The sequence below is a fragment of the Mus musculus genome, chromosome 16, assembly GCF_000001635.26.
Source record: "Mus musculus strain C57BL/6J chromosome 16, GRCm38.p6 C57BL/6J".
Taxonomy (NCBI): domain Eukaryota; kingdom Metazoa; phylum Chordata; class Mammalia; order Rodentia; family Muridae; genus Mus; species Mus musculus.
The window spans coordinates 21,184,881-21,245,828 of NC_000082.6; the positions used below are offsets into that span (position 1 = coordinate 21,184,881).

The following is a 60,948-nucleotide window of genomic DNA, read 5'->3' on the forward strand; positions in this document are numbered from 1 at the left end:
CAGTAGGCCAACCCACTACAGTACAGGTCTTTAATTCCAAATTCTGGAGACAGAGCCATGCAAATCTCTCAGTTCAAGGTCACTCTATGAATCAAGTTCCAGGACAGCCAAGCAGAGTCAGTGAAGGAGGTAGAAAGCAGAAAGCTGGTGATAATGTAATAGAACAAGGGTTCCAGCTCCAGCAAGTAGCAGAACTCAGCAGCTTTGGCCATGTGGCTCTGGCTTTAGAATCAAGAATAGAAGGGACTACTGGGACAATTGATGCTGGGTAGCTGGAACTAAGAAATTAGCAGTGATTAAGAAGAGACCAGCATCACTGAGGTGAAATCTTCTGGGAAGTGTTTACTGAAAGTACAAAGAAGTTGTGTTCCAGAGATAATCAAGGTTGTATCTTGTGCTGCAGCTGGACTTGGTAATGTATAATAACCACGAAGGTGGTACTGGTTTTGAAGGCATGTAGGAGTCATGAAGAGCAGCTGAGGCTTGACACTGTGAGAGGCCAAGGAAGGGCATGGGTGAAGGTACAGCCTCAGTTGCAGTTGATGGCCCAGGACTGAAGACGTCGTGCAATGAAGTTGAGGTCTACACCATGAAGAGAGACTGTGAGAGGTTATTGTTGACACTTAGTTATAGCAGAAGACCCCAGAATATTGGAGATGCCAGTACCATGTGATGATCATCAAGAACACAGCAGCAGTGAGTGGAGTTAACCAGAGCCTAGAGTGCTACAGAGGGCAGAGCTGGAGAAGTGACTCATGCCCTTTGGAGGAACCTGGAAGATCACTATAGATCCCAGACATTGGAACAATAAGCTATAAAGTTGAAGTTGCCTTGGAAACCCCAAGATATTTGAGATGCCAGAACCATAAGAGAGCGGCTGCAGAGGAGAGCAGCTAAGAAGGATTGGAACCAGCCCAAGAGAACCAAGTTTATAGCTGCTGAATGCCAGATCAGCCAACAGCACAGACCAACACTGAACCCTAGATATAGCAACATTCCTCTAGGAGACCAGCCAGCAACCTAGTGGCAGGGTGACCACAATGGACCACTTTGTTTTGTTCTTACTGGAGTAGGTACTCATTCTGGTTATGAATGGTTACCTTTCCTGCGTGTAATGCTTCTGCCAAAACCACCACACAGAGGAAGCCAGATCTCTGAGTTCAAGACCAGCCTAATCTACACATCGAGATCTAGGACAGCCAGGGTTACACAGAAAAATCCTGCCTCAAATGATAACAACAAAAGTTGGAGGGGGCTGGAGAGATGGCTCAGTGGTTAAGAGCACTGACTGCTCCTCCAGAGGTCCTGAGTTCAATTCCCAGCAACCACATAGTGGCTCACAACCATCTGTAATGGGATCTGATTCCCTCTTCTGGTGTGTCTGAAGAGAAATACAATGTACTTACATAAAATAAATAAATAGATTTAAAAAAATGTTAGAGACAGTGAGAGTAATGGGTTTCTCTATGGCTTTTTAAAATATCTATAACTATACTTGGTTCTTTTTTTAAAGATGTATTTACTCATTTTGTCTATTTGAATGTTCTATCTACATCTACATGCCAGAAGAGGGCATCAGAATTCATTATAGAGGGTTGTAAGTCACCACATGATTTCTGGGAATTGAACCTGGGTCCTCTGGAAAAGCAGTTAGTACTCTTTTCCACCAAGCCATCTATCCAGCCCCTGTACTCAGTTCTTCCTCCAGATATATAAGTTTATCAGGTTTCCCAATGAGGAAACTATGGCAGAGACAAATTGAATTGCTTCTGATACAATGCCTGAGCCTGGGCTTGAATTCTCAGAGCTGGGAGTTTACAGAAACTGGTCAACACTGCTGCCATTTAAAGGGTATATAATATCTAAGTGTTTGGATCAGCCATACTGTATTTATTCATTTTCATACTGTCAGAGATTGAGAGTGTATAACATGGGCTCTGCAAATGTTACTATGTATGTTTCCTTCTAACTGAAGTCTTTCCTGCTAGGAGAAGGGGACTTCTAAGACTCAAAGCTAACCAAATTTTCAGGTCTCAGGAAGCTCAGAAGTTACAAGATTCACAAAACTATGAAGGCAATCAGATGCTGGGAGAAGAGCCTCTCTGATGGTGATGGTACTACCAGCAGTTCAGGAGGTAGCGCCTGGGATGCCCTGAGGCATCACCCAGGCTCCTCGTGCATTGCCCACACTCCTCCCAAGTCTCATCACACAGCTCCGTGGTTTGCCCATCTAGACTTCGGTGCATGAATTTCTTTCCTCTGTGGTTAGTGCCCTATTTGAAATATCTACTCACACATTCCCAGGAAAAAGTCAGACAATTAAATACCCACTTTGGAGATCTTAAATTCTCCTGCATAGTATGTGTTGGCTCTTTGGGATTAATTTTTCTTTTCTTTTCTTTTTTTAATTTTCTTGTTAGCTGAATGAGCTGAAAAGCATGTTTTTTTTTCCTCCGAATTACATGCCGCATACAAATGACCTCATTATTGACAAGGCATTCACTGTTGAAGGTTAAATGTTTGGCACAGCTCTCTCAGTCTAAAAATTATTCTCTATAAAATAATAATCTGCTTTTGTTTATTTTTGAGCCCCAAAGATACTTGAGTAGACAGACACAGTTTCCTCGTCTTATATAACAGTGAAAATGCTTTTTTTTTTTTAAATTGGCAAAGCATATCACAGCTTATCTAGTCCAATTCTTCAACTGATAGAAAAAGAGGGTTCTAAAAACAGCTGGGCAAAAATAGAAATATTATAAATGGCATCACATTTTTTACTTAGAGGGCAAGCTTGCTCTCAGAGTCTGTGTAAATGCTTCTGGGAGTGGAACTGCAGCTTGTGAACAATTAGCCGCCATGAAAGCCTTACCCACAGGAAGCGACTAAACAGCTCACTGACAAAATCACTCAGCTTTTGACTGATCTGTTAGGAAATCACAGCTTGACTGGACGCTTAGTTATATCAAGCCCTGCGCTCAGCAAGACACACTATTCCTCGGGTTTCATCCTTGCCACAAACCTAAAGGCAGCTACTGTGAGTGTCCCAGTTATAAAAATGAAGCTACGAGTTTGCGAAGGTTAACAAAGGATGCAGTCATCATTAGCTGTCTCTCTGTCTCTCTGTCTGTCTGTCTGTCTGTGTGTTTGTTTGTTTTTGAAATAGGGTCTCATGCAGTTCAGCCTGGAATTAAAGTCCTGATCTACCTCCATGGTACTAGGATTGCAAAGTTGTGCCACCGCACCTCATTCAGCATCGAGGACAATGTTATAAACTGCAAAATCACACACAACAAAATTTCTCATGTAATGTGATTAATATCACTATGGCTTAGATTCTTTGTTTGATTAGGAGTGAAGTGATGAATTTCACTTGTGTAGTGACTCAAAAATCCTGAAATTCTTAATTACAGGAATAAGAGAGAGAATTACTTAGTGTGAATATTAGGTTATGAGCAGATATTAGCAGCCGTGGAGGTCGCTGAGGACTCCATCATCAGAATTAGGCCCCACCCCTCATTTACCTGGTACCCCTAGAAAGGGAAGTTTCACCATTGCCCCACCCTAAGATTAAGACACAGGGGCTGGAGGGATGGCTCAGAGGTTAAGAGCACTGACTATTCCTCCAGAAGTCCTGAGTTCAGCTCCCAGAAATCACATGTGGCTCACAACTATGTATAGTGGGATCTGATGCCCCCTTCTGGCCTGCCGGTGTGTGTACAAATAGAGCACTCATACATAAAGTGCATAAAAAATAAGTCTTTTTAAAAAAAGATTTAAGATACAATATGACAATAGAGGACTTTGTTGAGTTGCTGAAGAACTACTTCAGGCTGGGGTGATGGGTTTGTGTCTGTGTTTCTTGGGAAACTGTGACCCGTCACCAGAAACCACCCAGACAACCCACAGAGTTCAGTGTGTGGCAGACATCTGTAATCCCAGCACTCCTTCCCTGAGACGGGAGGTGGAGACAGGAGAAGAATCATCCAGAAGCCGAGAACCAGATAGCTTGAAGTCAACTACTCAGCAGCAGAAGCAAAAGAGACCCTGCCTCAACAGGGTGGAAGGTGAGAATATTCCTTACTTCCTCAAACATTCTGTGCTACACACACACACACACACACACACACACACACAGTACATTAACATTAAGCTTGAAAAAAAAAAGTTTAAGGAAAACTTCCTCTTGGTCAAAAGAATTTGAGTTCTACCTTTGCCTCCAGGCAGAAACTTGACATCCTAAACTTACCACAACAATACACCCTACCATCTCCTTCCTTAACAATTAGTCCAACTGAACCTGCCAAGCACTTGACTGAGAGAGCATCCCTCAGAAAAGCTGATTTACCATACACATGCTAGGGATATGAGAGGAGTAATTATCCCTTTGTTGACACAATGCACTTCCAGGAGACCTCCCTCTGGGCAGCTGCTTACAGATCTTCACCTGGCCTCAACTCCTCTGCTCCTAAAAGAAACTCCGAGTCAGCTTCCCTCACTTCCTCTCACTAAGAAGAAAGCAATCCCAGAAAGCTAAGGCTCTTTCCCATAGATCCACTGGAGCCAAGACTGTGTCCAATTAAGCCACTCATCGGGCAGGCCCCTGTGTGACCAGAGTCAAAAAAAAACAACGAACTCTATATTCTCTGAGGCCAGCTCCCAGTGAGATGAGAATAATGACTTCTCAAGACCCCGTGAAAGTTTGTGAAGCAGTCTCACTAGGGGGTGCTGTGAAGACCTTCAGATCCTTCTGTAACATAATTTTTTTTTTTTTTTAGATTTATTTATTATATGTAAGTACACTGTAGCTGTCTTCAGACACTCCAGAAGAGGGAGTCAGATCTCCTTAAGGATGGTTGTGAGCCACCATGTGGTTGCTGGGATTTGAACTCCGGACCTTCGGAAGAGCAGTCGGGTGCTCTTATCCACTGAGCCATCTCACCAGCCCACATAATTTTTTCTTAAAGAAAAAGAGAGAGAGAGAGAGAGAGAGAGAGAGAGAGAGAGAGAGAGAATCTTAGTCACCTGCTGTTTGTGCATCTGAAAGCTGACTTGTCATCTTGAAACCTTGTAGGCTAAACTCATAGAGGGTTTGGCAGGGAAGGAGCTTGTTTGAAGTGATAGAGTTGGGAGGCTGATTTTCCTGGGAAACTTGGTCACTTCAGAAGGAAAGGGTGTGACATAATGCCTTTTTAAGGAAAAGAAAACAAAATTACAAGACTCTGCTGACTTGTACAAAGTCTTCTTTACTCTGCCATTCTAGGTACAACTGTGGGGTCTTCAGGCCAGTATTTCTGATAGACACTCACTCAGTACCTCCTGGTAGTGACTGAAGACCCCATTTCACCTGCACCCCTAGCCAGTTAACCATTCAAGAGAAAGAAGTACCCAGATGTACTTAGATGAAGTTTGGTAAGATGTATCCCAACCGCTGAGCCCATGAGTAGCCTCTGTCAGTACATTGTAGCCATGGTTCTATCATGCAGGTGCCTGAGTATCCAAAACACTGGCTGATGTCCCCACCCTGGTCATTTTATCTGCTCTTTCTGCACAACACAGATGCTTAACTGTCTCCTCTGATACTTTGTGTATAGTAGGGAGTTTGCCTTGGTCTCTCCAGGCTGCTCCTGAGCTAGGCTGATACAGTTTTCACTTGGCAAGCACACACAGGGCTGCAAAGCTCAAGTCCTTCTCCCTCTGTCATCTGGCTGGATAGGGGCTCATCAGCCAACAGCATAAAATGAGGGTAGGGTACTAGAAGGATGGCAGATACACCTATATTTGGTAAACTGTGTCATTCTAAGCTTACCTCGAACCATCAATGGATGTGATGAACTTACCAATTAGTAGATCTCATCAGTCACAGCTTCCAATGGATAATTTTGGCTAGATGGTCATTTGGTTCAAGGTCAAAATTTTCACTTTGTTTTACTTTATTGGATTCATATATTATTTAGTAAGGGCAGGGGGCATACATGTTCCATGACATGTGTGGAGGTCAGAGGGCAAACTGCTGGGGCAGTTTTCTTCTATCATGTGGCTCCTGGGTACTGAACTCAAGCCATCCATGTTGATATCAGCAGCTGCTAAGCAACCTTGTTGGCAGCTTGCTTTATTTTTGACACACAGGTCTCCTCCATAGATGGCTTGCTTGCTGGGTAGGGGTGGGTCTCAGTGTGAGGCTCCCCTAGAGCTTACCCTCTGCAGACATCTTTGCCCACCATTGAGCACCTCAGTGCTCTAGTGTCTGTTGGGTCTAGGTTCAGCTAACAGAGCTGTTTGGAGACCCTAAGAGAGGGCAGTCCAGACAGCAAAGCTCTTGTGAATGCAGATGGAGAAAGAGAGAAAAAAAAAAAGAAAAAAGAAAATGGAGCTGCTCTCTGCTGGATCCTCATGCCATTTAACCTTTTTATTTTTACATTTTATCACCTTTATTTGAGGGTTGTTTTGTTTTGAGCCAGGATCGGCTGGATGGCCTGGAACTCACCTTAGACTTGTTGTGACCCTCCTGTCTCTGCCTTTCAGGTGTTGAGATTGCAGGTCTGGGTTATCACACCTGGCTTATTTTGGGCCTTTTTTTCCCCCATATCTGCTCAATGGCAAGTTTCTTCAGGGCAGAATCGGAATTCCAGCTCCTCTGCCTACTACTATTTGAGCCTAGACAACGCACTTTCCACCTGTGAGGCTTATTGTCCTCCCTTAAGAAGCTGGGACAATAATTAGCCCACAGTGCAGTGGTGAGCAGTCACAGGGCCGTCTCCAGAGCCATGCTCATTCTTCTCGCCTCTGACCCTCTAACAAAAGCTCCCGGACTCCAGTCTCAGCACCGAGTAAATCTGCTAATGTGCCAGTGGGTATAGACGAATGCATGTAGCCCTCGGGGGAGCATGTGGTTAACACGTGTGCATTTTAATGGGGGTTCTTTTACAGCGGTTCTAATGCTCCGTGGATTGTCTGGGGCCGTGAGGGTTGTTCTCTCAAGTTGTAAACTCGCTGCTACTGGTTCCGCCTTCTTCTGAGTCTGCTCTACAAGGAGTTGGGGGTGTGGTGCATGCGCAGGGTATGCACGCACTGTTTATTTGGAAAAGCTTGATTACGTTTGGAATCACCTAGGAGACACATTTTGAGATTTGTGAGGGTGTTTCTAGAGAGGTTTAAGTGAGGAGGAAACACACTGGTTGTGGGTAGCACCATCAAATGGACAATGGTCCCAGACCAAATAAAAAGGGGAAAGAGGGGCTGGAGAGAGATGGCTCAGTGGTTAAGAGCACTGACTGCTCTTCCAGAGGCCCTGAGTTCAATTCCCAGCAACCACATGGTGGCTCACAACCATCTGTAATGGGATCTGATACCCTCTTCTGGTGTGTCTGAAGACAGCTGTAGTGTACTCATATACATAAAATAAATAATTGGGTTTTTTTTAAAAGGGGCAGGGGAAGCTGAGCATCTTTCTCTGCTTCCTGACTGCAGATGTGATGTGAACAGGTGTCTCACACTTCCTCAGCTGTGTCTTTGCTGCCATCACGGACTGCACTACTCAAACAGAGCCAAAATAAGAGTTTCCTCTGTGGGTCACATCTACGAAAGAAAATAATACAGTATATATTGTTCACTCGATGTGTGCATGTAGTTTATATGGTGCACACATGTGCATAAGTGTGGTATGTGCACAAATGTACAGGAACAGGAAAGAGCAAGCCTCCTGGGCTGCCTCTCTGAATTCTCAACCCCCCTTTCAACTTCCCGTGGACAGTACCCATGCCCTGACCTTTGTGTGTTAACAGTAGCTTACAGCTTTATGCTCACTGAAGGTGGAGCTCGCTCTGCAAGGACTGAGAGAAGAAGAAAAAAAGCAGTGAGGCTAAGAGCAGCAGGAACAGTTTCCTTGCAGCAGTGTTCTAGTGCCCTCTAGTGAATTTTCTCTGAATTTCTCATGGCTTCTAGTGGCTTTGAATCCAAACAGTTCTACCCACCAGCGGTTAGTCCTTCCTCTCCTGGCAACTAGTGGGACTCAATAGACCCGAGCCTGCAAGAAGCTATGTGGAGGGCTGATGTGGGGGAAGCAGACTTGTCATTCTCTTGGCAGAAGAAATGCTTCAACCTCATCTCTGTAGAAAGAAAAGGAAGAAATAAATATTTACATGGTCAGATATTTTTAGAAGCGGTTTGTTGAAAAAAAATGCAGTAAAATATGAAAGAAAAGGGTGGGAGCTGGGGGATGGCTCACACTGCTCATGCAGGAGATCAAAGTACAGTTCTGACCACTCTTGTTGGGCAGCTACAACTGACTCTTTAGGGCTCTATAGGCACCTGAACGCATCATGTGTACCCCCATGAAAACCTCAGCAGGGACGGGAGTGTAGAGCCCAGCCTAGCACCCCACACCCAGGAAAGTTGCCATGCCCATGGAGCCAGAGGCCAGAGTTCCTGTGAGTGAAGACAGTCTTCAGTGATTTGCATGAGATTTCTAAATGGAATATGACTAAGGTTATGGACACCTAGCTTAATTTGGAAGTGTGTTATTCTTGAGACCCCTGGATCACAATTCCCTCACTTTTATCCCTCAACAGCTGAGTGACCATGAATGTCATCTACCTGTTGGTCCTGTGAGTGGGCAGAGGCAGGAGATACATGAGGTGAAGGGGAGGAGGAGGGGGGGGCATCCTCAGCTCTGCTCCTACCAGGTAATACCAAGAAAAAACAGGGCTGTCTTTGTGAATGTGTAAATGTGCACCAGCTCACCCCAGACATGCCATGCAGACCTGGAACCAACCTCCTAAGTCCTGCTGCTGCTGTCAGGGTTTATTATGGAAAGAGGCAAGATCACACTTTCTTCTAGGGAGCAAAGTAAGGGTCATGGCCACTGTTGAGGTGGGTACTATGGGAACCCCCATTACAGAGAAGGAAACTCTTTTTTTTTTTTTTAATTTATTTATTATATATAAGTTCACTGTAGCTGTCTTCAGACACTCCAGAAGAGGGAGTCAGATCTCGTTACGGATGGTTGTGAGCCACCATGTGGTTGCTGGGATTTGAACTCTGGACCTTCGGAAGAACAGTCGGGTGCTCTTACCCACTGAGCCATCTCACCAGCCCGAGAAGGAAACTCTTAAGTGAGCATGCCTAAAGCCCCTGGAAGCCAAGTACAGGACTGGAGTTAGAAAGCAGAACTGTCTCCTGGAATACTCAAGACAAACCACCACCAGCTAAGACAGAAAATACTCCTGACAAGTCACTGTGTTCTTTCTATTGGTCCCCGCACCTTTCCTGTCTCCCCACAGCCACGGCTATGAATCCAGTTTGTTACTGCAGACACGTTTACTGTTACTGCTGCAACCCAGCGTGCTTCTGGACCTTCCACAGATACTATTGCCCAACGGAAATCCTCCGGCAAAGTCCTCTTTTCTCTGAAGTGTTCTCGGCGTAAGTTGACCCACTTGAGGGTTGTCAGTGTTTGCTGTTATCTTCACTTTGTGATGCTTTGGGTACCTGCTCAACTTCTGAGCTAAGCCTCCAGCTCGTTGATGGTTTTTCTGAAGCCGTGACCTGTTTAAGGACCTTCAAGTGGCTGGCAGGACTTCGTTTGCCGATAACGCCGCTACATAGGCAAGCACCCTGGGCCATGCAAGAGCTTCACACAGGTACACATCCAGGAGTTCTCTCTGGGTTTGCAATTTACTCTCATGTCAGCAGCATGTCAATTCTGCTGGTCCACACTCTCTCAATACTGACAGATCACGTAGACAAGCCAAACCCTTTACACTGCTTAATAGCTCCTTGTGGTTACAAAACAAAATAAAACAAAACAAAAACAAACAAACAAACAAAAACGCTGGAGAACGGTGGCACAGGGAATCACGTGTGGGCTCTGTTTTGGGTAATCCCAGGCTCAGCAAGGTCCAGATGGAGGTGACTGTGCTGCTGTTGATAGTGCACCATATCCTGTGTAAAACATGACATAGGGGACAAAAGGGAGCAGGGCACCTTTGGAAAGACTCATTGGCCAACTCAACCAACAACCTGCTCCAAGGCATCATCCGTTTGTCTTTAACCTTTATCTGACTGGTGGTGAGTAAGGAGTCTGGACTGGGTTTGCCTACGGTGGTTGCAGTTCAAGCCGGTTAGTCCGGTATAATTATCACTAGCATCTCCTTTGACTCTTTGAGTGTTCAGGCTTGAAAGATGATTTATATAAGTTGTCCGCTAGAGATGGGGCAGTTCAGCTCAATGCCTCATCCAGCGATGCTTTGCTGGGGTTCATGTCGATCTGATGGTCTCACGGAGCCCACGGATGCAAAGCACAAAAGATATAAGCTGGAGTCTTCGGAACTTCCCACCGCTGGAAAGGCCAGGCGCCATTACTGTGGATTCCAGCCATGCTTTCTTTCTAGTCTCTTCTCCTGCACCCAGGATTCCACCCTACTCTGGGTCTCCTCAAAGCAAAATGCATCCTAGTCCCCAAACAGAGCTCCTTGCCAATTCTGTCCTGAGAGCAATTCCTGTGTGAACTGTGCAAGGGACGGTCAAGCTCTGTGACACCTGGAATAACAAAAGGATCCTTTGTGAGAAGTGGGCTCCAGCCGACCGCATGCAGATGGCTGGGCATCCTCTGACACATTCCTTTCTACACACCCACCCCTACCCTGTGCATGCCCCATCCATTCAGTTCAAGACAATCTGGAATCCTCAGAAACAATCAGGCTATTTGATCAACCTGAAGAGGAAGGTCAGGGTGGCCTTCCAGCATCAAAACTTCCAGAAGGAATGACATGACACAATGGGAGATGTGTGGGAGTCTGTTCCGTGTGTCAGCATTCCATGGTCCCCTTCTAGTGTTGTGTGTTCATGGAACAAAGGCTCGTCCTTAGAAATAAATCCACAAAAGATTTCCAGTTAGGCAGCCTCAGAAAGCTACGCTCTTACTTTGACGAGCAGGTCCGTTGAGAATTTTTCTTGCTAGTGAAGTTTCAAGACTCTTCTGTGGGTCATCAACTCTCAAAAAGAGAAACCCCTTGAACCTTTACTGATCTAACCTCTCCTGATGTTGTACTGTTTGCTTTTAAGGCTCTTGAAGAGAGAGGGATGGGTGCACACACATGAGCAGTGTATGTATCCATATGCACATATATGTATGCTCCGTGTCACCATAATTACTCTCTCAGGAACAGTGGCAACACTTTACTATTTTTGATATTTCCTTTCATGTTCTAGTTGTTCAATACTTTATTTTTACATAAATAGGCGAATCCATCTTCCAGTTGTGGGGGTTGCGCCCCAGAATAGACTGGCCAGGGAACTCAAAAGATACTGTTGTCTCCTTTTGCTATCTCCATTTCAAACAAGTTTCTTTTGTGTTTGGAGGAGGTGGGCAATGCCTAAATAAAACACTTCAGTTTGGGGGAGGGGGCAACTCAAAGGTCTTTCCCCTGCGTCCCTCCATCACTCTTAAGGCTGTGCAGTAGGGTAAGGCTGGGACACAAATGGCTAAGAATGGGCTAACTTTGGTTGGGCCTGAGCTGCCTATGTTTGGGGATCAGGCTGTGATTATGTAGTTGATAAAGGAGAGACTGCTTTGAACAGAGGGAAACAGTAGCCATGATACTCAGAGCTAATGGTCCATAGGTGCTATTATTAGCTCCATTTTCTGGGACAGAAAACTAAGGCTTAAGGAGATAGCATGACTTATTTAAGGTTGCATTAATAATGAGTAAAGGCATATAAGCCCACTTAATTTGGCTGCAGAGCCCACATTATTCTTGTGGAGTTTGAAGTTCCCGAATGTTGAAACAGGATCTTGCTGTGTAGCCATGGCTGGCCTAGTTCTCACTGTCCAGTCCTGGATAGTCTCAGACTCAAGGCAATCTTGTTGTCTCAGCCTCTCAAACACTGGGATTACAGACCTGAGTCACCACTCCCGGCTAAGTCATCTGTAGCAGGTAGTTTCTATTACCCTGCTTTACGCTCTGGGCAGACCAGATGAAGAACACACATATACACACTATTTTATTTTTAATATGCATTTAGCTCAATGGCCAGGCTCTTCTAAGTCTTCCTTGGCTAGTGTGCCTTTCTTTTCACTACAGCTCAACACCTCCAAATCTACCTTCAGCTTAGTTGCCCCATTATCTACTCCTGCTCAGCACCCTAAATCTGCCCTCAGTTTAGTTGTGTTTCTAATCGCCCATCTGGTACTCCAGGCTGAGTCAGGTAGGTTGCCAATGGCCACTCCACCAAAGATCTCATATGGCTGGTGGCTCTCTCTCTCTCCCTCCAAAGCATGGTGAATCCTTTCCTCCTTCTGCATCGACTAACCTGCCTGCAGGAATCCAGAAGTCCCGTCTCTTCTGCCCAGCCATTGGCAACTAGTATCTTTTTTGACCAATCAAGAGCCAATTAGGGAACAGGATCTTCAGCGTTCACATACAGATCCCCAGTCAGAGCATCAGCATCACCTCCTACAGTCAGCACTCCTGGCTGGGCCCACATCTCTATGAACTACCTACCCAAGAAGGAATAGATAGGTGACTTGTAGGGACAATTCATTTGATCACTGTGGTAGTTTGAATAAGAAATTCCCCCCACAATCTTAGCCCTTTGAACACTTGATCTGCAGTTTTTCTGCTTGGGATAGTTTAGGAAATATGGCCTTTCAGAATGAAGTATGCCATTGAGATATACTCAGAGGAAAGAGTCCTACCTACTGCCAGTTCTCTCTCTCTCTCTCTCTCTCTCTGCTTCCAAATGTGAGCTCTTGATTTCCTGTTCCTTTCTGCTGCCATGTCCGCCTGCCCACCATAAGGGTCCTTATCTTTCTGGAACCATAAGGCCAGATAAACTCTTTCTTCTGTAAGTTGACTTTATCGCGGTATTTTATCACAGCAATGGAGAAATGACTAATGTAGTCACAAAAGCTAACTTGACAACAGCTAAGCACTTAGGATTAGTTAAAACAAAATCACAATCCACATACAAGAGAGAAGGACTAAGCTGCATCCAAGATAGTAGGTATGGTAGCAAGACACAAGTAACCAGATGTCAGCAGATGCCAGCGAGAAAGAAAATGATGTCATGGAGCTAAACTCTCTCATGCTTGAGAACTAATAGGAGGGTGAGGGACTCCACAGCCATCTCCCTGGGACACTGTGTTAGAGTAGTCCTTCACCACACCACAGAATACTGGAGAAGAGAATGTGAGATGGGGGTGTGGCAGAGATGGCTGTAATTTGCACATGCTTGGTCAGAGATACCTGAAGGATGCTCAAGTGGAGATGATGCTCAGGAACCAAGGCTATTCATAGTCTGGGGCGTGGCAAAGAGCCTTGTGTGTGGCTGTTTCCCTGAGGGTGCTGTGTGATGTGAAACACAAAGGACTGAGGACCACAGCCGGGGCCTCGGGAGATCAGAACACTTGTGGAACAGTATTTCATTCATGTGTGCGCGTCAGTGTGACTGGCTCCTCTTCCTGTCCTGCCCACTCTTTCCACCTGCCTTGCCCACGTCAGTCACGTTCTTGACAGTTGAGCATCCACAGTCACCTCTCCTGGCCTCCCTTTGTAAAGTCCTCTTGTTTTCCAGCACAGCACTATGGTTGTATTCTAACAAGATGGTGGTGTCAGCAGCTACATGAAAACAGGGACCATGACAATGCCTTGTGCTTGAATGGCTGCTGCAGAGTGGGGTCAACAGGGCAGAAGTAGCAGGTACTACAAACACTGATTCCCACCTAAGGTCATTGTGGAGGGCCTGAGCTTCCAGAGACACAGCACAGGCTTGTGTCTGTGCCACAGGGTGGCACATGCTTGGGGCATCACCTACCCACCACCACTAGGAGGCCTCCTTTGGCAAGAAGCTAGGCAAGAAGATCTTGAAAGTCTCATTAGCCCTGACCCCTGATGGTCCTGAGGAGACGTTTTTTTTAAAGGCTCCTACAATAGCACTGAGGGGAAGGAGGAAGAGGAAATACAAACTAAAAGCTCTTCTACAGGCATTATTTTACAAAGCAGTGGCCCACCAGCAGTTATAGCTCTGCCTGAGGCTTTAGAGCCTGTCTGTCATGCTGTCATGGTTTCCTGTATGTCTCCTCTGAGCTGCACGTTCCTAAAGCAAAGAACGCACTACTGACTGCTGTGTCTATCTGAATCATACCTCCTACCTTACAACATGTGTTTTATGATTGGTACTTATCTGTTGACTTTTAGTGTGTGTGTGTGTGTGTGTGTGTGTGTGTGTGTGTTTTCATGTGTGTATGCCTGGGGAGGCCAGAAGTTAATGCTGCCTCCACTTTAATTTTTGAGATAGATTCTCTCACTGACCTAGAGCTCCACAATTGGCTCGACTCGCTGACCAGCAACCCCTAGGGATCCGGTCTCCACCTCTCAGTGATGGGATCCTGGGTACTTGCCTTGGCACACAGACTTTTACACGGATGCTGGGGATATGAACTCAGGTCTTTATACTTGTGTGGCAAGCACTTTACTGGGGCCAGCACCAGCCCTAACCCCATGGTTCCCCTTTCCCTGCCCCCCCCCCCACCATTATTAGAATGGGCAGCTTTAAAACCGCACCTGTGCACAGACCCTGCCACAGAGAAGATTCCCTGGGGTGAGCGCTCTTTTTCTGAGAGCCTGCCAGGGGATTGCAGCGTGCTTTTAGGTTTGAGGGCTGTACTGCTTACTCTCTTTCTTGATCACCACCCCCTCTGATTTCCCAGCCTCAGTCAAGTTTCTCTCTACAGCCTCCTTCCCCAGGAGGCTTCCCTGGACTTCACCAGAGCTATCTTTGACAACTGGGTCAGGCGCCCTGTCTAAACCTCTTTCCTCTGGTGTTCCATGCCTATCTCGTAACGCTCACATTCTCCCTCCGCTCCCGTCCCACTCCCCTGACACAAACTCCTTTGTCTACTGGTTCATAGTTGCAGTTCTGTACCTGGCTCATGATAACTGTTCAATAAGCTGGTTGAACGTTAAATATCATGCTAAAATCTGTCTTTCTAAAAAAGTCCCTCTAGGCCCTGGCTCTCCCTACTTCCTAATTAAACATAAAAGCCCAAGAGTCTTTCCCAGTTCTTAACTTTCTCAAATGGCTGTGGGTATTGGTCCTTAATTAGCACCTTTGAGACCCCCTGGGTTCTCCCTGTCCTTCTGAGCAAGGATCTGCCTTTCTGTTCCTTCAAACATCAATATTTCTTCAAATAGCTCCTAGGGGGGAAAAATGAACTCCTCTACACAAAGAGACCACTTGCAAACTGTGCAGGCAGACTCAAAGGTCCCAAAAGCGGTCCCCTCTCGGGAAGATGTTTAAAGATCCTCTATCCAAGAGCACAGAGGGTTTTGTCAATACGCAAGCACACCATTTCCTCCTTTACCTTTCCTCAAGGGAAGCCTAACTGGAGCTCTAGCTTCAGAAGGAACACTGCAGAATAACATCAAGAGAACAGTGAGGGTCGGGCAGGTTGGGTGGGAAGGGGAGAAAGGCAAGAAGCTGCCAAGAGGCCTTAGCAGGCATTGGAATAACAGCTCAAGACGATTTCCAAAGGCTACTGTGGATGGAGGGGCTGCACCTTTCTCACCCTATGAAAGGATGATTAGGAAGTGAGAGAAAAAAAACTAGGAATAGCCACGGCCAGCTGCTCTGAGCCTTCAAGGAAGCTAGAATGTTTGCCTACTAGCGCTTAGAGTATACTAGAGCAACAGCCCTCTCTTCTTAGTCCCATATGAAGGAGGAGTTGATTGACAGGTCTGCAGCTCAGGTAAGTGCTGTTGGCTTTGTGGCTCCATTGACTTTCTTTCCTTATCTAAAAATAAGGGGATTTTTGAACTACATATCAAAGTCCCTTCGGCCTTTCCTTTAGGAGAGTTGTTGATAAAACAGAAAAGCAGAAAAGTCCGGAAGTGGATGTGACTCAAGAGGATGATTAGACTACAGCCTGCCTCCCATCTTGGATATAATGCTTGTTTAGACACAGTAATGTCTAGACTGGGATCCAGGTAAATAGGAGAGGTGAAAACGTTATCCCTACATCTTGTATTAGACATTGGATGGAGACTACTGAGCTTTCAAAAGACTCACGCAAAGCTGTGCAAGAAGCAAGAAGGAATAGTAGATGGTTATAACTTTATGTGCCAGTTTTCTGCAGACTGGCAATAGCTGTATGGAATATCACATGGATAAAATAGTCTGGGATTGATTAATAATGTCTGCCTCCAGTTTGGGCCAGAGAAATGGCTAAAACTACCTGGTGCTTGCATATATACTGATCATTTAGCAAGTTGTTAATGAGCAGGTACTTCATGAAGAACACTGGTCTTCATTGGAAGATCAGTGACAAATACAAGTTCTTATGCTCTGTTCTATCAGGGGAGACAATATATGTGTAAACTGATGATTAATAATGTAGTTTTAACCAGTACAGATCACGTCATAGACTAGACAGTCATGGTGTGGAAAAGGAGGAGAAAACCCAAGGGGCCAGACAGGTGACATTTAAGGTGATATCCAAATGCTAAGATGGAAGTGCTCTGGAGAAGAGCTGAAGGAAGGGGCACCAGGCAGAGAGAACAGTAATGTCAGAATCCTGAGGCAGGACTACTAACTACCAGGGAGACCAGAGTTGGCTGTTCAAAGACTAGGGAATGGGGTCAGTAGAGGAGGTGGGATTGGGTGTCTGACAGACCTCCCACATTCAGCCAGTATATACAAAACAAACCCCTACTCCCTGCCCCCAAAAAACCAGTCCCCACCCACCCCATCTCCAATCCTCTTCCTGCATCAACCTCACCTCCAAGTTCTTCCCTTTTCTCCTAACTAAATAAGGCTCTGTCTACCCTATTGTTGGACCAATCTGGTACAACTGCAGGCTCGTCTACAGCAGCTCTCACACCAGTTTCCCCACTGGGCTCCTCGTCTCTGAAGCATTTCTTGAACAAATCCCACCACTTCTTCCTGCCCCAAGTTCTCTTTCTTTGTTTCACCCTAACTCAAGTCAGGGCCAGAAGCTTTCTTATCTCTTTAAAGGAAACCTGGAGTCATTAACTGTTGCACACATTCCTCTAATTGTCTGCAGACACTGCAGAAAGAATTGGAAGCCGGGCATTCATTATCAGAGGGGGCCCCCGCTTTTTTGGTTCCTTAGTGAAAGTATCACAGTAGCCCAAGAGGGAGAGAAGACCTTCACCCACTTATCCTCACATGGATTCTTGGGCTCAGAAAGTTCAGCATCTTATTATAGACCCCACAGCTGCTGAATGCACAGGCCTGCCAAGTTGCTTCTGAGCATCAAGCTTTCTCCTAAAATCAAACCCGGCAAACAATGATGTGGTCAGAGAAATGGTTTTAGCATAGCAGAGCTCTTCCTCTTCCCTTCAAAGTCCTAGGCCAGAGCCCAGTTGCTGGGTTGCTCAGCATCTCAACTTGGAAACATGAGAAAGAGGGACCTTCTGCATATTGATTTCCAGTCCCAGTATGTCCATCTGCCCCCATCTCCAACCCTTTGTTGCCAGCTCATCAGCCTTTGCCACTGGCTGCTGCTGCCATCAGAACTTTGATGCTTTCCAGTCTGTCAACATCTAAGGTCAGGAAGCATTCCCGTGGGAACCATGGTGCCAACATCCGGTGAGGACAGGCCCCCATTACCTGCTTTTGCTATCATACCCAAGAACAAAGGAGCTTGGTGCCTGCCGCCTGGTGGGCTGTTTGTCTAGGGTGAGGCCAAGCCTGGCACAGATGTTGAGTAAACAGGAGTGCCAGCCTCACAGATCTGCCTTACAATAAGCAAGGCTTTAATTGGGATGTGTTACCCCCAGGCCACCTGCTAAAAATCACAATGGTCAACATCAACCAGATCTCCAGGGCTATAGGGCAAGCAGTCCCTGCTCTCCATCTTGGGATCTCCAGTCCCACAACTGAGAACTGGATATGACGGTTTCTAAGATACCTCCGGTGGACTAGAGCTTTCTGTAAGCTTTTAGAACTCAATAGGTCAGAGCCTCTGAATAAGGCAACCCCCACCCCAGCTTCATGCATCCACACCCACCTCAGCCTTGCCCAGAGAGACAAAGCTCTTTCAAAGCAATACCCTTAGGCTCTGGACCCATGACCTTACCCCACCCTGCTTTGGTTTGTCTGAACTGGAGTCTTAAGGGTGCTTCCTGATCAGAGGGACAAGTCAGTCTGTCTATCGTGTTTCTGAGCCCATCTCTAACTCAACTCTCCTTCTTTGGCCCAGAAACCATGGGGGGAGGTACGGAAGGCTCTGAGGGACCATGGAGTGATGGTCACCCCTTAGGCCCATGAGAGGATGCATGGTGGTCACGACTTTAGAATTCAGTACACATCAGAACCACCTACTTGTTAGAATACAGAATCCTGAGCTCCACATTGCAGATACTCTGAATCCTAGCATGTGAGGTGGGAAGGGACAGCTTGAGGTTCTGAACACATGCTAAGGTGCTCCTTAGTTCTTTAATAAAGCAGAGTGTCTGTAACTACACTGTCCTGGGTTCAGCTCCTGTAACTTGGGGCAAGCTGCCAAGCCTTTGTACACGCCAGTTTGTCTATGTATTTTCTTTTACTTTCTTTCTTCAGTTTTGTCTGTAAAATGAGGCTATAATAACACCTACCCTGAATAAGTGTGAGGTATTGTTTCAGGGTGTTTATTACACCTTGTAAATGTTCTAAAAGTGAACCGGCAGAAGTCCATCACAGTAACCTAGAGGCTCTCTTTGATGTTTCCGACCCCGGCACCTCTCTCATTCACCTAGGCACAAATACACTTCAAACTTAACTTGTTGGCTCTTCCTTCTAGTCATGGTCTAAGCCACCACCCTCCCTTCCACTACATGGCCCCTTCACTAGCCCCCAGGATTCCACCACTGTCTCTGCCTGTCATCCTCCCAGGACAGACATGCCAATCTGATAATGTAATGTCCCCCTGTTTCAAGAGAAAGGCTACATTGTGAGTCCAAAATCGTATCCTCCGGGCCCCTCCTCATCTACTTCTCCTCAGCCGGTTCACCCTCTCTCCGCTCTAACTCTGCACTCAAGCGATTCTGAACTTTATTCTGAACATTTTTTTTCTTCGATTCTAGGTCTTAACACAAAAGTGTATGTTCTCTGCCCGGAGCACTGCCTCCCATCCTCAATACACTATTACTCATCCATCTTGTATACTGTCACTTAGATCCCGTTTCCTTAGACCTAACATTGTGCTTCGAAAAGGTAGGTTCTTTCCCGGCAGGAATGCTTGTTAGCCCCGCTGTGAGTTTTAAACCCACCTCCACCAGTTAACACATGGCTCCGGGATAATAAACGCTTCTCTGCTCTAGCCACTTTGAAACATTGTGGGTGCCCAAAAAATATTTTCTAATAAATTATCACAATCGAATAGACGAATAAATAAACCCTTGAGCGTCCCTTGAAGCGGGCTCTGCCGGGGTGGGTAATTCCCACGCCCCACATTCCTTTCCCTACTCGCTAAGGCCTGTCCTGGGTCTGGATGTGCTTGGAAGAAAAAAAGCCTCTTGACAGAATCCCATGGGTCTGCTAACCACAGGGGGGCGCCCCCAGCTCGTTCTATCTGGTTATCACCGTCTAGGACTGGAGCTGGTTACTAATCGCCAATAGGAGAGAGGGGCGGGGTTACCCGATTGACTGACAGTGTGGCTCCGCCCAGTCTAATTCATCTTTTCAATGGCTCCTCCTGCTGCAAGCCCCAGGACGCCGAGGGTGGGCTCGGTGGAAGAGCGGCCAACTGAACTCCAGCAGAGTGCTCTCGCAGCAGAACCAGCTGGCTGGGCGGTCTGTGAGTGGGCGGCCGGCCTCTGGGGGCGTGGCCTGAGTGTTGACGGGCAGGCAGGTAGCCCTGCCCCTCTCGCCCAGAGCGGCCGCTCCACCGCGAGGACCAGCAGAAGTGAGTACGTGAGCGGCGCAGCCAGATACCGGCTCCTACCCCGGACGGCGAGCGCACAAGGATCCCGGGATCTGAGCTCGGCCTCAGTGGACTGTGCCCCGAGAACCTGCGACCACCTGCGCCCTCCGCTTCCCGAGTCATTGGGCATCAAGCCACCCAGCGCCCCGGATCCTCCTGGACCGGTCCGTCCAGATTCCCGCGGGAACGACCTGCCGGCATCTACCCGGAGTCCCGGGTTGGGCGACACCTCGGTTACAGAGCAGCCCGTCTGCTTTGCTCCCCCTCCCTGACGGGATCTCTTGGACTGTGCGCGAGCCTTCTTCCTCGGGCGTCCCCAGCCCCGCCGGCGCGGCCCGGCTCGGCCCCCCAACCGAGCGCCCCGGGCTATGGCCGGAGCCCGCCCGCCGCCGGGGCTTCTGCCGCTGCTCGCTCCGCTGCTGCTGCCGCTGCTGCTTCCCGCCGGCTGCTGGGCGCTGGAAGGTGAGCGGCGTCGGGGTCCCGCGCGCTACCGGGGAGCCCCGCAGTGTGGGGCCGTGGGCTGAGCACACGTCCAAGGAGACTCTAGGCTCGAGCCGGCTCCGCAGCCCTCTTTGGGGAAACTGCTAGCATCAGGACTCAGCACCGACTCCCGAAAGCAGCAGTTCGGCCGTGGGTTGTTTTTTGTTTTTCGGGTTTTTTTTTTTTTCTTCTTTCCATTTGGAAGGGATAGCCTACAGTCAAAGCAGAGGAACGAGACCCTCGGGGGTTCGCACCTCTGGAAGGCGAGGAAATGTGGGCGACTCAGCATCAAGGCGGGGGGGCTGCGGGACTGGGCGCTTGGGCGGGTGAAGCGAAGCTCCTCGGGTTGGGGGCTGCACTGGTTGGGAACCCGTTGTAGTTAACAGTAAGCGTGATTGTGTGCACCCCGCTTTGTCAGGGGATGGCTGCGGGGGTGGAGAGGCAGGGGGGCCTGTCATTGTTTATGGTTTTTCAAGTGCCAGCAACACAAGAGGTGTGTGTGTGTCTGTTGTAAACCTTCTCGGACCCACCCCACCCCCACCTCCAGCAGGACCTTTGGAGGGCTTAGGTTTCCATTGAACCCTCACCAACAGGGATTTACCCGGGGAGCACCTGAGCCGAGTGGCTACTAGTCATCAGCGGCGGGAAAAGGTCAGCCTTGTCTGTGGGCTCAGTGAAACCTACTAAGACTGCTACTGGGAAGAAATTGAACTTGGACAAACAAACAGCCCGAGTGTGGCTGGCCCAGACAAGAGAGCTCACACTTACGCCACTTGACATGAACCCACAGGGAACACCGGCACAGGTCACTAACACAGTCTAGAGGCACATACAGTCCCCTGGTGTTACAAAAATTGTAAACCTATTCAGTCAGGGGTGAAACTCAATGTTGAGGGAGGGCAGCAAAGAATTTGAGGGAAAATTGCAATGCAGGCAGTACTTAATTTTTGGTGTATTGGTTAGATGCACTTTTTTAGTTGAGGAACAAAATACGATCCCTATGCAGTTGGTTTCCTTTCCATAAATTCACAGTGTAAACTTAAAGGTTAGGAAGAAAAAACAAAATCTCTGAAACAGTTCAGAGAGGCTTCTGGCCTTTGGAATTTTGGTGCCACTGTGCTGAGGGATTTATTCACATGGGTGGACACATGCAAATTTAGACAGACACACAGAGGTTGCACCCACACTTACACACACTCACCCACTCACCCACATGTGTGTGATAGGATCTCAGGCGTGAGAAACCAGCATAGGGCTTTGTTGTTGATTGCCTGAAGGGTGTGAGCCAGGGAGCCTATTGAGTTCCCAGGTCTGGGACTATCTTAGCGCAGGAGAGGCAACATTGGTGCATGCACTCTGAAACATACACTTAAACTGTGTGTCACCTGTGTGTATCAGGTCCCGTGGCCCCTTTTGTGGGGTGCGGTAGGTAGTGGTAGGTGGTAGAGCCGAGAATGGAGTGGTGGTGGAGGTGTGTGGTTTGGGGGAGATGAGCTAGGGGTACCTGAGGGGGGTCTTCCCTTCCTCCTTTTCATCCTTCACCATCCTCAGACCCTTTGAGGCAGGCTCTAGCTAGTAGTGTCTGGCCAAGGAGCTGATGGTGACTGAGAGGCCCTTGTGATCAACTATGAATGGGAGTCAGAACTAGTGCCAGACTGAGGGAGGCTAAGCCAGTGAGGATGTCTCTGGAAAATAGCGGGGCCTACAAATGTGGATTTTATCATTGCCTTCCTTCCTTAAAGAAACATAGGTGCTGAGCAGAGCAGGTCCTTAGACCTACCATCTTTCCACTCCTCTGCTCTGACATGGAAATAGTATGGATTGAATTGCTACTATGTGTAAAGGACTTAGCACAGTTGTTGCTATTCAAGGATTAGCTGTTGTTGTTACCATTATCACCCTAGAGTCTGCTCTTTGGGGAGCAATAAGAAGTGTCCTTATCCTGCTGGAGGGGCTGAACGGAAGGAGGAGAGGCTGGACTGGAAAGTTGGGGTTTATCTCCCTGCTGCTCCAAAGAGGAAAGAGATAGAGAGCAGGGCCCTGCCTAAATCCCAGCTGTCTTTCTGGAAGTCTGTGATGGAGACTGTGTCCCAAGAGCATGGCGCTTTGGTTCCTTAGTATTGATGGTCTGTCACCAACTCACACACTTTTCAAGTGATTTGCCCTGGATTTTGGCTCTCTTCAACAGTCTCATTGTATATAGACTTGGAGTCCCTGAGCTGTGTGTACCCACAAGCTGCCTGACGCTGGTTCCTGTTCATTCTCTTCTCAGTTTCCCATTTAGTTGGGATCGGGACTCATCTTCCTTAAAGGACATTTCTCTAGTTCCCACTAACCCAGATCAGTTGGAAAGAGGTGTTCAGTGGAGGGGCCCGGGATGAGAAACAGTGTCTGAGACACAGATCCTATGCATTTGAGAAAGGATAGTCAAGTCCCAGTAGAGAAGAGACTTTTCTGTGAAAGGAGAGTTCCCAGTTTGTAGAAGGTGGAGTGGGGACATCTCACTTAGCCAGGCTAGTTAAGCCTGGCCCTGGGGTAGAAGCAGCAAGCCTCTGTCCTCTGAGGTCGTTGGTGTGACCCTAAGAATCTGGGAAGTGCCAGGGGACAGCCCAGGATGGTCTTAGATTACTTATGCTTATTGCTTCTTTCTCTTGTCTGCTGTTCCTCCCCACCCGTCTTGTTTGTCACCAGCCAGAACTTCAGATCTAAGGAGGGACAGCAGCAGAACCAATTTGTTTCTCACTGCCCTCCTCTTAGCCACCACTGCCACTTTGGCCCAAGCAGCTGAGAGCTAAAGCCTAGGTTGTTGTGGGCAAGGCCTCCGCCACTAGCCTTCCACTAATTAAACAGCAGAAGAGGCTGAATCACCAGGCCTGCATAGTTTGAAAATTGTAGACCTGCCTGTTGTGCTGAGTCAAACTGGTTTGTCGGGCTTGGGTGGGGGTAGGGGGGGTGGCAGCTGGGTACCTGATGGGGTGGGAGTGGCCCCTTGGCCCAAGGGCTATCCTTAGGCTAAGTCTCCCATTGGCCTTCTGCTTCAAGTCCCGGTTGGGCCACTGGGCCCGGCATCCTGGGGAGGAATGGAGGCCTTGTGCCAGGGCCAGATGTCCATGGTCCAGGCTGGCAGAGACAGCCCAGGGTGGGAAGACTGAGGCTTTGGGCTCCCTGCCCCATGCTTCTCCTTCTCTCTTCTCCTTCTCAGGTTTATTTAATTACAAATCCCCATGATCTGAGAGAAAGAATGGAAAACAAAATGTGTTCTCTGTTCAGAGATGTTCCCCTCCCACCATCCCTGATGTGGAGACCAAGGGACCATAGCTAAGGATGGGAGAGTGACCCCGAGGAAGTTAGGCACTCAAAGCAAAAAACTGAAACAGTAACAGAAAGAAAAACAACAACACTACATCTACCTGAGTGTACGCACACAGACACACACACACACACACACACACACAAGGGCAGGATTCCCACAAACCCTTTCCCTCTCACGCCTTCCCAGATGGTACAAGCATGGACATAAACTGACCCATGACTGGAATAAGACACTGGGAACCTGAGCCCCTGTTTGGGTGCAAGGTAGGAACTCTATGGGGGTAAGAACAGCGGGGGTAGATTTCTACAACTTATGAAGACTATAGGGCACTCCTTTCTGACCAGACCCTGTTCTCTGTCCCTGCCCTTCTGTGATAACCCCCACCCCATCACCCCCCAGCTTTCCTAACTGTGAAATACGACTTTTCCCTGCCACTTCAGAATTCTTGGCCTGCATTTAACTCAAAGGCTTCTTGGGTCTGATCTGTCTCCCTTCTTGTTTGTTGTTTCCTGGGCCAAGGTGACACTTTTGCTCCAGGGTTTACTCTGGAGGACTTGGAACCTGGAGGTACTGTGGAGTCTGGCATCTCAGTAAAATTGAGTGGGCCTGGCCCTTCACCAGGGCAGCCAGCAAGGATCTCAGGCTGTGCGCTTGCACAAGTGTAGTCAAACGAGACCCTCAGAGGCAGACCAGGTTATCCACAGTGTCCCCATCGTTACCAGCTCTCCAAACTTAAGCGCCAGCTCCTGAACCAGACTGCTGAATGATGCTTCCTCCCCAAGGCTTAGGAGTCCACACACTACCATTTTGCTGCCAGGGAAGTGGCTTGCTGCTTAGGCAGGGGCTATACCTGAGGAGGCCGCACCCAGCCACACCCAGAATCATCTCAATGCCCCTGCCCCACCCCCAGCCTTGTGACCTGACTGACTGCTCCTGCTTTAGCCAGGACAACAGGAAGTAGATCTGGGGTTGCCCTGCCTCTTTGAGAGGTAGGGTAAGAATTAGCACCTTCCCCCAACTTTTCCATAGGTCTACCTCAAAGAAAAGCATGCTTGCTGTGAGTGTCTGCTGCTTGTGGAACCTCTGAGTTGTTACACTAACTTTAATGATTGATGCTTTTTCTCCCCTGAAACAAAAGTTTCTCTGTGTAACCCTGACTGTCTTAGAACTCTCTCTATAGACTTTATTGGCCTCAAACTCATAGGGATCGTCCTGCCTCTGCCTCCCACATACTGGGATTAATGTATGCCACAAACTGCCCCGTTGATGGTTGATTCTTAAATTGAGTTTCCGTGCTCCTTCGTGGTGCTGTGGTGTTTTCCATGTGTTGTGCAGGGAAACTAGTACTTGTGTTTGTAGTTTCTGTGCAGGATGGTGTGCCTTGTAGCTGTGCAATGGGGCGTGTGAGGGGAGGATGTGCTGTAGGATTGGGCGTGCCTGTCCCTAGAAAGGCTGTGTGGCCGAGAGTGGGCCTGCCTTAGGGCACGCTGGATCTGTGTGTAGGAAAGATTCTGTGAATGTCTAAGGAGACTAATCTGTTTGTGCCACATGCATCTGTCAGAAGAGCTGTGTGGGGGCCGTGTACGTGTTTGTGGGTGGTTCCGAGTAGATTTGTCCACCAGATGTGTTGACTTTCCCTTCTTTGGTCCCAGTAGTGGGAAACAACTTCAGCCACAGAGAACTGGGTACTGCCTGTGCAAGTGTTGTGTTTGTGCATAGGTGAGAGCCACACAGTTGCTGCCACAGCTACTTGCTTTGGCTGTGGCCCGGTGGAAAACCGAAAGGGTGTTTTGTCAAAGCCCCAGTTCCAGATCACCAACATGGTGATAGCTTCCCATTGACTCTTAAGAACAATACAAGTCCTGTGCCTAGGGGCTGGCCGTCCTTTCTTATCTCCCTCCACAGCCACCTGGTTAAGGGGTTGGCGTGGAAGCAGCAGCTAGGAGTATTTGGAGGTTGCTCTTTTGTTCTTAGTACTTGTCTTCGCAGCAGAGAAAAGATCTCCCTCCTGGTACCGTGAGTAGAGATGGGTGCTATAACCCAGTCAGTCCTTCTGAGACCAGGCCACTGATACTCAGTCTGCCCTAGATCTCCCTCCCGTGCTTGGGCAGACTGCAAGGAGCAGACCCCTCCTCTCCCAAGAGAAGAGGGGAAACCAAAGCGGCCCGCCTCCTCCCCACCCTGGTGACCGGAGCCCGAGCCCCTCCTCAGGCACACAGGCCTGGAAACCCAAGTCCTCTCCTCATTAATGGGAAAAATGTGCCGAGATTGAGCGATGGCCAAAGGCTGATCCCCTCCCTCCCTCTCCAGAAATTAAACAGAAATGAAGAGCCTCCCTCTCTCCCTCCTCCTTCACCCGCCTCCAGCCCTCCCCTCTCTCCTCCCCCTCCCCTCCTCCCGGAGCCAGCGCAGGGCTTGTTTTAAACTGTGGAGGAATCTGGCTGGAGGGGGGAGGGGGCTGAATATTTGGGTTTAAACAGTTCCAGATGGGTTTGGCACAGGCTGAGCAGAAGGAAGTGAGGGAGAGGGAGGAGGGAGGCAGCGCGCGGGAGCTGTGGGAGCCCTTGCCTGCTCCAGCGGGCGGGCAGCGGCAGGCGGCGGCGGGCAGACAAGCAGGCGGACTGGCCGGCTGGTTGGCTGGGGGAGGGTATGCGCTTGGCTCAGCGCGGAGTGGCTGCTCACTGGGACAGGAGTATTCCAGGCTGCCGGCTGGGGAAGAGGCCACTTGGCAATCTCCTTCTCTGTCGATGTCTCTTTGGGCCTCCTTGTCTCTTCATCTTACTGTCTGTTGTAGTCCGCTGCCCAGCATCTCGCTGTCTGGTCCCAGTCTGCCAGAGTCGTTCAACTTGGACCATCTTCTGGTCCAGCCAAGGCCCTGCTTTCCGTGCTATCTCTAGGTCCCTGCTTCTGATCATCTCTGCTTTCCTGAAGGACCACTTTCAGGACAAATATGTGTCTGTAGGTCTGTCTGCCAGAGGAGGCTGGGACAGCTTGCCATGAAGACAGCTTAGTAAGGACCACCAGCTGCTGTAGTTATAGAGCCTGGCTCCTTGCAGCGAGTGCCTGCTTAAACTGTGCCCCTGTGCCACCCACTTGGGTCCACTCATCTCTGCCCTGTCCCCCCACTGGGCTCTCTGATGGCTTCTGCAGGAACATGTGGAGTTCGTACCTTCTAGAGACCCTCAGCTGTCCCATCAAGGATGCAACAGCCTCTAGACGTTCTGGGGTGTCTCTGCCTGTTAAAGTCCAAAGTTGAGACTTCTTTGGGTCTCAGGCTACAGGAAAGAAGGGGGCGTGGAGGGGATTGTCCCTTGCCTTCCTGGTGTCATGCTAGGTCTGATCTTGGGTTTTTGCTGTCTTCAGTTGTCTAGCCAAAGCTCAGAAACAGATTCTAGGGTGCAAGTTTATGTCTAGAACATTACAGGTGCCCCTCCCATGGCTGAGCAAGCTGAGCTGACAAGGAACTGGAGCTCAAAACAGAGAGGGGCTGTTGTCCCTTGATTCACAGAGGAAAGTGACTCACCTGTCTTGGGGATACAAGAAACACTTCCTGGAGGGAGAAGTTTGGTGGGACACACAGCCAGTTTCCAGTTTTCTGAGCTTTACGGGGGGGGGGGGGGGGCGTTGGTTTTCATTTTTGAGACAGAATTTCACCATGTAGTCCCACACTAAGCTGAAACTCCTCGCCCTCCAATTAGACCAGCTCTGTGTGGGCATCCTGCTTCTGTAGAGGACTGTGAGCAGTGCCTTCTCCAGGGATTTCATGAAGCTTTGAATTAAGTTCTAGGCACCGGTGGTCCTTTTACCTCAAAGAGCATCCTTGCTTCAACCCCCACAGGTGGCTGAGTAGGAGGCTGGGAGCAGGCCCTGGCCTGCCACTGCTCTTCCCCAGGGCAGTGTGTGAGGCTGGGCCTTTGTGCTGGGAATGGAGTCAGGGGAGGCCCACACTGCTGGGTCTGAAGCCCACAGCCCTTTGTTCCAGGATAAAGGCCCTGCTGGCCCCTTTGTGTGAAGATTAGTAGAGCCTGAGGTGTGTGAACCAGCCTTTGCTCCAGCCTCAGTTAACCCAAGCCTAGGGTCAAAGGTGGACATCTACCCCTACCAAGCCAGACACATCTTTGGAGTTGTGACACCTCTGGGGATGACTTCAGGGTCAGGAAAGGGGAGGCATCTTTGGAGACTTGGGAGAGGCTGTCCCAGACGGAAACTTGTTTCTTACATCCCTGACTTTCCTGGGTCACTTCTCCCTCATTCTGAGGTTAGCCCCTGATCTTCCCTTCTATTGCTTCCCCCAGAGACTCTCATGGACACGAAATGGGTGACGTCTGAGCTGGCATGGACATCTCATCCAGAGAGTGGGGTAAGACTTGCCCATCGTCTATACTGAATTTTGGTTGCTGTTATGCCTTCTCCCTCCAAGGCCTGGACCTGGGCTGCCTCTGTCCTTCAGCTCCAGTAGTATTCTCATATCTTAGCCCGATCCTCCTAGGGTGTGAATGTTTGTGTCTCTCATTCTTCTGTCTGCTGGTCCATAGTTGTCCTATTGCCCTCACCTAGCAGCCCTTCCAAGTCTATCCAGACCACCCCACTCCCACCTGGGTCCCTGGAAGGAGTGATGCCTCAGGATCCAGGAAGGGAAGCCAAAGCATGGTGGCTCCTGCTTTTAAGAGAAGCTCTTGGGAGGCAGAGGCAGACACATCTTTGTGAATTCTAGGACAGCCCGGTCTACATAGTTCCAGGACAGCCAGGACTACATAGTGAAAGAACCTGTCTTTAAAAATAAATATAGGGGCTGGTGAGATGGCTCAGTGGGTAAGAGCACCCGACTGCTCTTCCGAAGGTCCAGAGTTCAAATCCCAGCAACCACATGGTGGCTCACAACCACCCGAAATGAGATCTGATGTCCTCTTCTGGTGCTGTCTGAGGACAGCTACGGTGTACTTGCATATAATAAATAAATCTTTTTAAAAAATAAATAAATAAATAAATAAATAAATATAAAGTAAATAAACAAATAAACTAAGAGAGAGCCAGGAGGCCTAGGCCCCAGATCTCTAACATATTGTGTGCTTTTGAGCAGGACAATTGACTTTCCTGGGCCTCTATTTCTTGACTATTAAATTCCTACCATTCTACTCTCAGCTGTTGGAATTGACTTCCTCTGGTGGCCTCATGACTGGGCTGAGGTATCATACCCCTGGGCCCTGGGGTATGATGGCACTGTAGACTCTGCAGCCATCAGGTCAACTGGGTTTTAGCTGCTCCGACTCTTCTATGAGACTTGGATTTTTTTGTGGAATTTTTGTGATGATGAAATGTGTTGGTAGTGTTGACAGCCAGTTCCCACCAAATGTTCTCTCTTGGTAGGGCAAGACTAACCAAGTTGCATTGTTTGGTTCCCCAAACCCTCATATAATTCCAGTCAGTCCCACTTTACAGGTGGTATAACTGAGGCCCCAAGATAACACATAGGACTGACAGCAGGCTTCCCAAGGGCTTGGCCCTGTTCCAGGTGCCTTCTTAATTTAGTTCTGTATTCCTGAGATATGCTAGTTATCTCTTGGTTTCAGACCAAGAAACTGAGGCACAGAGAGGTTATATAACATAGGCACTCAGAAAGTGTGCATGCGCGCAGGCGCGCTCACTCACACCTCTGTGAAGTAAATAGAGCAGCTCCTCCGGACACGAGATAAACGGCTCATTCTCTTTTTCTACTTGCTCCACACTCAGTGGGAAGAAGTAAGCGGCTATGATGAAGCCATGAATCCTATCCGCACGTATCAGGTGTGTAATGTGCGTGAGTCGAGCCAGAACAACTGGCTGCGGACGGGTTTCATCTGGCGGCGGGAAGTCCAGCGCGTCTACGTGGAGCTGAAGTTCACCGTAAGAGACTGTAACAGCATTCCCAACATCCCTGGCTCCTGCAAGGAAACCTTCAACCTTTTCTACTACGAGGCTGATAGCGATGTGGCCTCAGCCTCCTCTCCCTTCTGGATGGAGAACCCCTACGTGAAAGTGGACACCATTGCGCCAGATGAGAGCTTCTCGCGGCTCGATGCCGGGCGTGTCAACACCAAGGTGCGCAGCTTCGGGCCGCTTTCCAAGGCTGGCTTCTACTTGGCCTTCCAGGACCAAGGTGCCTGCATGTCACTCATCTCTGTGCGTGCCTTCTACAAGAAGTGTGCATCCACCACTGCAGGCTTCGCACTCTTCCCCGAGACCCTCACGGGGGCTGAGCCCACTTCGCTGGTCATTGCCCCCGGCACCTGCATCGCTAACGCTGTGGAGGTCTCTGTACCACTCAAGCTCTACTGCAATGGCGACGGGGAGTGGATGGTGCCCGTCGGTGCCTGCACCTGCGCTACTGGCCATGAGCCAGCCGCCAAGGAGTCCCAGTGCCGTGGTAAGTGGGGCCTGAGGAAGGGAGGTGGGGGGAGGAAGCCTGACAGCAGCCAGACTTCATATCTAACTAGATATGGTCTCGGGTGTGGATTGGAGGGCGGGAAAGGGAGAGCAGCTGCTGTAAAATAGAGAACGCCTTACAAAGAGGGACATGGGAGAGAAAAGGAGACTCGGGGAAAGAAGAGGAAACTGAAGCTGAGGACATACTCAGTGGTGGGGTGCTAGCCTCGCATGCACCAGATTCTCCTTGTAGTCCCCAGCACCAGAGAAGGGGTAGTGAGGGAGAGGAGGAGCAAGAGAGACAGGAACTTTAAATTAAAAGAGTGGAAAACTGCGTGCTTGATTAGTGAGCAGTGCGAACCTGGGCAGACTTTTGAGGCTTGGTTCTGTCTCTAATGTGTACTTCGCCTTGGAAGTTCTAGAGGGGCTCTGGAGAGCTGAGGGGATGATGCTGTGGGCGTCTTTTTGCCTTAAGGTTTCTTGAGAGGCAGTGTGTCTGGTACAGTAGTTAGAGGCCAAAAGTCCCTCTAGTCCTGAGTCCTCCACTTACGACTTCCGTGAGCCTGTGCACGTCACTTAATGGTGCTATCCTTGGCTCCCTATGCAAAATGGGCAGTGGTAGAGACGTTTCCGAAGAGTGTATGGGTGTAAGTAACTGATGCCCTGCCCTAAGACCTCATGCCATCGTCTAATGGGAGCCACTGATCCCAGGAGTGTGGAGACACAAGGAGATTGTTCAAGTCCTGTTCACTAGGCAGCCCAGAGACTTGCTGAGTCTCATAAGACCTCATGATATACTGGCTTCCCAGCTAGCTGTAAAATTCTCTTGATGGCGTGTTCTCTTTTAAGCCTCACCACTACCTTGTAGAGTGATTGCTAGTTTTATCCCTATTTTGCCAACAAGAACATTGAGTCTCAAGGAGATTCTGTACTGCAGGCCTCTCAGCTAGGAGAACTGTTATTAATTCCTCACCCAAGGCTGAAGTAGGGCAAAGGTGTGAGGGTCTTGTCTCTTCTATCTGCCCATTTCTCCATGGGACTTGTGACCATACCTCCCAGAGCGGAAAATGGCTCTTATCATAGCCCTCTGTGTGAGGGGCTGGACCATCAACCTGGCCTGCCTCATGAGGCCCAGTATTGGGTTGCCTCACTGGCCTCTCTGCTTCTCTTTAAGAACCTGCTGGAAACTTCCTCTTCCCAAGTGTGGAAAGCTGGTGGGGGTGATGAGCCTGACAGCCCGAAGAAGGACTAACACTCTGCAGGTCCCTGGCAGGAAGTGCAGGCTGGTTCCCATAGCAACCAGGCTGGCCTGGCCTCTGCCCCCTCCCCCACTGGTTCAAAGATCTAGGATGGAATATCACCTTCATGAGGGGAGATTAAACTCTAAAGAAGGGCACAGCCCCAGCTACGGGCATCGCAAAGCTCAGTGACCCTCCCCAGAGGTCACCACATGGGTAGACTGACAAGTCTCTTTAGTGTGTCCAGGACATTCTCCAATTATGCCCATTATCCTGTTAATCCTCGTGTCCCCTTTCACTCCTTAAATATTCTGATTTTGAATAATAAATATTATGGCCACCCTACACATGAGGAATGTGCAGAGCTCACACCACAGGAGCTAAATATGGTTGGCAGAAGAGATGAGAAGGGTGTCCAGGCACTTGGCTCTGGCCTCATTTGAGACAGGTCCCCTGGGAGGCTTTGAGGCCTTTGAACTCCAGGTGACCCCAGCCTTCTTGCTGTTTTCTTACCCCCTCTTTCCTCTTTTTCTCACCCCTGTCCCGCTCCTTGGTGGGTGGGGTAGAGGTTTTCTGGGAGCACTCTGCCAAGAAGCCCTTAGCCTGGCTAGGGCAGCATCCTTGAGGTTCTCAAGAACCACTCTCCCAGGGCATTAGGGAAGGCTGGGCGTCTCAGCAGAGTACAGGGTGCTGAAGCTCACTGGTGGTCTCTTCCTCTTCCCTCTGCCCTGCCTCTACAAGCCCAGACTGTCCAAGTAATGGGCACTGGGGGGGGGGGAGTGAAGAGGAATCTGCTGACACGGATTTCTGTGGGGCAAAAGAGCCCTTTGTAGCTGGAGTTGGGCAATACCAGCATTGCCCCCATGGTCTGGGAGTTGGAGGGTCTAAGACATAGGCTGGAAAGGGCCAGGTTCTCTCAGAAGAGGGAGATAAATATGTGACATCCTCTTTCCTCTTACAGCCTGTCCTCCTGGGAGTTACAAAGCAAAGCAAGGAGAAGGGCCCTGCCTCCCCTGTCCCCCCAATAGCCGCACCACCTCGCCGGCTGCCAGCATCTGCACCTGCCATAATAACTTCTACCGTGCAGACTCAGACTCGGCCGACAGCGCCTGCACCAGTACGTGAGCTCCTACTCTCTGCTTCGGCAGGCCTTTCTTTCCTAGAGAGCCTGTGTCAGGGAGATAACCCCTTCTAGATGAGGAAACTGGAGCTCAGTGGAGTTAGATGACATGCTGACGTTGTCACCCCAGGAGGTGATCGCCCTTGAACTAGAAGCCAGCTCAGCTGGCTTGTTCATCTGCCTGCATTCTACCAAGTTCTCTCTAGCTGCTAGCAGGCCTCGGGAGCTGGCTAGGACCTCCCCAGCCCGTCGCTCCTTTGTCTGCTGCACACTGGGTTAGGTTATGGCTCTAGCCATAACCTAAGGGTGTGCTGTCTTCCTGTCCTCGCCTCTGGTGTGCCAGGTGCAGGGAATGTAAAAGAAAGTGAGATGTTGTCACTAAGGAGCTTAGCACCAAATTGCAAAAACAGGTAATGACCATGTAATATGCTAAGTGCGAGCAATGATGTTATGAGGTATGGAGGATGGAGAAGACAATCAAGGATAGGCTTCTAGGAGGAGGTAACATTGCATTGAGCCTTGATGGGTGAACAGGAGTCGTGTTGCCCCAATGAGCAAGTGCAGAAAGATTATTGACAACGCTGGGATAAGTGTCCAAGGCAGAGCAGGCAGAAGGGTGCTTCTGGGCCCCCAACTCATTTCTCCCTTCTGCTCCCAAAGCGGTGCCATCTCCACCCCGGGGTGTGATCTCCAATGTGAATGAGACCTCGCTAATCCTCGAATGGAGTGAGCCCCGGGACCTTGGCGGACGAGATGACCTCCTTTATAATGTTATCTGCAAGAAGTGCCGTGGGAGCTCTGGGGCTGGGGGTCCGGCAACCTGTTCACGCTGCGATGACAACGTAGAGTTTGTACCTCGGCAGCTGGGCCTGACAGAGCGCCGGGTCCACATTAGCCACCTGTTGGCCCACACACGCTACACCTTTGAGGTGCAGGCTGTCAACGGTGTCTCAGGCAAAAGCCCTTTGCCACCCCGCTATGCAGCTGTGAATATCACCACCAACCAGGCTGGTGAGAAGGGAACCAGAGAGGGGGATCTGGGTCATCTTGCCCTGGATACAGAGGGCTCCTGTGGGTACTGAACTTGAGGAAGGTATACCTGGGCCCAGGAGTCCTTAGTGGGCCTCTTCTCTTCTCCAGCTCCATCAGAAGTGCCTACACTCCACCTGCACAGCAGCTCGGGGAGCAGCCTGACCCTGTCCTGGGCACCCCCAGAGCGGCCTAATGGAGTCATCTTGGACTATGAGATGAAGTACTTTGAGAAGGTCAGGATCTCCAGGGGCAGGAGGAGGCTGGGGGCTGCACAGGGACAAGACTACACCCAGATAGCATTAAAGACCTTTGGGATTAGAGCTTCAGCACAGGTCAAGCCTGGTGATGGGTTGGGGTCAGTGGGTCTAGACTCACCCAAAGATGCCTCCATTCTCATGGCATTGCAGAGTAAAGGCATCGCCTCCACTGTAACCAGCCAGAAGAACTCCGTACAACTGGACGGGCTGCAGCCTGATGCCCGCTACGTAGTTCAGGTCCGGGCTCGCACAGTAGCGGGTTACGGACAGTATAGCCACCCGGCTGAGTTTGAGACCACAAGTGAAAGAGGTACACCCCACCCCACCGCATGCCAGTCCCTGCCCTGGCTCAGCTTTCAGATTCCTTCACTCACTGCTCATCCTTGACCATCCAGGTTCAGGTGCCCAGCAGCTTCAAGAACAGCTTCCCCTGATTGTGGGATCCACCGTAGCCGGGTTTGTCTTCATGGTGGTCGTCGTGGTCATCGCTCTTGTCTGCCTCAGGTACCGTGGCTGCCCCCACAAACAGACTCAAGCTCCCCTGCAACACTTGTAAACCAGCATGTCCCTTCACAGCCACAGCCATCCCGGGCCCAGACTTTCCTTGCCAGAGAAGACCTATTCCAATCCACCCCGTTTCTGTACCATTGCCTTACTCCTAAGGACTTCAACCCCTACCCAGAGATTCAGGAATGACTCTGACCACCAGCCATGGGTTCCCATCCTTAGCTTTTTCTCTGGACTCCAGGGTCCTATGAACAGCGGGAGCTATAGTACTTTGCCTTAGGCCTCTTGTGCTCTGTCCCTGCAGGAAGCAGCGCCATGGCCCCGATGCAGAATACACAGAGAAGCTGCAGCAATACAGTGAGTGTCTCCCTGTCCCCAGTGTCCAGCTCCTGCAGCTTTAGAGACAAGTCTCCTCTCCAGCTTCCTTGTTCTCACTGGCTGCTTCTAGTACAACTTGTCCCCTGAGCTCTCCCTTGTTTGCTAGCCCCAGAGTCTTAAGATGTAACAAGATGTAACCCCTGTCCCAAAGACAGTAAGTCCTGTGGAAACAAAGTATCGCACACACAGGAAACAATTAGGTGTTAATTCCAATGGCAAAGGACACTAAGAGTTCAAAGAGGAAGGCTTCCTACAGGAAGTGGTAGAATGAACAGGGTTTAGGGCAGGGGAACATTCCTGGCTCAAGAAGCCTCTGGAAGGAAGCGATGGGTGTGGACTGCCCGGCTGTGTGCCCGGCTGTGGGGGTAGTGAGAAGATTGGTTTGACAGCCATGAGAATGCCAGGCTGAGAAGTCTGGCCAGCCCTTTGGAGGGTCCTAAACAGCAGGCAGAGTTTGAACTTGACTCTACTGCTGGTAATTGGAAAGGCTCTCAGGTGAGGGGGAAGACAGTGGACATATTGTTCCAGGAACACGGGGCAGCTGGGTGAGAAAAGTGCAGAGGCAGAGAGCCCAGTGAGGAGGCTATTGCAATAGTGTTGAAGGCCTGGACAAGGCTGGGCAGTGGGAAGGAGTAAGGGGAAGAACGAACTGGAAAGAGGCTTGAACATGATGAGAGACGAGGGAGAAAGACAGGAATCCTGAGCGTCTAGCTCATGTGGTTCCCCGGCATTCTCCTGGGGGAGGGGCAGATACCAGGGCACAACCCAGAAGATGGGGCACGCTCAGCAGAGAGGCTATCCAGAGTGCACTCAATCTGGCTGGTCCCTGCATATGAGCTCCTGCCAGTGGCTTGAAGTCCACCTCTTGTATCCACCTTTTTTTCCCTGTAGTTGCTCCTGGGATGAAAGTTTACATTGACCCCTTTACCTATGAGGATCCCAATGAGGCCGTCCGAGAGTTCGCCAAGGAGATCGATGTGTCCTGTGTCAAGATCGAGGAGGTGATTGGAGCTGGTGAGTAGTAAGCTGAGAGCAAGTGGTCCTGCAAGGCCGAGATGGGTGTAATGCTGGGAGGACCCCAGCAACGCCGTGTGACCTGTGTGTGCTGCGTTCTGCAGGGGAGTTTGGGGAAGTGTGCCGGGGTCGACTGAAACTGCCCGGCCGCCGGGAGGTGTTCGTGGCTATCAAGACGCTGAAGGTGGGATACACGGAGAGGCAGCGGCGGGACTTCCTAAGTGAGGCTTCCATTATGGGTCAGTTTGACCATCCCAATATAATCCGTCTAGAGGGTGTGGTCACCAAAAGTCGTCCAGTCATGATCCTCACTGAGTTCATGGAGAACTGTGCCCTGGACTCCTTTCTACGGGTAAGAACTAGCCCCATTTCTCTTCTTCCTCCAGAGAGCTAGGTCAGGCCCCCATCACCAAGTCAGAAACCCTATTCATAGTCTACACATATTGAGTTTAGAAGTAGCCTGGTGCAGAAAAATAGCTGGGCCTTCAGTACCAGCTCTGCTCTTACTGTCTGTGTGGTCTAAGTCCAGCAAGATACTTACCTTTCCTAGTCTATCTACCTCAGTTATAAACTAGGGCTGGTAATACTAGATACTCACAAGAGCCACTGGGATGTTGGAGACAAGATTCATGACACATAGTAGGACAAAGCATGATCTCAGAGGGCTTGGAGAGGATAGGTAAGCCAGCCATGGGCCTGTGGGGAGGCAGCAGGCCCCACTGAGCCTACCTCTTGTCTCCAGCTCAATGACGGACAGTTCACGGTCATCCAGCTTGTGGGCATGTTACGAGGCATTGCTGCTGGCATGAAGTACTTGTCTGAGATGAACTACGTGCACCGTGACCTTGCTGCCCGAAACATCCTTGTCAACAGCAACTTGGTCTGCAAAGTCTCTGACTTTGGCCTCTCCCGCTTCCTGGAGGATGACCCATCAGACCCCACCTACACCAGCTCCCTGGTACAGGAAGCCTCTGAGGGATTTGTGGGAGGGGAGGGCCGGCCAAGCAGGGGGATCAGGGATCAGGGTCATCGTTGAGTCACAAGGTGAAGGGTACATTGTCCTCTCCCCCCTACACACAACCAGGGTGGGAAGATCCCTATCCGCTGGACCGCCCCGGAGGCCATAGCCTATCGGAAGTTTACGTCTGCCAGCGATGTCTGGAGCTATGGGATTGTCATGTGGGAGGTCATGAGCTACGGAGAGCGACCCTACTGGGATATGAGCAACCAGGATGTGAGTGGGGCTGAGGGAGAGTGGTTGGCTGGTGGGAGTTGGCGGGGTGTGGACTGGAACTCATTTCAGATTCCCTACCATTATCCAGGTCATTAATGCTGTAGAGCAAGACTATCGGTTACCACCCCCCATGGACTGCCCCACCGCGCTGCACCAGCTCATGCTGGACTGTTGGGTGCGGGACCGGAACCTCAGGCCCAAGTTCTCTCAAATCGTCAACACACTAGACAAACTTATCCGCAATGCTGCCAGCCTCAAGGTCACCGCCAGTGCCCCATCTGGGTTAGTATCCTGGCTCCCACAGGCTGGCAACCCTAACCCTACTCCCTAGCTCCATGGATGCACCAGGTCACTCTTTTTTTTTTGTCACAGCATGTCCCAGCCCCTCCTGGACCGCACAGTCCCAGATTATACGACCTTCACGACAGTGGGTGACTGGCTAGATGCCATCAAGATGGGGAGGTATAAAGAGAGCTTTGTCGGTGCTGGGTTTGCATCCTTTGACCTGGTGGCCCAGATGACTGCAGAGTAAGTGTACCGCTCAAGGTGCAGGCTCTGGGCAGGAACTCTGGCTGAGCCCAGCGTCGCGGGTAGAAGGGAGGGACTGAGTACCATTTTTTTCTGTCTCTAGAGATCTGCTAAGGATTGGGGTCACTTTGGCTGGGCACCAGAAGAAGATCCTCTGCAGTATCCAGGACATGCGGCTGCAGATGAACCAGACCCTGCCTGTGCAGGTCTGACACTCAGCTCCAACGAGGGGGGGGTGCCCCCCCAGGACTGCACAAGGATTCTGACCAGCCAGCTGGACTTTTGGATGCCTGGCCTCTGGCTGTGGCCCAGAAGATGGAAGTTTGGGGGAGGACCCTAGCTGTGACTTCTCCAGGCCTGTGCTCCCTCCCAGGAAGTGTGCCCCAAACCTCTTCATATTGAAGATGGATTAGAAGAGGGGGTGATGTCCCCTCCCCAGATGCCTTGGGGCCCAGGCCTGCCTGCTCTCCAGTGGGGAGTCTTCACAACTCAGATTGGGCTGCGCTTCAGTAATGGACGTCCTGGTAGGGTCAGGTGGGGATAAGCCTGGGTTCTTCAGGCCCCAGCCCTGGCAGGGGTCTGACCCCACCAGGTAAGCAGAGAGTACTCCCTCCCCCAGGAAGTGGAGGAGGAGACTCTGGGGATGGGGAGATATGGTGCCCCATCCTGAAGCCAGCTGGTACCTCCAGTTTGCACAGGGACTTGATGGGGGCTGAGGGCCCTGCCTACCCTTGGTGCTGTCATAAAAGGGCAGGCAGGAGCAGGCTGAGAAGCAGCCTGTGCCTCCCAGAGACTGACTCAGAGAGCCAGAGACTGTGTGTGTGTGTGTGTGTGTGTGTGTGTGTGTGTGTGTGTGTGTGTGAAAGACGGGGGTGGGGGTATGTATGTGTGTGTTGTGCACATGCTTGCCTGCACAGAGAGCATGAGTGTGTACAAGCTTGGCCCTGTGCCCTGTAGTGGGGCCAGCTGGGCAGACAGCAAAATAAAGGCAATAAGATGACTCTTGCCCCTGCTCGTTCTTCCTCCCAAAGCAGGTTTCCTTGATTTCCTCATGTCAGTGAGGGAACTAGGGGGCTGCTAGACCTTCACAACTTCCTGGGGGTCAGTGGGAAACTACAGCGAGGCTATCCAGGCCCGATTTCTCCTGTAGTTCAGCCCCATTGCTTTGAGCATCTAATAGAGTTCTCAGAAGTTCCTTGTTTCTGGGGCTGGGGGACAGGCTCTGGAGTCTGCGTGGTGTTCTGTAGAGTCCCTGAGGGAGAGCTAGAGGGTTAATCACTCCCCAGGGTCTCAGTATGGCTCCTCTTCCTTCACTAAGCACTGAGTGCACCCAGTCTTGGAGCCAAAGCCAATTTTACATCCACATCTTATTTCAACTCAGTAACCCAGCCAGGAGAAGAGGGAGATGTTTAGTAAGTTGGCCACAGTTCCCATCCAGCACTAGAGCCAGAGGCTGGAAACCCCTGTCTATAGACAGCCTGGAGAGGCTTGGGAGATGCATATCAAGAGTCCGGAAGAGGTCTGAAGTCTCTGGAGTCAAAGGAAGACTTGTGCGTGTCAGGATATGGAAATGAAAAGGGACATCCATGATCCTGGGTAATGGAATGGGCTGGAGGAAGTGAGTGTATGCACCCTGGGTCTGTTTTAACCAGTGGTGGCAGGGTGAGAGTGCAGGGGAGGACACCCTCACAGGGAGAGATGCAGGTCCCTTTGGACCAACAAACAGAAGCGGGCAGGGTATAACAGATGCAGTCCTCCCAGAGTAACCATAGGTGCTGCCTAGAAGAGCTTTCTGAAATATCTGTGAATCCTAACTTAGAGTGCCCTTCACTGGGAGGGACCAGGAAGGCCTAGTAACATGGGCATGTACAAGGGTTGTCAAGTGTGGCCACCTCAGTCTGGTGTTTCTGGCTCCTCCTGGGTCCCTTCACCAACCCCTGGCAGACAGGTTCTCAAGACTGCCTCTCTACCCCTTGCATTCGGTGCCCAGAGTCCTGCAGTACATACTCACCGTGAGGGGGGTGCACCCACAACGTGGATCCTCAGTAGCCCCCATGCTCCAGGGAGGGGGTGGGCAGGAGCTCCCCAGTCATCTTCCAGTGCTGTCGTCAGTGGTGTGGGCATAGGGGTACAGGAGAAGGGATGTGGGCATGGTTGCCATTCCCTTGCTGAGAGTTCACAGGTCCCAAGCCTGCTTCCTACTCTTGGGAGGGTGGCCCTCTGGATCAGTGAGAGGTCTGTGGCTCCTGTCTCCTGGGTAATTTTTCCATTGTCCCACCCCACACAATGCTGACTGTGGAGATCCACTCAGAGCGAGGCCAGGATCTGCAGGGTGGACTGGAGCCTAAGGCTAGAGGTGCTCAAGTGCTCTTCCAGCTCCGTCCAGCCCACTGAAGCCTGCATGATTTCTTTCTTTATGGGGGTATGAATGTCTTCCCCTGTCTTCCCACAGTCTCCTGCCACTGTCAGCCAGAGTACATGCACGTACTCTAAGCCTATTCCATTATCCACACACCACTTACATTACCCGTTTTCATGCCCTCAGTCTGTCCACCCTAGCCCCCCTCTTAGCCTGGGTACCTGCAGGGTTTCCCAGGACTCAGAAATAATGAGGGGAGGGGCCTGCAAGAGTCACTGCATTCCTGCCAGCTGATAGAGCCAACTGGTATTTTGTCTAGAGAGCTGGGATGTATTCAGACCCTAGAACCTCAGAACAAAGTAGTGAGGGAAGCAGGGTCTTGGCAGAGGAAGAGAGAGCACCCCAGGAGGGGTCCAGCTTCCCTACAGGCAGATAAGGAGTAGGGGGGGATGGAGTTCTCAGTCTGTCTAGTCTTCCGTTAATTACACACTCTGGGGCAGATTAGCTCTCCCCAGTCAATGATTTAAAAGAGAAGCCAGTGGGGAAGAGGGGAGAGGCAGGCCCTTTCCTGCTGAGGCCAGGTGCTGAGTAAGACCTGGGGTAGTGTAGTGTAGTAGGAAGCGCAGCCTACACAGAGCCCAGGCCGGGTGTGGAGCAAAAAACATCCTCTCTCTCTCTCTCTCTCTCTCTCTCTCTCTCTCTCTCTCTCTCTCTCTCTTCTCTCTCTTCTCTTTCCCTCTTCCTCCCCCCCCCACACACACACACAGACACACACACACAGACACACACAACGTGACCTAGGCAGGTTGACATCAGAGCCGTCCATCATCTGTAAGAAGTATATGAATCTTTCTATCCCATGAAAATGTTACAAATGCCCAATCGTATTAATAAATGTAACATCTGTATGATGGTACGTGCTAAGAAATGTTAGCTCCTTTTTATTGTTGCTATTATTTATTAATGTGAAACTTGAAGGAAATATAGAAGCCGTCAGAAGTGAATAGTACTTGGTTTGTAACAGTCAAATACAGCAAGGCCCTGGGAGTGATGCCAGCCTCAGTCTTGGGAGGAAAAGATGAAAAAGCTAAGGAGCAAGGAAAGGTGGGACTGAGGGACACAGAGGTACAGGATTCGCCCAGCCCTGCCCCTGGGTGAGTTGCTGGGACCTGAGTAGTTTAAAGTCAGTAAGAGTTTAAAAGATGGTGAAGGGCAAGTTGCTGAGGGTGGAGCTGTAGGGACTCATTCCTCAAGCATTTGTTGGGTGTCTGCTACCACACTGCAGTACTGGGATGGGCACTAAACACACAGAGAAGCGAGGGGAACCAAATGCTTGCAGGAACCAAGAGAACGGCAGGAATGAGATTCAAACAACCACAGAAAGGGCTGCCCATGATTACAAGTCAAGAAACGCCACAGAAGGCAAGTTGAGGTTTGTGGAACCCCATCAGCAAGGCTGGGGGCTCTCACCAGTTATGGGATGCCCAGCAGAGGGAGCTGGGACCCCCCATGACCATCAGGGTGCTTCTGTGTGTCCAACCTTCTAGTGTCTGACCTTGAGTATTCTCCATCCATACCCTCATTTACTTATTCAGTGCACACCTGTGGCACAGGTGGGGGTGTGGCTCCCTCTACAAACCAGTTCTAGTTCCAGTGAGGGAGCTAAGAACTGGGGCCACCCACTTCTGTCTGCCTAGAGTGCCAGTCATGAGCATTTGATCCAACAATCTCAGCCTCCCTTGGGCCTGCCACTTGGCTTTTGTTGCCTTCTGCTCTACATCAGGGTTATAAGGAACATTTGTCCATGACTTTCTGAGTACATATTTCTATTCTCTCTGTGGAAACACTCACAGGGGGGGCCCACGGTGCAAGAGGCAGTCATTAGCAAGGCCCAAATCAGATTGCCCGAGATTCTGTGTTCTTAGTGTTCAGGAGCCCGGGGAATCTAGAAACGCTGCACCTGATAGCGCTCACAGTGGTGTCTGCCTCTGGGAGTGAGCTCCAGGCAGCCAAGGTTGCCACCGTGTTTGTCTTTTGGAGGAGCTGAGCAGCCAGGTGCGGAGGGTACTTGCCAGGAGCCCAGGCCAGGAGTGGAGCAGGCACTAGCCCGAGGCACATGCAGAGTGAGAAGGCGGGCCCTCTCCCTCCACCTCTCTCCATACCTCTCATTAGTCATCCCCAGCTCATGGAGGAGGAATGAAAACAGACTCAGGTTCTGGATAGAAGTGTGCTGTGACATCAATCTGCAAGGCCCAGCCTACCTGGGCACAGAGACGGAGGAGGGAAGGCTGGCAGGAGGCAGCTCTTTCCCCAAACCCTTTCTTTGCTATGGAATCTGAACTTGGAGTAGGTAGTAAACATAGAGCAAGACTTAGGAGATCGTGAAGGGACACTTGAGTGTATGGAAACTGGAGCCAGCTTTCCCCAGACTCCATTGCTCCTGTACACACAGACACCCTGCTACTTTTCCCACCATAGCTTCCAGGCCAGGCCACAATTTTCCACACAGCCCTTTTCACTTACTTTGAGGGCACCTCCATTGTTGACATCTTCCCATTTTTACCACTTAGTCACAGTTGGGCTTCTGAGACTCATACCTGATAGACCAGATTGGTTTTGGCTCCAGGCCCCATGGCTTTCACACCTGGATGCTAGCTGTTCATCTCCAATGGCCTCCTGCCTTCCCAGGATACTGTGCTCCATGGGGATTCTGCCAGCCTTTGGTCAGCTTCTTCCAGAACTGCCACTCTGAAAACCGAGGCTCCCACCTGCTTTCTCCTCCTGTCTTATTTCAAACATCTCTGGTCCCTGAACCTCCCCACCAATGGGAGACCCTTCTAGGCCACACTGATATCCTCCTTCATCATAGATTAGGCAAATCAACATTCCCATTCCAGTCTCTCTGGCTACCCTTTCTTGTTTTGCTGATTTCCAGGAACATTCCTGAGCAGCAACCCGGGCAAATTTTACTAGCTCATTCATCCCCTCCGAGACACACGCTTCCGTTCACAGGAATATCTCCCCTTTTAGTTTACTGAAATACTGCATGCTCTAAACAGGCTCTCACCAAGGTCTCCTGCCATTCATTCCCTGAGCGTTGGGTAGTAATGGTAAGTGAGATACATGTGCTGCCTTCTGTTGTATGACAAAACTTTTCTTGGGGAGACAGAATATTCATCCCCTTAGCCCAGAGAGGGAACCCATGACAGGCCAAAATATGGATGCCACCAAAGTCCAACTTTGTGACCCAGTGAGTTTTATTGAGATTATTTACAATAATATGGGTGAAAGGTTACTTACAGGAACAGAAATGGTTCAAAAATAGCTGCCTCACCAAAGCCCACCCCAGCATGGGTGACAGCTCACAAAGCTAGGACCTGGAGCTCCCTGCACAGTCTGCAGGCAGCTCAACAGGTCAGAGGGTATTCTTCCAAATGACTCTGCTCTAAACCTCTTCCAGGGAGCTCAGCTGGTTTCAGCTTCTTCCAGGCAGCTGGCCTGGTCTTGCTCTTCCTTGTAGCTCAGCTCAGCTGAGAGTCTTCTTGACAGATGGGCTTTCTTTACTCTGCAGGGAGGGGCCTAGTGAGTCTGCTCAGTTTCTTGAAGCTATTTTGTTGTTGTTGTTGTGGTTGTGGTTGTGGTTGTGGTTGTTGACTTCCATGCGTAAGGAGCTGCACTCCAGGGTGCAATGTTTTACTCTCTCAGAAAACTATTACACAATGTTCCACCCCTTCCTCTGGCTTTTATGTCCTTTCTGCCCCCTCTTCTGCAAAGATCCCTGAGCGTTGGAGGGAGTGACTATAAATGCCTGCCTATGGCTAAGAAATAGGTCACTACAACACACTGTTGCTTGTTCTTAGCTTCGCCAGTGGTTATAAGTTAGGGCTGGTAGCAACAGTGATCTACAGGAGTAAGCACATGTATAGAAGGTAGTTTGACAGGCATATCACATCCATCCAATATAACCATAGAGTTTGCTTCCCCATTCAGACTTATGGCCAGATGAGAACTCGCTTGTGGAATCCAACCAGAAGGCTGTTGATCTTACCATAACAGCTGAACCACTCTTGTACAATCAGGCACGTCTTGACAGACATGTAGCTATTTAGCACACGGGTCTGTAGCCAAGCAGGAATATTGGTGACAGTTTGCCACCAGGAGCCCTCATGGCCACCTCTGGCATTATGAAAGCCAGCTAGCAATCTGTGAGTTTCCAGTCCAGTTCCAGCTTAATTTCTCCATGTCCTATAGTAAAGCATGCAAATTCGGTGTCTTCAACAATAGGGTCTTACTATCTAGTTTTGGCATACAACCAATAGCAGTAGCAATAGCCTTTATGGTTTGTGGGCCCTGAGGGCTTCCCTATCCAACAACTCATAGGGAGGTTTTCTTTTCTTTCCTTTTTCCCTTCCTTCCTTTCTCCCCACCCCCACCCCCACCCCCACCCCCCAAGACTGGGTTTCTCTTTGTAACCCTGGCTGTCCTGGGACTTGCTCTGTAGACCAGGCTAGCCTTGAACTCATGGAGATCCACCTGCCTCTGCCTCCTGAGTGCTGGTATTAAAGGTGTGCATCACAACTGCCCAGCTACAGGGAAGTTTTCATCCAATAACCTTAGGACCTCTAAAAATATCCTTTTTTCTTTCTTTCTTTCTTTCTTTCTTTCTTTCTTTCTTTCTTTCTTTCTTTCCTTCTTTCTCTCTCTCTCTCTCTCTCTCCCTTTCTCTCTCTCTCTCTCTCTCTCTCTCTCTCTCTCTCTCTCTCTTTCTACTACCTCAGCTCCAGTATGACTGTAAGATAGGTAGAAGTACTCTTGTACCTGGTTGTCTCTTCTATGGCTTTCCAAATCTACAAACACTCAGAAATTAGCATTATGCCATCTATATAACAAAATATTTCCAGAGGATGGGCAGGACAAGGCAGCATTCCAAACCACCATCCCATAACCAATAGTGGGTTTCAAAGATAACTTTGGTGAAGCACTCACTCTGAAAGCCAGTTGTCATCTGTTCTCAGCAAGCATCAGGTTATAGCAGAGATTCACAACTAAGAAGATACTGAAGTCAACGATAAGCGAAGTCTAACCCGGGATAGAAGGCTCCATCCCTTTGTATCAGTTTCTACCTCCACAGATCAGTGTTGGGTACAAAGCATGGATGTCGGGTACTGTCTTGGCTCCCTGCAAATGTCAGCCATTCTCTCTGAGCCACTGAAGTTCCATATCCTGGAGCTCTCCCATGGAACCTCTCTACATTTCTCCACACCTGAGAAACTCAGTGGGGCTAACAGTCTGCTCAGACCTACTCGGGGCCAAGGGGAATGACCACACTCTCCCAGCTGCACCTCCTGTCTTCCTTTCTCAGAGCTGCCCTGGGTTGGCCTGTAGCTATTGCCTCCCCATTCACCATACCTGGCTGTTGGGGGAGTTCCTGGCTGGTCAAACCAACTCCCCCCCCCTCCCCCAGTATAACCTTTTGCTGGAGTTAAATGTATTCCTAGTCTTGGAGGATAGTTACCCAGCCCTGGGACAGGCTTGACTGTCTTCACATGCATTATTCTCTCATGGCGTCCTCTGTGAACTGCTCCTCAGGCTTCAAAGCCATCTAAAGCTCCTTAGCACACAATTGAGCATCTATCAGTTGTTTCCTTAGGAACTCCAGCTTCACGCATCATCATACTCATTTGTCTTCATGGAACCCAGGAAGATCTCTTCCTCAGCTCTACCTTTTCGCTCTCCTCTAGGATGCTCTCTCTTTACCAGCTCTCTTTGCATGCTGGTCTAAATACTGAGATCCGCCAAAACCTTTCCGACTTTATAAAGAGCTTGCTCCATATCTGGACTCAGCAAAGCCACCAAAGCTCCAAAGAGCCTCAAGTCCCCTGCTGGAGCAACCTTTTGATCTTCTCTGTGAACACAGTTCTACCTGGCCCAGTAAACTGGGGTTCAAACACAGCCCCTCTTATTCCTAATTCCCTAACTAACTAACAACTAGAAAAAAAGTCTTCTTTAACTCCAGCAGTTCAAGTGCTAATCACAGTAGCTTCTTGCCTTGGACCACAGTTGACGCTCTCATATGCATGCTGTGTTACAGATTTCCACTCTTTCTCTACCAAAAGTTGTACTTGAGAAGTATCTCTTACTCCTTTGAGACTCTCTCTCTCTCTCTCTCTCTCTCTCTCTCTCATCATCATCATCATCATCATCATCTTGTTTATCTAATTTACTTGCCAAATCAGAGACAACACAGGGGGTGCGGCCACACCTCCTTTTCTTGCTGCATTGCTCCTCTATACAACAAGCTCCTCCTTGGCCACAGGTGCAGTCCTTCCTTCGTTCCTTCCTTCCTTCCTTCCTTCCTTCCTTCCTTCCTTCCTTCCTTCTTTTGTTTTTTTCTTTTTTCTCTTTTTTGAGACAGGGTTCATGGCTGTCCTAGAACTCACTCCAAAGACCAAGGTGGCCTCAAACTTGGAGATTCACCTGCCTCTGCCTCTGCCTCTGCCTCTGCCTCTGCCTCTGCCTCTGCCTCTGCCTCTGCCTCTGCCTCTGCCTCTGCCTCTGCCTCTGCCTCTGCCTCTGCCTCTGCCTCTGCCTCTGCCTCTGCCTCTGCCTCTGCCTCTGCCTCTGCCTCTGCCTCTGCCTCTGCCTCCTGAGCACTGGGATGAAAGGCATGCACCACCACCATCACCGCAGCTGCCATCACTGCCTGGGTTTCAGATGCGTTTCTAACTACACACAACAGTGGCCAGGCAACCTCTGCTGCTGTTTGTTCATGATCTCCTCCATGTGCGCCAGACTTAGAGACGGCAAGATTTTCTCCAACCCTTTGACTGTTTTCAGGGCACCTCTGTACTCACAGGGTGGACCCCACTCATCAAACAGACATGCCGCCCTATACCACACAGTTCGAAGACTGCTGTCCTGGGACTCCTCCCACAGACACGACTAACCTCAATGGCTCAACCTTAGTTACATGTCTCACTGCCCATCGCAAGAACCACACAAGCGCTGTCCTAGCACCAGGGCACACACCTTACAGGACAGAACAACTCGATCTGGATTTCCTCACTGATCCTACCTCATCGGGCTTCTCAGTCGTGTGTCGTCGTGTGTCCCCCCCCCCCCCCCCTCTTCATCTCTTCTCTGGTTCTGTCCTGTCCCTGTTCAGGCACCAATTAGGTTGTGCAACAGAAACATTTTCTATGGAGAAGAAATGCACTCTACTCATTCCAGATAGAGAATTCCTGACAGACCACAAAGCGTGGATACCACCAAAGTCTAACTCGGTGAACTGTGAGTTTTATTGGAGTTACAGAAATATAGGTGAAGGGTTACTTACAGGGGCAGAAATTACTTGAATGATTCAAATACATCACCAAGGCCCACCCCAGCATGGGTGACAGCTCACAAAAGCTGGGAGCCTGGAGCACACAGCACAGCCTGCAGGCAGCGCAGCAGGTGGGAGAGCGGTGTTAAGTCCGTGCTAAAAGAGCTTCCCTGTAGGGTGGAATGTTTTAATCTCAGAGGTGACTGTTACACAACACCTTCAGGGAGCCCTTAATCAGGTCGAGTGAGTTATCACTGATTTATTTGGACAAGAGTGATAGCATCAAAATAGGGTTCTGAGGAGTGGAGTGAGGCAGGAGTGGAATGCACCAGAGGACACAGAGATGCCGACAGAAAGCACTGGTGTAAGCCTAAGTAAAAGGCAACTGGTCCAAGCTGGAGAAGGAGGATGAAGAGGAGGTACCTCAGAGCTGACGGATGTGAAGGGTGTTACAACGTTAAGTTACAACATACTTAATAACAGAAGGGGCATGGGACAGTAGAGAGAATAGATGTCTAAGTCCGAATGGTCCTGGGGCTAGCATTGTATCTACTCCCAGTGTCATTTATGGATACAGAAGGTGTAGGGAGAGTGTATGGGTAAAGGTTAGGCTTCTAGGAGAGATGGCCATTAAGTATCTGTGGACACAGAGCTCGGGAGTGGGGGCTGAGCTGGAGTCAGCAACCACCCCTGGGACAGAGAAGGAAAATGGGTGGACAAGGTTGCCAAAGAGAACGAGGACAGAGAGGGGAGAGGACGGAGGGAAGCCATGGATGAGGTAGGCATGGTGCTTCCTGACTACTCCTTACAGGAGCTTTTTGTCCTGCTGCTAACAGTGTGCTGGCTATAATTCTGGGTGTTGGCATTTAGAGATTTGTTTACTCTTCCAAACAACTTTGGGGGGTAGGGGAGTTAGGCACTCTTACCATCTCTGCTCCACAGATAGGAAAGCTCAGCTAATCACAGTTAGACAATCTGTTTGAGGGTCATAAAGTCAATGAGGGGCAAGAGCCAAGATTTGATCCAGAGTTAATCTTTTCACCCCCATAACACTCTGCTCTCCAATAAAATCTTAGAGTGAGAGCTATAACTACATCCATGCTGAGTCCTGGGCCAAGAACGTCATTGGTTCTTGAACTTAATACAGACAATTTAGGAGAGCAGTAAGTTGAATTTAAGGGTATGGTATCTGGATGGATAAGTGGCTACAGTACGCATATATTATATTGAGGAGCAAATAGCTAAATGGATAGGTGAATGGATGGTTAAGTTAGAAAATAAGAGGAAAGATGGACAAAGGAATAGAATGGGAGAGTGTATGGAGGAATAAAGAATGGTTGGGTGGATGAGTGATAGGAACACAGAAAAAGTGCTATGTGGTGGGTGGATAGATGAATGTCAGGGAGAATGGGTATAGACAGATGGTATACGGATGAGCGAATTCACAGACAGGTGTAGAGGATGTTGTGTAGCTGCTTCCTCTAACTTGAAGCACTTTCCCCTGGAAGGAAGAAGGATGCTCATAAGATTCAGGAAGTAAATGAAACCTATAAAGCTCAGTTAACTGCTGAAAGATTCACAAGGCCTCCCTGAGGCTACCTAAGCAGTAACAGTCTCAGGAGAGCTGCCCTACCACCTCTGGTAGAGCTGCTTACAAGTGGCACAGCTTTCCAAGAGTGCAACTTTCAAGAGTTGTCACTTGGAGCCAGACATAGTGGCACACTCATTTCATCACAACATCCCAGAAGTAGAAACAGGACAGGTCTCTGGGAACTCAAGACCAGCTGGTCTACAAAGGTAAGTTTCAGGTCAGATAGGACTACACAAGGAGATCTTGTCTTAAAAAAAAAAAAGTCTTTACCAGGTACTGGAGGAATGGAGAGATGCCTTGCCCTTAAGGACACTTGCCATTATAACATTAGGAGGCTCACAACTGCCTGTGACTCCAGCTCGAGAATCTGACACCCTCTTCTGACCACTGTGGGTCACCTCAGTCATGCAGGAACACGAGTACATGCACATGCATGGGCATGTGCACACATACACACAATCAAAAATAGAGTCTCAAGAGTCTTCACCTATGCTGGAATGGGCTTATCAATGATGCCGCGCTCCTATAAGTAACCACAATGAACTCACCAGCTCACACTAAGCCAGACTGGAGTGAAATCATTTCATCGGTGCCCTATCTGGGGTGAATGAATAGACATTTGTTCATAGCTCTCCAGCTTACACAATAATGGGTAAAGGAATAGACCAACGATTGACTGGAGAGATGAGGGAGTAGGAAAGTGGCTATCTAAGCATGAATGAGATGGTAGATAAACAGATGAACAGGAGTCAGATGAATGAGTTAATCGATGGAAGAATGGATAGAGAGTAGGAGAGGATGGATGGTGGGGTGGCAGGTGGCTGGAGAGATGGATAAGAAAAGCCTCAAATTATCATCCCTCTTCTTTTCCAGTCCTTCATCTCCCACTGCCACTAGAAACCGGGGGCAGCCGAGTTTGCTCTTTACTTCTTCCCTGTACAGACATCCTAGAAAGGTCTCCAGCCAGCCCCATTCCTTTCTTGCTCTTCTGTCTTGATGCTTATGGGAAGTACTTAGGAACAACCAGCCCAGCGTTCCCTCTGTTCCCCGTTGCCTCTTAATTGTCTTAAGTCTAGATCTCCATGACCCAGAGAGATGTCAGGGCTGAAGTTGGTACTTAAGTGGGGAGTCTTACCCAACACCCCTGGAGGTGGTATGGACACAGTGACTGGGGAAAGGAGGATATCTCAGTGGACTGGCAGGAAGGTCAGGTCACTCTCTTAGGGAGGTAGTTTGGGAAGTAGCACGGAGGCAGAGTTAGAATGTAGTTAGAAGTAGAGGCGCTGCCTAGCCCCACCCTGCAGTCAGAGAGACCCAGCTGCAGAACTTCACTTCTGTCCCACCACCTGGGACACGAGCAATCTTTGGGGATTTGCTCTTAGCCTTCCTGACTCTCTTTACCTCCACAGCAGCAACCAGTCGCTTCATCTGACAGAAGAGAGTGACAAGACAATGCAGAGAAACTCTGAAGGCTTCCAAGAAAGAATAAGCATATAGATTTCCTGGGGAGGGGGGTGAGAATAATCCTAGGAGCCCATGCTCTGGGTCTGTTTAGAGAGAAGTGAGGGCTGAAACATATGGCACCGGCAGGGCATTGCAGGGGCCCAGCCTGACCACTGGGCACCGGCTCACCTTTGCGGAGGCCCAGCGTGAGAAACACATTCTGCCTCCAACCCTGAAGGCTCAGGTCCCTGGAGCTTTTCCAAGGTTTGAGCAGGATTGCAGATTGGCAGGAGCAAGCCTTGGAGCCCCTCCCCCAGCCTGGTCCTGCCTACTCGTACCTCCCACACCTGTTGCCAAAGGGCAGGGCACCCAACTCCCAGAACAAAAAAGGGCTGCTTGTGGTGGAGGATGAATCACGGAGAGCCTGGACCTCACTGAGGCACAGCTGGCTAATGGACACCGTCCTTCTGCTGGCTTCGCCTTTCTTGTTCATTTTCTCTCCACCATGTTGGCCTGTTTCACATGGGATAGTGGCCTGGAAGTTGTCACAGATATCCGCAATATTAAAGAGCTGAACTCAATCTAAAAAAATATCATTTTCATTTTTGTTTTGTTTTGTTTTGTTTTTGAAGACAGGGTTTCTCTGTGTAGCCCTGGCTGTCCTGGAACTCACTCTGTAGACCAGGCTGGCCTCGAACTCAGAAATCCACCTGCCTCTGCCTCCCAAGTGCTGGGATTAAAGGCGTGCGCCACCAAACCCGGCCCATTTTCATTTTATTTTCCTCAGAAGATAGTTTCTCTTCTGTCCTTAAGAGTCCAGTGGTGAGATGGCTCAGTGGTTAAGAGCACTGGCTGCTCTTCCAGAGGTTCAGAGTTCAATTCCCAGCACCCACATGGCAGCTCACAACTGTCTATAACTCTAGATCAAGGTATCTGACACCCTAACACAAGCACACATGCAGGCAAAATACCAAATGCACATAAAATAAAATTGAAAGAAACAAAAATAATCCAGCATTTTGACCTGGTGATGGAGGCAGAGGAAGGCAGATCTCTGAGTTTGACCAGCCTGGTCTACACAGTCAGCAAGGGTTACAGAGAGAAGCCTTGTCTGGGTGCAGGGGGTGGCAGGGGCACGGAATTTAGGTCTTTGAATAGGTTTCAGTGGAGGTCATAAGGCAGAATCGTCAGACCTAAATCTGGGTGTGGTGTTGGGTACTTTTGGGTTTCATAATACAGATGATTCCTGACCACCTTGCTGTGGGTGGCAGAGGTCACTGTGCACTAACTCAGCGCCATGTAGAGCTTAAAAAACATGTAATGTAGAAGATACTTGCTTCAGAAATATCCCTGACAGCAACAGCCTCAACTGTGATTCAAGTGACAAACTTTTTGATGGCTTTGTCCTTGGATGTGCATTAGGCAATCTGTACATTGAACAAGCTGCATATGACCGTAACCCCTTTTGGCATAATTTATTTTGTATTTGTTATTATTTTTTTATTTTACATTTTTTGAAACTGTCTTAGTCACTGTTCTATTGCTGTGAAGAGACACCATGACCACAACAACTCTTATAAAAGAAAGCATTTAATTGGTGGCTTGCTTACAGTTTCAGAGGGTCAGTCCATTATCAAGGCAGGGAGCATGGCAGTAAGCATGACATTGGAACAGTAGCTGAGAGTTCTACATCCTAATCTACAACAGGGAGAGACTGGGCCTGGCACGGGCTTTGGAAACCTCAAATCCCACCCCCAGTGACATGCTTCCTCCAACAAGGCCACACCTCCTAATCCTTCTCAAATAGTACCACTCCCAGACGACTAAGCACGACACTATATCAGCCTTTGGGGGTTCTTCTCATTCTAACCACCACAGAATCCAAGAGTCCAAAGAGGTACTTTCAAACCCTAAGATAGGTCTTGGGCAGTGATGGCACACACTTTTAATGCCAGCACTCAGGAGGCAGAGGCAAGCGAATCTCTGAGCTGGAGGCCATGCTGGTCTACAGAGTGAGTTTCAGGATACACAGAGAAACCTTGTTTCAAAAACCAAATCTAAAACAAACAAACAAAAAAGCTTTGGAGACACTTTTTGTTAAAATGTACAAACTGGCCTGGAATCTGTAATCCTCCTGCCTCAACCTCTGAAGTAGGTAGAATCCCAGGCATGCACCACCATGCCCAATTTCACACCAGACCTCTGTTTGTGTGTGCATATACTCACCCATGCAGGCATATGTGGAAGCAGAGGCTGGTATCAGAATGGCTTTCTCAATCACTTTACCTTATCTTCTGGAGCTTGCTGCTTAGGTTAGACTGACTGCGTTATGAGCCCTAGGGCTGACCAATCTCTGACACCCAGCTGGGGTTACAGATGCTTAGTGCTATGTCAAAACTCTGGGCCTCATGCTTCTGAGCCAACTCCAGCCCCATGTATTAGATGTCTTGTGTATATTCATTCCCATAGCAAATCCACAAGTGTGATCCTACTGCCTTCTGCTCACAGACAAGGACAGTGAGATTCAAGGCAGTAACTTTTCCAATGTCACATATCTGGTAAGAGTTAGACCCTGCTGGTGTATGCCTTTAATCCCAGGACACAGGAGACAGAGGCAGGCAAATTTCTGTGAGTTCGAGGCCAGCCTGGTCTACACAGTGAGTTCCAGAACAACCAGAGCTACACAGAGGAACCCTGTCTAAAAGAAACAAACAACAACAACAACAACAACAACAACAACAAATTAGAGCCAGGATTTGCACTCATGATTCTGATCCTGATTAGAGTAAGTGACTTAGGCTCTGAAGGTCTGAAGGAAAAGGTTAAAGACTGTCTCAGCATGGGAGGATTGGGGCACAATTATGTTCGATGCAGCACCAGGGCCTCGCCACACACTGATCTGCGCCAGGAGCCCCAGTGCTGCATGAGTGGAATGAAGAAGCTGAAACAATGCCAGCAGTGCCAGCCCTGGCCTGGCCCCCACCTGAGAGCTCAGGAAATGACACACCTGAGCTGTGATGTAGGTCTTTGGACCAGGCATCTCTCCCAGGGGAAGGGTTTGAGGATGGCTGCTCTCAGCTTTTGGGGGGAGTGGGGATGGGGTGGGTAACAGCAGACTTCCAGGCTGCTCTCCTCAAGCTTACCCCCACAGTGCAGTGTGGTAGCACACAGGTCTATGGAGCCTAGGGTCTGGGCTGTAGGCTTACTGTGTGCTCCAAGACTATCTGCTAAATATCTCTGGGCTTCCTACTTGCCTATAAGCCAGAAATTGTTTTCCTGCCTGTCTTATGGATGAAAGGAGTGAGGAAAGATATCTCTTACCCCTGGGGTCTGACACTGGGTCAGGACACAGTCTCTGGGAAGAGGTGGGAACGTGTACTCTGCATGGTGTCTCTGTGAGAAGAGTCAGGAAGCGTGAAACAGCACCCAGGGGGGCGTCTGTAATTTATTTTCACAAGTATAGCTGTTCCTGTAGACAGCTTTCTGTGGATGTTCCTGTGTCTGAAATCCAGCCTTCTCAGCTCCTAGAGGCAGGGAGTGTGTCAAGGCAGGACAGGTAATAGATAGGGATGGGCAGTGGCCTCCACTGTGGACACAGCTGTACAAGGCTCTAGGTTCACCTGCTCCTGGTCCAAGGGGGTGGCCAGCTGAGCTCCAGCTCGAACATGCTCAGTGGGGAGAGCCAGAGATGACAGTGACCAGCCATTAGGGTCTGTGTTTGGGACTGCAGAGGGAGAGCAGCATGGAAGTCCAAAGTGTCACTCCGAGGAGATTTGCTCTGGGTTACCCCTCTCCTACACCAACCTTGGCTTGGCAGGAAGGAGGCTGGGGGAGGGGTGGGCAGAACTTCACAGAGGGGGAGGCAGGAATTCTGTTGGAAATCATTCAAATGAGGCTATGAAACCAAAACCCTGTCTCAGAACAAATTGGCCAGATTTGGCCTGGAGCCGGGGTGCAAACACAGTGGAGGAGGTTGGGCCCTGGCTGAGGCCGGGAGGGGTTGAACAGAAAGAAGCCCAGTGTGTGGCCCCGGGAGCTTGGGCTTTGGCTGAGATGAGTAAAAGGAACAGTCATCGCTGTTTCCTGCCTGTGAGCTGCCTGTCAGGGCAGAGGAGGGGGAAGGCAGGGTACCCCAGCCACCTCTCTCGCCTGGTCTGGAAGGAGGACCTGGTCTACCACTGATGCCCTCCGTGACTCTCCACATCTCTTTGCTTGCCTCTATTTCTGCAGTCTGCTCCCAGAAGATCCCCCATCCTACCAAGTATTCAAGCCTTTAAGTTCACCTTTGAGGCCCAGACTCGAAAAGGGTGAATCTGTCAGGGGCTAGGTGGGAAGAATCCCCGATCTGTGGCCTTAGAGATGCCAAAAGGGGGGTGGTTCTCATTCTTGTGCCACAAGGAAGGCTTTGGTGCCACTCACCAGGGCACAGTTGCCAGAGCCTGGCACTCCTGTCTGCAGAATGCCTGGAGATAAGCACAGAGAAGAAATGGGGGAGGGGTGGTAATAGGTCGCCACTAGGGCCAGGCAAGATCCTGTGTGAAGGAAAACCAAACCTCTAGACTTCATCAAAGGAACTTCTGTGTGAGGGAGGGCACCTTGGAGAGATCATTTGGGTTCATGCTGCCTAGAGAGGGATGAGAGAGGTGGTTAGGAACAGTCTGAGAGGCCAGTGACAGGATCCAGGACAGTAGGTTCGTCCTCTGGCACTAGCTTCCTGGCCAGCCATCACACTGTGTCTGACTCTTCTGAGGGAAAACGGGGTTCTTTGCCATGCCAGTCCTGGCTCTCGTCTCTTAGATCAAGGACGAAGACACAACCTCAGAACCAGGTGAAGCAGGACTCTAGCCCAAGCCAGTATGTGCTGTCCTGACTAATGTCCCTATCCTGCTGTCACCCTGGGGGTCTGCTGGCCTTCTGCCCTGCAAACACTACTCCTCATTCAAGGTGCTGCTTGTGTTCCATGACAATCCCTCCTGCTTTCTGACTCAGCCTGTGACCCCTCCTCAACTCTTTCTGGCCACTAACTACCAGAGAACGGTCTCCCCCTGACTGCCTCCATAACAGGCGTCCCGGAGGCTCCCACCTCAGCAGTGTCTCTCCCAAACCCTTTCTGCTTTCCTCTCCTTGTGAAATTCAATGGCTTCCCTGACCTTCCCCCTCAGAGTATGGGTCTCAGTCTTGTTTATTCCTGTCCTGTCCTACCTCAAAGAGTTCCCAGGGTTCCCTCTGCTCTTTCTAAGTTCTCTATGGAGTTCCCAACCAAGCTCCCAACAGCAACTTCTCAAGGAATGAGAAGGGACCCTCTTGACTCCTGATGGATAGAATCTTATTTCTAGCTCTTCTTCTGGGATTGGGCTGGGCTTGGACCTCTCCTCTCAACCCCTTCCTTTTAACTGAGGAGGGCCACAGGGGTGGTGAGAGAGTTAGAGAGAAATAGGAGGGGTAGGAGAGGTGGGGGAACCAGTCCCGTGTTGTTCTTGGCTTGGAGCCCCCAGCCCCAGGGAAATCCTGACTCTGTGGAAAACTGAGCAGGCAGTCAGGCAAGGGAGGGGTTGGGGGGAAGAAGAGGAGGAGAGGGAGGAGGATCAGGGCTCAGTGTGAGGTGGGGACTCCTTTCATAAATCAATCCCACCAGCCTCTCAGGCCTGACAAAAACCAGAGACCCAGGATCCCTTGGGGGTCAGGGCTGGGGAAGGGGCACAGACCCTGGATGGGCTGTAGAGGAGGAAGGGCTCGCTGAGGACAGCACCCGGCTGCAGCACCCCACCCCCAACACCATCAACAGGTGTGTGTGGTGGCAGGGGTCTCTGAAAACAACATCATGACTGCCAGCAGAACTGGGGTGGCTGTGACAGATTGACAGGGGAGCGCCCCCCACCCCCACCCCCACTTGCCACTCACAACATTTTTATGGCCCAATTCAGGCCTGGCTCAACTGCTAAGGCATTGACATTAGGTTATTTCACCTTTGCAGGCCTCCATCTCCTCAGTAAGGAGCTGCTGTGGGCCTGTGAGGGGGGAATGACTATTGCCAGAGGCAGAATCCCACTTTTCCATCCTGATGGCTTCTCTAGCTTTCTCAATCCTTGCTAGAAAAAAAAAGGATCATTGTCTAGAGCTAATGGGTCAAAGGTTAGGAGTCTGGACTCCACCACTTGGTAAATGTGGCCTTGTGAGATTCCAGAGCCCTTTAGATTCACAGTTTATATCTGAAAGGTGAATGTCAAAATGTGGCTTTGGCAGGGCTGTCTGCCAGTGGCTAATGTATGTGAAGTCCTGGCAGCACACATTCCCAGTGTAAGGTCTCTCAGAGTCTATCTCTCAGGCATCTGCAGGGCTCACAGCCTTCTCAAAGTAGCTTCTCTCCTTTAATTCTTTTTTTTAATTAATTAATTTATTATCTGTAAGTACACTGTAGCTGTCTTCAGACACTCCAGAAGAGGGAGTCAGATCTCGTTACGGATGGTTGTGAGCCACCATGTGGTTGCTGGGATTTGAACTCCTGACCTTCCGAAGAACAGTCGGGTGCTCTTTCCCACTGAGCCATCTCACCAGGCCCCTCTCCTTTAATTCTTAATCATTCATGAGAATCAAGGGGCTACAGCTTCCAGTTCAGCATTGTGGCAAACCATTCCAGCCCATCCCACAGCACTCCCACCTCTCTTAAGTGATCCTTGAGTCTCTTGTCCCCACTCATCACACAAAGGCCAGCACCTCCACTTGGCCACCGCCTCAGTGGGACAGAGTAACTCTGGGAAGGTATTGCATAATCAATAAACACGTACTTGGATATAAACTGTCCTAAGCAGCCACTGACCGTGCCTCCAGTGAAGGTCCAGCCTCAGCCATTTACTGGGCCCTCATCCTAGGGAATTCACTATGTAGACCAGGTTGTCCTCAGATTCAAAGAGATCAGCCTGCCTCTGCTTCTTGAGTGCTGGGATGAAAGCTCTGTACCACACCTGGCATAAGATTCCTTTCAAGTTCTTCCTTCACCCTGTCCCATCTGGAGTCCTGTGGTGACTGAAAGTCAATACCACCTTGCAATGGCTTCCTGTCCCTGTTAGGGACACTCGGTGTCAACCATATACTGAAATCACCCATCAGAATAGGGATTCACATTTGAAGTTAATGCTGTTCTGAGAGAAACACAGCCATGCATTTGGTCCATAGATAATGTTTCCTTGCAACTATGTCGTGCTCTGACTTTCCAGGAAAATGTGACCAACCCATCTCTATGACCAATCTATGATTCTCCTCCCTTGGCAGGTATCCCTTCTTCTCCCGCTGTCAGGACTCTTTCCTCATAGGAAATCCTTGGAGTGTAGTTAGTGGTTGGTTAGTAGGTGGGCAGACACTGTCCCCTGGCTACTGTAGGCCCTTACCATTGAGTTCAGACAAACCTACTGGGCCAAGCCAGTTTAGCCAGAAAAAGCCAGCAGGAGGCTGGTCTAACTAACCTCCTTAAAACACTTGGAATCTATTGTTTATTCTTTTCCCCAATGACTGCTGACTTCCAGGACCTTATGCCTGCTGCAGTCCCACGAGTCCATGTCCCAGGGTGTAGGGGCAACAGAATCAAATTCACGGGCCTCCAGATTGCTGGCTGACCCTCATATAGGACAGAATTCTGTGACCTGAAGGCACGGGCTGCTAGTGTTTGTGGGCATGTGAGAAGACCAGAGGAAGGGGTGGCTGACGAGTGAGAAAATGATCCTTGCCCAGGTCAGTCTTATCTAGAAGCCAGCCTCTGAGAACTAAGGCAATGCTGGCCCTTTGGGCCTCAGGCCTCTTGCTTGCTAGGTCTCGCATTTACTTGGGTTGATCAAGGTCTGTGACTCCTCTAGCCACCTCAGCTGTGAATGGCTTAGAAAGCAGTTCTCAAACAGCAAGGTCCTTCTGCAACTTCCACAACAGGTGGGCTTGCAATCTCTGCTTGATCGCTCCCAAGGATGGGCACCCATCGCCTGCCTGTCAAGGCAGCTGAGAGGTTCAAAGTGGAGGGTATCCAGCAAGCATTTCTTTCTGACCCCTCTGTGGAAGCGCAGAGGGGTCAGAGAGCACAGCTGTGGCTAGACATCCATGCGGGAGGGAGGTGGGCAGGGCTGCCGGCTTCGGGTGAGGCACAGGCTTCTGGAAAAGAGGCTACAGGCAGGGAGACAAAGGACAGGGTTTGAATCACCACTTGGCCGTAACTCTCTGTACAGCCTTAGGAGGTTTCGCCTCTCTTCACCTCAGTTTTCACAGCTACAAATGTGGTAGGATGGGCTTCAGGCTGGTAGGATGCTCCCCCTGGTGAAAGCCACTCTTCTGTAAGTCTGAATGTCTGGCACTGGTCTGCAGGGGCTGGGCTGGCTAGAGAGAATGAGCCCTGTGTGGGGCGGGACAAGGTCCCTTTTATTTCTCCAGGCTTTGGCAGGAGCCTACAACCACCCCCTCTCCCACCAAGGTCAAGCGGACACTGACCTGGGGGGTATAGCTGCCTTGAACAGTTGGGGGTCAGGAGCTGGTGTCTCAAGCTACAACAGCGCTGTGTGCTTTGTGTTCCTCACAGCAATCCCAAGTCTTTCTTCCTTCCTTGATGAGGCCCCACTGGCCCTGGTAGCAAACAGGTCTGCCACCTACAAACCCAATGGCCTTGAGCAGGTCATTTGCCCTCCTGATCTGGGGTTTAGTGACTCTGATGGCCACCCTGCATGGCTCCAGGGAACAAACAGCTTGCATGCTTCAGGAAGACCTCCTGTGCTGTTCAACATCAGAGAGAGAGAGGCCTTTGAGGCAGAGGTGCCAAGGAACTGAGATGAGTCTGGACCTGCCCCTGATGTCACAGTCTTTCTGCCTGTCTGTCTTCCTGTCTGTCTATTGGGGCATTGGAGGCCCTTGGGTCCAAGGCTCTAAAATGTGGACAATTTAAGGCAGCCAAAGCAAACCTTCCACTTGCTCTGTTTGTGCCAAGAGCTGAATCTCTCCTGGCTTGATGGGTTCCAGGTGTGCTCTGTGCTCTGCCTCAGTGGATCTGGTTGTGGCAATACTATCTGTGATGCTGCCCCATGGGCTGGGAAGACTCAATGAGGCCAGACCTCTCTAGCCTGGCCTCCAGCCTTTGCAAACTGTAAAGCTGGATCAGGCCCTACCCAGAATGGTGGGAGAGATGATAGCCATCTGCTCAGAGGGTCCATGGTTCAAAGCCAGGAGGTGCTGTCCACATATCCAGCAGCACACAGGGGAGGGCCCCAGATTCCTCCTGCCTTGACCTCAGGAGGTGGGAGCTATCCAGACAATTTTCACAGATCCATAAAACTGACTTAGTGGGAGGTCAACTGTGGGAGTGGCTCCAAGGAACCAGGTGGGAGCCCAGAGGGCACCAATGAGGTTTCTTTTATTGCCATTATATATTAATTATCGTGTGACAGCCATTGCTTACTAACTGCTATGTGGGCTTGCGTGTGTGATCATGATGGCACCTGAGGGGTTGCCTCAACCCTTCTCTTTTTGAAATTATTATCATTATTAATTTTAGCCTCTGTGTTCTCAGTAGTCATCCCATAACACAGTGTTATTGCTACAGCTTCTTAAAGCGCCTACTGGCTACAAGTGTAACACCAGGGTGTAATTACAAACATATTATATTTATATTTGGCTAATTCTGCCTTCTTCCAGACTGTAAGCTCCTGAAAAGGCAGTTGGCTGCGTGCTAGTTTCTTGCTTCAAGTTATAAGTACCGGAACAAGTCTGGTGACTGCAGTTATGGATGAACCATCGAACCCCAGTCAGGAAGGAGGCACCAAAAGGTGAGACAGGACTACTCTGTCCTGTCCCTGGGGGCTGGGAAAGGGGACAGTGGGAGAAAGAGGCTTTCGGAGTTGGTGTGGAGCTGAGCTGGGAGGCCACAGCGTTGACAGAGAGATACCATCCTTGGTGAAGCAGGTGCAGGTCTGGGACAGAGCAGCTGGACAAGGCCTCTGGCCCCACCCAGAGGGGAGCTGCACCTCTGGCCCCAGGAAATCCAAGGGAGTCTGAGGATCCAGCTCTATCTTGCATCATAAGACCCTCAAAGTCCAGAAGAGCCACCAGCTCTCTCTCTCTCTCTCTCTCTCTCTCTCTCTCTCTCTCTCTCTCTCTCTCACACACACACACACACACACACACACACACACTCAAAAGGGCATTCTGCAAAGACGTCAGTGTTTAGGCCATTTGGGGAACAAGGTGGAGGCAGGGTCTGATTCCTGAAGGTGTAGGATGGATTTCCCCAGCTTGGGTCCTTTCTGATTTTAATCTCTACCTCAGTTTCCATTCCCTTATATCTACAGTGGGATGGAAACCCTCCCTTGGGTGTTGGTCCCACCGCTCTGGGTCTGCTCTCACCCCCAGCATGGGGTGGGGTGGGACTTACTGCCTGGGTCTCAGCTTCCACATCTGTCATACAAGAAGGGTGACTCCCATCTTCTTGAAGGCCCCTTCCAGCTCCAACTTGCTTGGTTCTATTCTGAGAAGAGAGCCCCACCTCTGGGGAGGGGGAGCATGAACATTCTTTCAGCTGCGATTCAACCCGGGCACATGTTTGCCCAGCCCCATCCTTCACATTTAGCCTGTAGCTGTTGCCACGATGGGCACGCCCTTGGCACCGCACTCTCTTCCCTCCCCCACGAGCCAGAGCCACAGGTGGGTGGCTCGCTTCTTGTGATGCCTAGGGGGATTGGAAGGACAAAACAAGGGGATGGGAAAGAAGAGGGAAGGGGCTGGGTTTGTAGAACTGGAGGTGTCCCTGAGTACTTGAGTTGAATTCCAGCTCTGTCCACGCAAG

At 50.0% G+C, this 60,948-nt stretch overlaps 1 protein-coding gene across 2 annotated transcripts; it reads left to right on the forward strand.

Annotated features, from left to right (window-relative positions):
- Nucleotides 1-19,739: 19,739 nt before the first annotated feature.
- On the forward strand, nucleotides 19,740-38,429 carry Ephb3 (Eph receptor B3). 2 transcript variants are annotated; one of them, XM_006521788.2, is made up of 17 exons: nucleotides 19,740-20,383; nucleotides 28,010-28,074; nucleotides 29,445-30,117; nucleotides 32,316-32,471; nucleotides 33,135-33,485; nucleotides 33,615-33,739; nucleotides 33,914-34,073; nucleotides 34,159-34,267; nucleotides 34,575-34,627; nucleotides 35,540-35,662; nucleotides 35,767-36,014; nucleotides 36,405-36,620; nucleotides 36,747-36,896; nucleotides 36,985-37,178; nucleotides 37,269-37,424; nucleotides 37,528-37,630; nucleotides 37,798-38,429. In XM_006521788.2, exons 1-17 carry the CDS (start codon nucleotides 20,290-20,292, stop codon nucleotides 37,966-37,968), a joined length of 3,147 nt encoding a protein of 1,048 aa, XP_006521851.1. In that variant the 5' UTR covers nucleotides 19,740-20,289; the 3' UTR covers nucleotides 37,969-38,429. The 2 variants fall into 2 exon arrangements, with proteins under 2 accessions (XP_006521851.1, NP_034273.1); NM_010143.1 differs by having other exon boundaries at nucleotides 19,915-20,383; nucleotides 37,528-38,424.
- Nucleotides 38,430-60,948: the final 22,519 nt, after the last annotated feature.

Excerpts from the sequence above, each read along its gene's own strand:
- Ephb3 (XM_006521788.2), top strand. The coding sequence starts at position 20,290 with ATGGCCGGAGCCCGCCCGCCGCCGGGGCTTCTGCCGCTGCTCGCTCCG. Across the intron at positions 35,663-35,766 it reads CGAGGAGGTGATTGGAGCTG|GGGAGTTTGGGGAAGTGTGC; the intron begins GTGAGTAGTAAG and ends TGCGTTCTGCAG. Across the intron at positions 36,621-36,746 it reads CCACCTACACCAGCTCCCTG|GGTGGGAAGATCCCTATCCG; the intron begins GTACAGGAAGCC and ends ACACACAACCAG.